Raw genomic sequence first — 72089 nt, forward strand, 5'->3', positions numbered from 1 at the left:
CACCTCCTAATAGTGCCACTCCCCTTGGGGGCCATTTTCTTTCAAACCTACAATTATCATTTTTACAGGTTCTCAAATAGCCCAGTCTGGATTCAGGTTTTCTATTTAGTCAAAGACAATCTTGAGACCCATCTTCCTTCACCTCCCAAATGCTGGGACTATACATATGCCACTGTGCCCAGCTGGATTAAACTCTTATTAAAATATTAGTTTCTCTTGGTGGTCTTGTCACCTGCTAAATGAGGCAGACTGGAGACAGCCCTCATCAGCAATCACAAGGAAACAGTGTATATGGAGCAGATCTAGGTAGGCCTGGGCCGACATCCCAGAACACAGGTCTCTCTCAACACCTTCATTACCACTTCTGCCTTACACTAAAGCCAGGCAGTGCTGTAGGCTGGGGAGAAAGTGGCCCTGAATCCCAGAACTCCTGACTCTAATTAATCAACGACTTAGAGCAGCATCTGAGCTACCCACAGACTATCACGAAGATTGTTTAGCATGTAAGAAACCTGCCACACAGTGGGGAAATCACCAACTCCTGCCCTTGGGTCACTGAATTAAATCATGGAGTGCAAGGCAGACAACAGTCTGAGATGCTGTGTGGTGTTGTTTTTTTCTTTTTGGCGGGCTCTGCCACCCAGCCCAAATAAATCACACATGGAAGCTTATTCTTAATTATAAATGCCTGGCCTTAGCTTGCTTATTTCTAGCCAGCTATTCTTAACTTTAAAGTATCCTGTCTATCTTTTGCTTCTGGGCTTTTCCTTTTCTATTCCTGTCTATCTTTCTTTGTTTCTCCATTGCTGATGGGTGGCTGCCCCCTGATGTTCTCCTCCTTCTCTGGCTACTTCTTTTTTCTTTCTCCCAGATTTCTCCTTCTACGTATTCTCTCTGCCTGCCAGCCCCACCTATCCTTTCCCCTGCCTTGCTACTGGCCATTCTCTCTATTACACTATCAGGTGTTTTAGACAGGCACAGTAACACAGCTTCACAGAGTTAAACAAATGCAACATAAACAAAAGTAACACACCTTAAAATAATAACAGCTGTGTGCTTGAGGTTGCAGACTAGATGCTGTTTGAGAGGCTTTGTTCTGTTCTTTGTTCAAATCTAGCTGGCACTCACCAGGAAGGGAACATTATTTAAAGTTAAGTGTGGTTTTTGCTTTCCAGGAGTAGTCATCTCACCAATGTTTATTTCAGGATCTGAAGTGGATGTGGCATAATACTGCCTTCTAGAAAGACACAAAGATGAACTAGATCCACGGAGGCTTCAGCTTACGGAGGGAGAAAACAAGAGTAAGAATGTATTTTTGCCTGGGACCAGTATAACATGTCCAAGTAGCGACAGGAGATGGTCCTTCATTCCTGGTTTTCTCTGCAGCCTTCTCACTCAGCACTAATCAGATCTAGTGCAGGTGTGCTAAACAAATGTCAGCAAGTGGAAAACTCCCTGCACCAGGTGTCCTTCTGTGGCAGGCACTGTTTGGGGAACTTATCTTGCTCAAACTGGTGAGAGGGTTATTGGGAACACCACAGGTGAGGAATCACACGTGTGATATAACCAAGCCACAGACTATGAGTGATGGAGTTGAGAATAAAATACAAATCTGTCTTCCCCAAGGCTTCTCCCCCAGAAACTCATGCTTGCTACCTCACCTCCGAGCATTTATTTCCATGTCAGCCTTGTTGCTGTGCAAAAATATCCAACAAAATCAACTCATGACAGGGAGTGGAAATGGGGGGAGGGCATAGAACTTACAGGTTCAGCTGGATGTTGACTGGCTCCATGTTGTGGGCCTGTGATAAGCACATTTCAGCAGCAGGAAGACAAGCCAGAGCCTAGACTCTCACTTCATGGAAGCTGCAGAAGAGCTGGAAAAGGGATGGATGAGGACAGGACATCCTCTTCAAAGGCACAACCCACCTACAAAAAGAGGCAATATCCCATTTTGCTACAAACTTAGCAAACTGTGTCAGTCAACCCACTGGTATCAGCACCCCTGTGACCCAGGTGCTTCAGGACCACAAGCCAGGGAACAGGCTTTAACACATCAGCTTTTGGGATGTTTCAGATCCAAACTGTAACCCATATTGAAGGTCATACATACTAAAGGGAACCCTAAGTTATTCATAGATGAGCTGAAAAACAATGCCTGGCCTACGAAGCTCTTGTCAGGTCTGACCCTGGTCTGTTTTGATTTTCCCTGCTCAGTGAGTGAGACTCTGAATCACAGACCATGCAACATGTGTCAATGCCAATCGGCTGCCACTTAGATGCCCTTTCCCACCACTCTCCTCTCCCTCTCCTCTCCCTCTCCTCTCTCTCTCCTCTCTCTCTCCTCTCCCTCTCCTCTCCCTCTTGCAACTGCATGCCCTTTCCACCTCCTTTACAACATTTTTCATGTTGAATGAAGCATCTGCTAAGTACCTGGACCTTCTGTGATCTCCTTTGGTTATCTAACATTGGCATAATTTTGCACCTTTCCTTTCTTGGGCTACGTCCTTGCTATTTTTATGGCTGCTGTAGTTAGAGCTAAAGAATGCTATGCAAGCCTGCAAGTACCCAAACAAGGAGGCTGTGCCCAGCATACAGTTCCACCCCTGAGGGCCGATGGTCCAGCAGCCATTCCTTCCCTGTGGATGATCACAGACCACTGTGGGTGTTCTTGCTTTTAAAAAACGAAGAGGCTTTTGACTTCTTGTTTTCTCTTTAAAATTCATTTTTATCAATTAGCTAGAGGATGAAAGTCAGAGAACATCTACAAAAAAACAAACAAACAAACAAACAAAAAAACAAAAACAAAAAAAACCCAACCCCCCAAACAAACAAACAAAACAAAAAACAGGAAAGAGCAAAGTGGTGGAGCATCAGCCTTGAGGTCACCAAGTTGCATCTGCTGACCTCACATCTACAGTGTCTGCCACATCTGACTGCAGGTCTGCCACATCTGACTGCAGGTCTGCCACATCTGACTGCAGGTCTGCCACATCTGACTGTAGATCTGCCACATCTGACTGCAGGTCTGTCCCAGCTGACTGCAGGTCTGCCACATCTGACTGCAGGTCTGTCCCAGCTGACTGCAGGTCTGCCACATCTGACTGCAGGTCTGTCACAGCTGACTGCAGGTCTGTCACAGCTGACTGCAGGTCTCCTATATCTGACTATTATCTGCCACAGTTGACTGTGTCTGCCAAAACTGTTTGTTCTTACTGCTGGTCTTTTGTATCTTATTACAGGCCTGCCATAGAAGACTGTAGGTGTACAATCTCTGACTGTAGGTTGTTTCTCACCAGAGGTCTGTCACATTTACCTGTAGGCATTGGGTGGCATTTTCAGTTTATGGGTGTATGTGTAACCAAATGAGAACTCAGAAGAACCATTCCAAAATCAAGTGGAAACAGTAGAGAGGTTCCTTTACTTCTCATTAACTAATTATTACTTGGGTGCTGGTATGATGTGTGATAGTCCCTGCCTGCTGGATGCTTATGGTCTAGAGTTAGAAATAGAGAAAGGACTTCTGGTTGTCATGGAACAGGCTGCTTTGCTGACAAAATTGCAGACTGTACTTAGAATTCAAAGGAGTATCTCAACATAGCTAGGTGAGGACAACTAAGGAAACCCAGAGAGGAGGAAAAGATGTGGACAGAATCCACTGTGGCAAGGCATGTTCCAGTGGTAATAGCAAGCAAATAAGTATAAGAAAGCACAAGGGCTTGTCATGCCCATGGAATCAAAGAAAGGAAAATTGTCCCTCAGGAGGCATATTTGGCCTTCAGATCGTGTGGTGGGTCTTTCTTTGAACCACCTGCTCGCAAATAATGATACAGAGATTTATTATTGAGTATGAAAGCTTGGCCTTAGATTAGGCTTGTTACCAACTAGCTCTATTACCTTAATTTAACCCATTTATATTAATCTACATTCTGCCACATGGCGCGTTACCTCCCCTCCATTCTGTACATCTGACTTCTTCAATCTCTGGTTGATAAATCCCCCAGTCAGATTCTTTCCCAGTGTTCCTATCTCTGCATGGAAGTCCTGCCTATCCTCTCCTGCCTAGCTGTTGGCCATTTAGCTCTTTATTAAACCAATCAGAAAGTGCCTTAGGCAGGCAAGGAAGGACAAAGACACATCTTCACACTCTGTGATCAAATATCTCACATTTCCCTCTTTTTGTCTAAATAAAAAGAAAAGGTTTTAACGCTAATATAGTAAAACTATATACAATAATTATTAGGTAAGAATTATATTCACAATGTCCAGCCCATTTGTATTTAGCAACTTAGGAAAAAGTACTCTATTAAATATCTTCTCTTGTTGAGCCCAAAGTTTTGTACCTAAATCACTTTCTACCATAACTTGTATTACCAAGTATCTTTTTAGACCTTAAAACATTTTTTTAGATAAACAACTTAAGCTTTTATGTTTCTCAACTTTTATAAAGTTTACATCTCTTTTGTGAGTTTCTTTTCTGAGTTTGGTAGCAAGGAGAACTGTAAAACTATAAACTATCTAGTCTTCAACCCCATCAGAGACCTGAGAAGGATAAAAGTGCAAAGCAAGCAACTTCCAAAACTATAGAAATGACAGAGACAGCTGGTTGCTTGAATAGTCACTCAAGTTTCCTCTGCAACACTGGGGCATCCATCTTCAGTCTACAGGCCTAGAGTACCTGTCAGACTTTTCTGTAAAGCAGGAATTTTGAAGGACTGCCCTGCCTCATCTTGGCAAAGTTCTGCAGTCTGCAAGCAACAGCATCTTCAGGGGACCCTGAGAAAATTGGAATAATGGTCAAATCCTGGGAGATTTAGCTCTATTGTTTGTTGTCCAGGGATGGGAAAGTTCAGGGCTTAACTCAAGTCCTGGATAAAGTAGTCTGTGAGTCTGGACCATATTAGCTACCTGCTTTGAAGTTGTCCTAGATGCAGATGTCTGAGGAAACTGCAGCAGAGGCATTCTTAGAGGCTGAATCACCTGAGCTACTTGTCTTCATTTGTGTCTGGTTCTTTTTCTCTGAAAACACACAAACTTTTAAAGGTAACATACATATCTGCATTAACACAAGTATAGAATTGCAGTGTGCACAAATCAGCTAAAGATGATTCTCTGTTCTATGTTTGAGCAGGTAAAAGACATCTCTCTGTCAACTTTATAAGTCTATTTGGACTGCATATTCAAACTCTCATAAGGACTCTGTAGCCAACACTCAGCATATATGTCACCTGTCTTATAGTTTTTCTTGGTTTCTTTCTTCATGTCTACAGCCAAGATTTCCAGGAGGTCTCTCCCATTCAAATATGATCTTTATTAATTTTGAAGAAATCCATAGTTTTTGTTTCCTGTGGAAACAAAGGCATAACCTCTCCCCAATGCAACACATTCCCTGACTTCCATTCTGAAGTTCTTAAAATAGACAGGCTGGTTTAATTCAGCAGTTTCTTCCAAAATCCAATATCTCTCAGCAGCTACCATTTTTTGTTCATTAGTATTTTTTGTTTTTTTATTAAGAATTTATTTATTCATTTTACATACCAACCACAGATTGCCCTCTCTTCCCTCCTCCCACTCCCCCCAGCCTCCTTCCCAACCCATTCCCCATCCCCTCCTCCAAAAAGGTAAGGCCTCCCATGAGGAGTCAGCAAAGCCTGGTACATTCAGTTGAGGCAGGTCCAAGCTCCTCTCCTTGTATCAAGGCTGTGCAAGATGTCCCACCACAGGTAATGGGCTTCAAAAAGCCAGCTCATGCACCAAGAATAGATCCTGATCCCACTGCCAGGAGCCCCTTAAACAGACGAAGCTACACAACCATTTCGCTTATGCAGATGGCCTAGTCCAGTCCCTTGCAGGCTCCACAGCTGTTGATCTAAAGTTCATGAGTTCCCACTAACTTGGTTTGGTTGTCTCTGTAGGTTTCTCCTCATAATCTTGATGCCCCTTGCTCATAGAATCCCTCTTCCCTCTCTTTGGCTGGACTCCTGGAGCTATATTTGGTGCTTGGCTGTGGATTTCTGCATCTGCTTCCATCAGTTACTGGATGGAGGCTCCATGATGACACAGTATTTACCAATCTGAAAATTTAAAGTTAATAAAGCACTATACATGGTCCAAATGTCCCATGTTAGATTTCCCATCCTTACATGGCTTATTCTTTTTATATTACTTTACTATCTCTTTAAAGAATTCGCTTTATTATTTTCAAACAATTTTTTTCTATGACTATCTTTATCCATTATCTTTTCTTTCTTCAGCACCTATACACATTTTCAAGCACCTATACACATTTTCAAGCATACATTTCCTGTTCAGATGTTTTCTCAGTCTGAACTTGGCTTTCTATGCAGTATAGCTCTGGGAAAATGTTCCTTTTGCCCTTCTGTGTGTCTGCAGGATCCTTTTGAGGATCTGTTTAGCACATGGTGCTGGCAGCTGGCTCCCACCCCTTCAGGTCCCTGGGAGCCAAGCCTCATGCCTTTGAGCACCAGCCAGGAGCCGTGCCTATCTTCTCTGGCTCTGGGAAGTTTTTGGACACATGCTGTGGCAGGCGTTTCTACCTAGTCTCCTGGCAGTTGCTCACAGGCCCTACACTTGGATATATATGCCTCCACTTTGGATGCCAAATATAATGGGTCTTTCTTTGAACTGTCTCTTTTTGAATAATGACATGGAGAATTGTTATTAAGTATGAAAACTTGGCCTTAGCTTAGGCTTGTTCCCAACTAGCTCTTTAACTTAACTTGTCTCTATTAATCTACATTCTGCCATGTGGCTAGTTACCTGTCCTCCATACTGTACACCAGACTTCCTCTGTGTCTGGCTGGCAAATCCCCAGGCCAGATTCTTTCCCAGAGTTCCTATGTCTGCCTGGAAGTCCCACCCACCCTCCTCCACCTACCTATTGGCAATTCAGCTCTTTATTAAACCAATCAGAAGGTGCCTTAGGCAGGCAAGGGAAGACAGAGACACATCTTCACACAGTGTGATCAAATATACTGCAATAAAGTCACTCTAGAGGCAAAGCCAAAGAGAGAATCAAGAGCCAGGGTGTGAAGACATGTTTACTCTGTAAGACTGGGGAGTTTGGGCTTATGCCATTTACCAATGTGACATATGTACAGGGCAATCTGGCAGGGTAGTACTCAAAACCAACTGAGGCATTCATGCCTCTGTGGATCTGAGATTAGGGTCAGTTTGTGTGCAATTCTCTTATCACTGTCCCTAGTTTCTTGGACTTAGAAAATAGATCATGGGAGTCATTTAGAATCTCAAACCCACTGCTTACTCTCTTACTGGCTTTCTTATCTGAAGAAGTATTGGTGGCACAGAGGTCCTTGTACTCACAGAGAAGCACTAAGAGAACCAGGAAGGTTAATCACACAGGGGTGTCTCCTCAACGGAAGATATACAAATCAAACACCTACATTTCATTCAGAAAGCTGAGAATGGATTTTTGTTAATGACCTGATAACCTTTTTGCTCTCTGAAGGGACAGAGCTCACTCTGATTCCCCAGAATGATTATCTCAGACTCTTCTGTCCCTATACCATTATCCATCCTTAGGGTAGATGCCATAAGTACTTTATGGCTCAGAGACCACATTAGGTTCTAGGCCTTTTAGCTATAGAACCTACCCTCATGGTCACATGTACTGTTTAATAGAGTCTCTACATAGTCACACCCTAAGCTTTATTGTGCACTTGGAATTGATTATTGCCTAGAGACGTTTTCCCAAATTGTACTGTGTTTTAAATATGCTGACAATGAACTGCCTGGTGTTAGACTCCCCAAAGTCTGATGCAGGTTGACAAAGTAAATCTGACTAGGTTTTCATTCTTATCTCTTTGCGGGGTTCATTTCCCTGTATGACACCTGTAGGGAACCCCACAATGAAGCCCACTTAGCCTCCACAATTGCTACTGTTCTCACTGGTAAGATGATATAAGAACATTCATGTGGCAGGGCTGTCACATGGATGGCCAAAGAGAGAAAACGTGGCCAACAGATGGCCTGTCTGGATGCCCAGGAAGAAGCCATCAGGACTTCAGTGGAGCTGTTTGTAGAATGGTCGGTGAGGGGAAGGTCTGCATCCCTTCCCTTCTGTCCTCCAGTCAAGTGAATAAGGATCAGCTCAAGCTGACTGGAATGAAGCACCACAGAAGCCTCAACTGAGGCTTCCCAAAGAGGTGAAGAATCCATGAATGTTCAATATACAGTTCTCATCAATAAAGTCAAAGAGGAGAGGGAGAACGGAGGAGGACAGAAAAACATCCATAACAAATAAGATGGAAGGCGAGTCCCAACAGACAGCAAATTGAACCCAAAGAGAGGAGACTGCACAGGTGTCTTTCAAAAAGAGGTTAAAGTGTGGACGGTTTCCTTTCTGAGCTCATTTTCACCAAGACATCCATCAGAGATTGCTGACACATTGTCACTCCAAGAAAAAAAGGATGGAGTAGAAACCATAGGAGCAGAGACTAGAACCTCATCCAGCACGACACATTCTCCAGTTGTCCCATCCCCAAGGTTCTTTCATTTATTTTTTTTTCAGATCATTAAATTTTCTTTTATGTGCCCCCATGCAAAGCCCACTCACCCATCCTGATCTGGGTTTTCCTATCCCTCTTGACTAAGGGAAGCCTCCTGTATCATATCTAGAATCCTTGCAACTTCCAGAGACCTGTGGGGCACTCTTGGTTTCCTGGAAGCACAGCCTGGAGAAGGGTGCATGGTGCTGGCTGCTGCACATGCTTGTTCTTCTGTCCACACTCACAGCACTGAATAGAGAGGCTGGACCACTTCACTGTTTCTCAGTTGGGCTAAAACCATTGGAAGATGCCTTTCCCATACTCGTTTTAAGTTGCTCAGACTTCTGAATAAAATCTCATGTCCAAATACCACAATGGGAAGAAAATATTTCTCTGATCTCTGCTCTTGTTTACATACCAGTCTATAGTTCTTGAACATAAGTTTTAAAACATTATGAAATAGCATAGCCACCCAGCTAGAACATGATAGATTATGTAAATCAGCCAGTTCACATGTAAAACAGATTTTTTTATTCTGCTTTATAAGATCTCAAGAATTTGGAAATTTAAATATACAGAGAAATTATTTAGACACTTCATCAGAAACTATGGACAAAAATAATAAACCATCTATCATATTAGAGTTGAACATTGAACTGAAAAAAAAAAAAAAAACTTGAGCTGTTCCCTGGCCCTAAAAATGCCAGGAGCCCTTAGGGTCTGAGAATTGGAGCTTCCTGACAGTCACATACAGAGGGTACAACTGCTAGAGATGCACACTTAACACGTAGTTCTGCATCTAAAAATGTATTTCCAACCTGAGCATAAAGTCTCACAGAACAGAAATATTCTTGGTTGTTTGTATGCATATACATGGGTTAGCTCTCATTATGTTTAAAGAATTGGACTTGCCGGGCGGTGGTGGCGCACGCCTTTAATCCCAGCACTCAGGAGGCAGAGCCAGGCAGATCTCTGTGAGTTCGAGGCCAGCCTGGGCTACCAAGTGAGTCCCAGGAAAGGCGCAAAGCTACACAGAGAAACCCTGTCTCGAAAAACCAAAAAAAAAAAAAAAAAAAGAATTGGACTTGATGAATTGTCTTAAATCATTTTGTGGAAAGTTAGACACCTTGATGGAGTAAGTGAATGATAATATTGGAGTCTTATTGCTTCAGCAAAGCTGTGGGGGAGCACAGAAGCACAGGCAGAGGAGTTTCACAATGCTGTCAGAATAAAGGGACTGACTTATCTGTGTCACTCAAAGTAGAGTCTGGTCCTTCAGAATCACACTGATTGGGCTCCAGTGTTCTCTAAAAAATGACCTTGGGAGCGTTAGATACAGTGATGGGAGATATGGAGTTCCATAGGGCATCACTTTAATGTCTAAAAGAATGTGGGGGATTGTATGTAGTGAGGCCTCCAGTTCCTATGGTAAGAGCTTGGGTGGTGCATCTACAGGTGGAGAATATCTAAACAAAGCTCTGAAGAATTCAGAGCACAATTGAGTTCAAAGGACAGCAATGAGGAGAACATACCACCTTGGAAGTGTCCGTGGTTTCTGTTACTTTCTAACACACCACCAAAAGCTCAGGAACTTAGATTGCCTGGACTTTAAGACCTCATGGTTTCTGTGGGGGAGTCCAAAGTTGGGTAGGCAGGTTCTGTGCTCAGGTTCACACTAGGCTGAAGCCCAGAGTACAGTCAGCTGTTATGCCATGGTCTGAGGCCAGCAGGAGGCTCTGCCTGTTTTTCAAGCTGAGTCCCTGGCTCATTCTTCTTATCTCTCTTAAAGCCTCACCTGTTTGAGGCTGGACTCCAGGGAATCTGCCTTTTGGATTAACTCCAAACCAATGATTAAGAGCTTTGTTGCACAAATCTTGGTCTTAAATAAAAACTCGGAGCCAGAATAGTCAAGAGGGTGCCTGAGCTGGCCTACTCTGGTGATCAGATAACTGAGTACCCTGACTGTCATCATAGAACCCTCATCCAGTGACTGATGGAAGCACATGCAGAGATCCATGGCCAAGTCCCAGGCGGAGCTCCAAGGATTGTAATCGATGAGAGAGAGGAGGGATTCTATGAGCAAGAGATATCGAGACCATGATTAGAAAAAGTAGAGAGACAACTAGCCAAAATAGTGGAAACACATGAACTGTGGACCAATACCTGAGGAGCCCCCATGGTACTGGACTAGGCCCTCCGGATAAGCAAGACAGTTGTTTAGCTTGAACTGTTTAGTGGGCCCCCAGGCAGTGGGATCGGGACCTGTCCCTAGTGCATGAGCCAGCTTTTTGGAGCTTAGTGCCCATGGTGAGACACTTTGCACAGCCTTGGTGCAGGGAGGAGGGGCTTGGACCTGCCTCAGCTGAATGTACCAGTGCTGTGGCATGTTCTGTATGGCAAATGTGTTGCTCTGATTGGTTAGTAAATAAAACACTGATTGGCCAGTAGTCAGCCAGGAAGAAGTATAGGCGGGACAAGGAGAAGAATGCTGGGAAGTGGAAGGCTGAGTCAGAGACACTGCCAGGCACCGCCATGACTAGCAGCATGTGAAGATGGCGGTAAGCAACGAGCCATGTGGCAAGGTATAGATTTATAGAAATGGATTAATTTAAGCTGTAAGAACAGTTAGCAAGAAGCCTGCCACGGCCATACAGTTTGTAAGCAATATAAGTCTCTGTGTTTACTTGGTCGGGTCTGAGCGGCTGTGGGACTGGTGGGTGAGAGAGATTTGTCCTGACTGTGGGCCAGGCAGGAAAACTCTAGCTATATACCAGTCTTTGCTGACTCCCCAAGGGAAATCTTGCCTTGGAGGGAATGGGAAGTAGGTTGGGGGGAAGGCTGGGGGAATTGGAGGAGGGAGGAGAGGGGGATCTGTGGTTGGTATGTAAAATGAATAGAAAATTTCTTAATAAAAAAAATTAGTAAGAGGGGGAAAAAAACCCAAACAAACCCAGAGCCAGATATCAGGGTGAAAGCTGAAAAATCAGAGAAGCAGAGCAAGCCACAGCCACTACCTCTTATCTTACCAACTCCTCAGCCTGAAAGAGCCCGAGTTCCTGTCTCCTCCTGCCTTATACTCCTTTCTCTGCCCAGCCATATCATTTCCTGTCTCAACCTTCCTAGTGCAGAGATTAAAGATGTGTGATCCCAAGTGCTAGAATTAAAGGTGTCTGCCACCACTGCCTGACCTCTGTGGCTAATTCTGTGGCTGACTCTGTCCTCTGATCTTCAGGCAAGCTTTATTTCTTAGATTACAAATATACCACCACAGAGCTTTGATTGCATCTGGAAAATTCCTCTGGGAAAATAATGTAATTACCACTGACCCGAGAGACCCTCACACATTCTGCCTATAAGAGAGAATTGGGCAGGTGGCACAGGCCAGGTGGCTCTCTGGTGGTCTTAACTCAGACATACGACTCAGGTGAAGGCAACCCATTGACACCCGGCAGCACTGCCCAGGGTGCCAACATTGCAAAGGAAAATAGTCACTCCAGATGGTAGAATTCTCTCCTTATAATGATGCCAACGTTTACTGTTATATATTGAGAAACCAAGCATCCAAGTGATAACTCTGAAATATTTGTTTTTAGGAAGGTGTGCGCACTTAGAATTTTAATTTTTAAGAACATTTGAGAAGACTCTGGCCTTTAGAACAGTCAGCTTTGCAGCTTTAAGTTAAACTGTTCAGTTGAGTCATTATTTTAGAATTACGCCTCAGACTAAAATATTACTCAGAACACTGATGACACCATAAGTTCATTTACCAGGTTTATAAGAATAAGAAGCTCTTAAGAGGTCTGTTAAATCAAATGATTGATGCACTTAAAAAAAGAAACAAAAATAAATTACGTTAATGAAAGTGGTTAAATATTAAGGGATTCAATTAAGTCAGACCGTAAATTAAAAGAATTACTCCAAAGTAACTGTAAAATTTTCTAATTTATGAATGTGTTAATAACAATCACAAACTAATGCATAAACATGAGAAACATTTTATACCAAAATAACCTTCAAGAGTTTTTTTTGAGGCATAAACACTGCCCTTGAGGACATAAAACACACACATTTAACAAGTGTGGTGTTGCTGTTGGGTATGTGCCACTTGACTTCTCCAGCCTCTTTCCTCATCTACCAGGAAGCCACCATAGTGACCTTAGAACCCACAGTCAGTGCCCAGAACCCATGTAAAAGAGCTGGACATCATGGTACATCCTTGCGATCCCAGCCCTGGGAAGAAGGAGATGGGCAGAACATTGGAGCTTGATAAGCAGCAAGTCTAGCCTAGTTGGCAACCTCCAGATCAGTGAGAGGCCCTTTCTCAAAAGCCAAGGTGAATGGCTCCTAAGAAAGATTCCCAAGATTGTCCTCTGGTCCCCAAACACATATACGCACACATATAACCAAACATACATGCACACATATACACAGCAAATTAAATAAGACACATTATTGGGATAAAATACCCAGGCAACATGCTTCTCCTAAACACATCAGAGGTTTCCCCTGCTGTCCATGCATGATACCCTCAGCCTTTAGTGCCATTTTGGTTGTTACTTTCCTTGGCACAAATACTATTTAGAGAAATATGCCAAGGGCAACACAGTGAAGTACAGGGGCCATCACTCTCTTCCTATGTTCACCAGAGTAGCTGGAGGGAGTCAAGAGCATCATTTCAGTCCTTAAGAAATCAAGTCACAGAAGGCTGGGGGAGCAGCACAAGGCTCCAAGGATTTTGTGTAACTGTGTCCTGTGCCAGTATCTCAGGCCAAAAAAACTGGAGTGGAGTTTAAAACAGTCGAGGAAGGAGAGGCGGGGTATTCCCTCTGGGCTCAGTGTGCCTGGTGTCCCAGCACAGAGGAATGCAGTCTGTCTGGGCAGAAGTTGAGCCGAAAGCCCAGAGGACCACAAACCCTGTGGCCCAGTGCTTGCCTTGTGATGGTATGTGGGGAATAGAGACCAATTCACCTTCCCTGGTGCCTCCAGTTGAAGATCGAAAACTGTTTCCAAGAAAAAAATACTAAATGGATTATTTTGAATATATAGTATATTGGTTGCCCTTTTATCCCCCGCCTCCTTGTTTCTCAGGCTGGCCAGTCCCCGATTCTCTATTCTTGTAGTCCTCCTTCCATTATTAGTGTGTCAAGTTTCTTAGGAAAATATAATGATTCTGGAGGGGAACAAGCACAGATACAGAAAGGTGTGGACAGGCATGCGTGCGTGCGTGCGTGCGTGCGTGCGTGCGTGAGGGCATGCGTGCATGTGTGCATGTGTGTGCCTGTGTAACAGAGACAAGAGAAATGAAGGAGAACTATAAGAATAGAAAACCAGAGACTGGCTGGCCTGAGAACCAAGGAGGGGGAGATAACAGGGCAATATCCAATTTAGTAAGTATTTATTGAGGACCCACAGGGAGCATGGCAACCCAGTGGGAACTAAGTGGAAGCAAATTCAATTCTCTCCAGTGCTGAAGGGCAGGAAAGCACAGCGAGGGAGCTGCTAGGAGAGAGCCGGTGTGAGGACCAGCAGACCCACACAGCTCTGTGAGCACCGACCCCATCCTGGCTTTCCGGGACAGCCCGGGCGCTGCTGGGGGTCAGGGAGAGGAGGGACAGAACAGGACGAGACTCTGGCTTCCTCAGTTCCACTGAAAGAGCAACATGGAAGAGACACGGAAGTCTACACTGTGCCCCATGCTGCTTTGTACTTACGCTATCGGCTGTTAAAGGGCCCTATAGTAGCAGAGTATTTCTTTATGAGAAAAATCTGATATCTCAAAATAAAAATTAGAAACACTAAAATTTAAAGGAGATAGACAGCAAGATAATACATTTCTCTTATATCTGACATATAATGTACAGAATTTTTATTTTACATCTCTAATTTATACAGTGCAGTCTAGAAACTTAGTCTCAGGAATATCAATCAGAGTATATGACACATATCTAAATGGAATGTCTTTAGATGACCTACAGAGAGAGAAATACAGACTCACAGCATCCATAAGATAAAAATAAACCAGGAAGTTAGAAGAAATACAGCTATACTGGCAATAGATTTATAAAGTATATTTTTGCAAGGGGAAGACGAAATCATTGAAGTCATTACTGTCCATGTGTGGGTACACACTCTTACACACCAACTGTGAAAGGCTTGTGGGGAAGTCATTCATTTTTGCAGATGGACATGAGAACTCAAAGCTATGCTGTGACTGTCCAGACTGTGGGGCAGAGTTGCTTGGAAAAACTGAGGAAGGTGGAATTGGAGCTGTGGCTCCCAGACCAGAAAGGGAAGCAAATCAGTGCAGGAAAAGTAGCACTTCATGTGGGCATGGCGTGGGTCTCGTGTGCCAGGAGACAGCATGGTACTGCAGGTACCAGGCGCCTGGCCATGCCTGTGTGAGGTGGAGTACCAGGTTGGCAGGATCATACAGTGGGCAACAGTGAGGCCCTCAGCCCCACTAGGGGCCAGCACTCAGGTGATGTGACCGGTTCTGGGGACTCAGCACAGCTGCACAGGGTCCTGAGAGCAGTCGTAGTCAGTGTCACTCCAGCAAACCAGACCAGGAGAACCAGTGCCGACTTTCAGAAACAAAAGCTCTCTTGGTATCTGCTTCCTTGTCTACTTATTTATTATATACATACCTGTTTGGAGTGTAGGTATCACACCAGCCACAAAAGCACTGAATCACCTCAGTTAGTTACTCCAAGAGCTGTACAAAGTAGATGAAAGTGGAATTTAGTCTACCAGATTTTAGGAGCAAGGGTTTCATGGATGCTGTTTGGTCTCCAGAGTATGGTAAGTGGTCAGTAATGGTCATTAATTTTCCTCAGTTTGAAAGTGAGTGTATTAGCCAGGGTTCTCTAGGGTCAGAGAAGTTATGGAATGAATACACACACACACACACACACACACACACACACACACACACACACACACACACACAAGCGAATTTATTGGAATGACTTAGAGGCTGCAGTCCAACAATGGCTAGCTGTGAATGTGAACGTAATCTAGTAGTTGCTCAGTCCCATGAGGTTGGTTGTCTCAGCTGGTCTTCTGTATATGCTGGAATCCCCAAGAGGTAGGCTTCAATGCCAGTGAAGGAATGAATGGATGTGCTGACCAGGCAAGAGCAAGCAGGCGAAGAATGGAGCAACCCTTCCTTCTTCCATGTCCTTACACAGGCTTCCAGCTGAACATGTGGCCAGATTAAAGGTGTGTCTTCCCACCTCAAGATCTGGATTAAAGGTGTGAGTCATCCTACCTGAAGATTCAGATTACAATTGTGCCCTCCACTTGGGATTGTAGTTCATTCCAGATATAGTCAAACTGACAGCTAAGAATAGCCACTACGACGAGTTTACTAGAAGTGTGACAAGATTTTGACATAAAACATTTGGGTAACAATTTCAAATATGGAAACACCATGTTCATGTGCACTGTCTGCAGAATGATAAGGTATTAATAATTCAAGAAAACATCACCACCCTTTGCAGAAAGAACACCATTCTCATTCACGAGCACTAACTGCATCCTACTGCATGTGTCCATTGGCACTTCAGGATCATGGAGAAGAGCGGCCCAGAAACCATTCAGGGCATCCAGTATGCCAACAGTATTAAAAAGCCTGGTGTCACTTTCTTCTCTTCCTTCCCCTCCTTTCCTTCAACATAACCACATGTGAGGCTAAAGATACTTGAAATTCCCTGGTGACTAAAACTGTTGACAAGCAAGCTGGTGACCTGGATTGACATTCACAGTACAGGTATACTTCTCAAATAGAAAGTGGGAGGGAGGGGAACATAGAACATACTGTGATATTTGATAAGCTGAACTAGCACCTTAGAAGTGAATGACATCACCTGGGGGTTAATGAGGAAGCTGGTTCTAGTCATTTCTCTGCAGAGTCAGGTCAAGACATGGGTAATCTTGTAGACAAATTTCTAAAATGCTCTTATTAAATAAAAAACACAAAGCCAAATACAGGGGTGAAAGCCTTAGATCAGGGAAATAGGGAAAGCCACCAGCCAACCTTACCTCACCAACTCTGCAGCTTCCAAATGCAAGCTACTTCCTGTCTACCCACACCTTTATTGCCTTGCTGTTCTGCCCTCTCATTGGCTATCTTAGCCCAGCTACCTCACTTCCTCTTCCTACACAGCTCTGTCACTTTCTGTCTGTCCTTACAGACCTCCAGGCCTCATAGTTGGTACTGGTATTAAAGGCATGTGTCACCATGCTTGGCGCTGTTCCCTAGTGTGGCCTTGAACACACAGAGATCCTGCCTGTTAAGGGACTAAGGGAGTGTGCTACCTGACTTCTTGTTTACTTAAAATGGCTGGCGTTTTCCCCCTGATCTCCAGGCAAGCTTTTTTACTAACATACAAATAAAATATCACCACATTTCAGCACAAATAAAATATCACCACACAATCTGACCTTTTTTTCTACTCATTTCTAACCCATCCTATCAGGCTCGGGTTGACATTTAGATTTAAACTCACTGCATCCACTGGGTCCCCTCAACCTGACCTTCCTCTACCTGGAGGGCATCTCTCAGGTAGTTACTAGGATTTCTACTTTCTTGCACTAGCTCAAACTTCCTGAATCCCTGTGATCCATCCTGTTTTCCATCAGTGGGAGTTCCTGCATGAATTTCTACCAGTGACTCAGTCTATCAGATGGAAGCCTGATGTTGCTTCCTGTTTGAAATAAGGTTTCTCTGTATCTTTCAGTCAGTTATTCACTAAGAATGTACATGTATCTCACATTTTGTCAGTCTGGGGAACTATGGGTTTAAAAAGACACAGACTGTGAAAATGACCAATGGAAGTACTCAAAACCTCAGTGAGCTCTCAGAGACAGAGGCAGTGTGGTGTCTCTAAGAAGGTAGAAGTGGACTTGTGTAGAGGAAAAAGAGTGCACAACATGACCTAAGTGATCAACAAGCTGTGACAAAGGTGGGTGGGGCGACTGCCAAGCGCCTTGCTAAACAGCCTCAGACAGGGTTTGCTGTGAACATACCTCTGATGGGGGGAGCATGCATTTCAAGTCACAGATGGGGCAGACGGTCATTTGGAATCCAGTCATGTGTTCACAGCAGAGAGTCAGAAATAAGGACACCCACCTTGTCTACTGTCTGAAGGAAATATGGAGATCCAGGGTCAAGTTCTGCTTTCGTTTTGAACATTTCCAACCTTGTGTTCTTATGATAACAGCTTCTAGACTGACTGAACTGCCAGCGCCCTCTAGTGGCCTATATGTTGACCAGAAGATGAGCCCATCCAATTCCTCAACCTTTTCCTAAAGCTGTGTTTTCTGGGATAGCTGCCCCATTCACTGATCATTAGGACATTGGAAGTGCACAGTTCCCTCCTCCCGTGAGACACTGATGTGAACATGTCATGTCATTTATGTGGTCTATGCAACAAGAGTTTGCATACAAGCATGGTTAATTAATTCTCAGGGGTGGGGGTGGCTTTGCTGGTGGTTTGGCTCAGGATTGATGACAGAAAAGAACTGGAAGGAGTAAATGGACTCAGGAAGATGAGGATTTCACACAGCAATTAACAGGAGATGGGATTTCCAGGAAGACAGATCAGCATGGGTTGTCTGTAGGACTGAGAATAATTCCTTCTAGAAGCATCAGCAGTTGGGATAGAATCAACAGGTCTGCAGTGGCTCTTTCTGAGGGAGTCTACACAGCACCAACCACTTTCCAAAGTGTTTATACCAGGAAACACCTAGTGAGCTTCTTATATAGACCAAACCCTGTAAGTGGTCCGGGTCCTTCAAGGGACAAACATAAGATAGAGAGGTTCAAGCACAGAAATAGAGTTCTACCCCCACTGATTTCATACCCGCAATGTCACCCCAAAGCCCTGTGCCCAGACCTTCAGTGGGATCTTGGTTTTCTTCTATCCTTGGTGATGTCATTCATATTTGTGACTTTCTCTAGTGCTTGTGAGGTTCAGTCTTTTACTTAGTGGGTACCCACATAACCAAGCACATGACTTCATACTAGAAAATTGGCCTATCTTCATAAAGCATGACCCAACCAGAGCCTACCTCTCTTCAGTAGCCCTGTTTTTAAGCCAAGAATCTTGGAAAGATCCTAAACTTAAGTCCTGTTTCATCCTGTACCCAGTACCTTCCAAAATCTATAGCATTCTTAAATCCTTGGCTTCAGTGCCCACAGTTACTGCCTCATGTTCTCCTGGTTGGTGATGGCAACCACCTTCAGATTTCTCCTCTCCCCTCTTTCCTCTGCCCACCCCTGTCCATTCTGCCCTTGTCACTATGCAGAATTCTAATCTTGAATGCTGTCATACTTCATCCCTCTTGCTTATGATACATCGTGTCTCTATGCTTCAGGCTCAAGACTTGGATCCATAAAGTGGCAGACAACCCTCTCATGATGACCTGTCCAGCAGCCTCTTACAAATCCTCTGACTCTCTGACTTCAAGTATTCTCCAGAGATCCAAACACGATCCAACATCCAGTTGATTCTCCTGCCTGGAAATCCTGACCCCTGAGATGTCCACCACTGCCATTCCCACGAGGCAAAGTTCAATATCTCCCTCAATTCTCTATTACACATGGCTCCTCTGAGACTCCTTCCAAGACTTGCCCCTGTGGACAGACAGTCATCTTCTCTGTGACATCTGTGGGTAGTGTGTGCACAGCTGACACTGTGTAATTTCGAGAGTGTCTGTTTCCTACCTATGTCCCAATCTCAGTCTAGAGATCCAATTGTAGTGCATTAAAGATAAAACCAAACCCCAGCTCTGCCACTTACAATGGTGCTGAGGCAAGGCACTTACTCTGTGTAGCTTAGTTTTATTATTTATAAAATAGAGATAAAAGCCCCTGCCTGCCTCATAAAGTTAATGTATATAAAATACTGTGAGCAAGATTTGGTTTCTAGGGAATGTTATCTATAAGAATTAGCTCCATTTGCCAGCCACATCCTGCTAGGACACTGTGTCTTAGCCATGTTGGTTTCCCAGGTTCAGCACAGTACCTGGACAAGAACATAGGTGGAATACTGTGTATTTAAAGGAATAGTGGCTTAATATTTGCTTTGTTTGGTGAATCCTTGAAACCTTCTAGCTTCCCTTTTCAAGGTCCCTTGCTCTGAAGTTTTCTCTCTGTGGTAACTGTCACTAACTCTTCACTCATTCAACAAAATATTATTAAACAGCAGTGTATGAGGCATGCTGAATTGTGAAGATGCATCTGAGAACAGGACAAACTCCTTCTTCAGGACACAGGCACTGAATAAGAGCACACTAGTTATCTGGCCATGAGCATGGTACACAACTTAGGGACCTCAGGGGTCAAGAAATTTTCTAATATATAGAAAATGAGAGAGCACTATCGTAGAACCTGTGAGAGATCTAGACAGCATGTGCTACATGGGCTGTCCTGCAGCAGGAAGTCTACATACATATGTCTTATTCTTTGTGTCTGGGTACCTGCAACTGCTGTCTGGTTATTGCATGGATGAACCTTCTCCACAGCTCTCAGACACGCTGTTATAATGCTTCTGAGAGCAAGAGCCTTTTGTGGTTCTCTGCCTGTGGAAGAATGTGCTAACATCTTAGTTGTTACTCATAACTCAATACAAGGGCCTGGTCAGGGTCCAGTTTCACCTCTATCACTCCCACGTGTGCTGAGCACAGCTATTGTGACCTTCTTGATGCTCCCACACACTATTAATTTCCTCACCTTTTACTCAGGTTGTTACTTTACCAAAAACAGCTTTCATGTCTGTCCTGGCCATGCTTGATGGTTCCCCACCATTGATTTGTTAGGTATTAGGTGCTCTGACATTCTAGTCTATACTTTATTCTAGTCTTTTCCAAAGTAAGAGTGTTGTTATTCACCAAGATAACTTCACAACTCATTAATGGATCTTGAGTCTCAGTTGAAAACACTGTCCTCACTAGCCTAAAATAGTCTTCCAAGAGCTGTGGTTCTTGAAGGTGGTTGGGGTGGGGTAGGGCCCGTTTTCTCCTGAATTCTGTCACAGAGGAGGGGAGGTTCTGAGTGGACCTATGATCGTGGGGGATGTGAGGACAGTCACTGTGCTTCCTCATCTATAGACGGTATCACACTTCGCCCTACAGTGCTATCAATGTCTGAACTGGAGTTACTATTTGTGTTGAGCTGTTCCAGATCACACACTGAGCAAAGATGAATGAGGCAGAGTATTCCAGCTCTAAGTGAGAGAAAAAAACATCCTTCATTAGCAAGTAAATCTATGACAACCAGGAGAAGCTATCACTCCTCTATGTAGTAAGTGACCTTTGCGGTTAGACTGGCTTTAAAATTATACAAGTGGATATCTTTGTAAAAACCACTCCCCAAAGGATCCAGGCTTCAACGTTGTTTTTACATCTTGCCTAGTGTTCAAGTGGAATGTTTCAATATTCCTTTCATTTTATATTTTACATCTTTGGCCCCTGGGTCATTACTACGCTGGGTGGTGAAGGTTCTTCACTCTGTACCCTGTCTCAGATTACATTCTCATAGTTCATTGTTATTTTGCAGCTTATGACTAGCCTGACCACAGCTACAACATTTCCCTAGACACCTCAATCTCCACAGTCCAAATTCACTGTCACTGCTCCAGCTCCTCCCTCTCTCTGTGCGTTCTTCCCGTCATGGAAATCTGAACGTTTCTAACCTCTTGTCTCCACTGGTCTCCAGGCCTTCTAATCTGTTCTTTTGTCACTTAATACATCTCACATATGGGCCAGCCTGTCTGGAACTATCTCTTCTCTGCTCCTCCCTCTAGGAAGTCCTCTCTAGACTTTTCTGTCTCCTTCCCTCTTTCTACTTCTCTTTTTCAACTGATATTTAGCTCCCAACTGTTGAAATCATATCTCACACGTGCCTATATAGGGAGGAGCATCTGGAACATCCCCTCCCTGTGGACACAGTTCTTACTCTTCCTTCAAGATGCCACATCCTGCTATACTGTGGGAAAATAATTTCCTGGGCCCACTAAGCCTCTGAGGCCCTGCCTAGCCCTCCCTGAGCCCTGAAGTTCACCATCACATTGTGTTAAAACTAGTGCCACTCACTTCCCTATATTCTACTAGCACAGGAATCATCTAGTGTCAGGTGTCTATTGTCTAACATAACAGGAGTGTAATTGATAGTTCCCAGTTTTGAGGGAAAAAAAATGTCATGTTACTAAGAACTTACAATCTCACAATACAATAATGGAAACATTATTTCCAGTCACAAATGTACCTTGGAAAAAGCAAGATGTTCTAGTTTTAAGATCATCTATGTTACTAAGGAGTTACATGATAGGAGACATTCAAGTTATCTAGCTTCAATCAAGTTTTCTCACAAGGAAATTGTGGGCATAGTAAATACCCTCTAAATTCCCCCATTTCTCTAATTCTGTGTCCTGAATGCATCTCTGAATTCACTGAAGAATCAAAACCTGGGTCACATAATTAACCCCAATTATTATGAGGTTAACAAGTTTATCACCTGGCCCTTCTTCCTTTTTACTTTTCCTCAGAAACACACAGCCAAGTTCCAAACGCTGCACTGGCTTGAGCTCCAGAAGGCAAAGGGTACAGGCTCACAGCTTGACTCTGCTTCACAAAGCACTTCAGTAGCAATGTCCTGACCACAACTGGGGCCTCCCTTGTAAGATGAGAGCCATAGTTGTGTTTATTGACAGCAACAGAGGTGAGTTCCAATGCTTCTTACCTGAGTCCGGGCCACTGCAAACTGTTGTCACCACTGAATAAAACAAAAAATACCGCCAACGTAAAACACACACACACACACACACACACACACACACACACACACACGCACAAAGCAAAAACAAAAACAAAAACAAAAAACAAAAACAAAAAAAACCTGTCAAATGCATGAAACATTAAATTTGAGGGAACCCCATTGGAGTCATGACATAACAGAGGGAAATTGGGGCCTCTTCTTGGGGTTCTTAGTTTCATTAATAAAAGAAACTAAGAACTGACTCAAAAGAAAGCTCAAGGACAATTTTATTAGGAATAAAAACAAAACAAACAAATAAAAACAGAGCAAGAAAACTGTGAATCCTATTAGCTGCCTGTAGAAGGAAGACGGAGAGAAAGCCGTTTCTGAATTAGGCCTGGAACTCAACAAGCAACATGTGGCAAACAAGTAGCTGAATGGCTTGGAGGGAGGGAATTTTAGAGAAACAGTGAGGAAGCCCAGAGCACCAGGAAAAGCATGTGGCCAACATCTGAAAGAAGGATACAGAAGATGAAAAAGGCTCAGGATCATAGCAGAGCAGCATAAAGACTGAGAGCCAGAGGAGCAGGAAGTTTGCGGCGAGATACATTTCCTAGAAGCTTCACCCATCTAGGGTCACCAGCATGGCTGTTTACACAAGACCGGACCAAGGAGAACACCAACAGATAGCAGACATGCTGACATGGAAAGAAGAAAGCTCATGGGGCCTCAACCCCACACAAATAACCACAGGCAATTAGGAATACTGAGAGAAGAAGAACTGATCTTCCCCAGGGAGACTTAACCAATGGTGATCCAACACCAATGGACAGCCATGAAATCACATACATACAAGTAAAGTTATACAGACAGAGAAGATTGTATTTATATATCTAGGAATATATGTGATATATGCATAATTATCAACAATTAAAGAAAAGAGATAAAGGGGATAGAAGGAAGGAGTTAGACTGAAAAAAGGGAAAAGGGAATGATGTAATTATATTCTAATTGCTAAAATAGAAAAATATATAATTTTTTAAAGGCAGGCCACTCTTTTCTGAGTCAGAAAGGAGGACAGACCTAACAGAGCCTAAAGGCGGCTCCAGAGCAACTGCATGGGGCGTGCTTTCTGGGGCAGAGCAGTACATTAGTGTGCTGGCCAGTTACGTCAACTGCATGGGGGCATGCTTTCTGGGGCAGAGCAGTACATTAGTGTGCTGGCCAGTTACGTCAACTTGACACAGTTAGAGTTGTCTGAAAGGAGGGAGCCTCAATTGAGAAAATATCTTCATAAGATCTGGCTAAAGGACATTTTCTAAATTAGTGACTGATGAGGGAGGGCCCAGCCTTTTGTGAGGGGGTACCATCCCTGGGCTGGCAGTTCTGGGTTCTAAAAGAAAGAGGGCTGAGTAAACCATGATGAGCAAGCCAGTAAGCAGCACCCCGCTATGGCTTCTGCGTCAACTCCTGCCTCCAGGTTCCTGTCCTGACTTCCTTCAGTGATGGACAGTGATGTGGAAGTGAAGGCCAAATAAACCCTTTCCTCCCCAACTTACTTTTGATCATGGTGTTTCATCACAGCAACAGAAACTTTAACTGGGGAAATTATCTCATCAAGGAATAGTTATTTCTCCTATCTCTTTAGCATGATTTAAGGAGAGTCTGCCTTCCTGAGGGGTGGTCCTTTGACCCAACTGGATTAACTTTCAAGGAATACCATTGTCTCCACCCAGAGGTAGATAATGGTTCTTTTTGACAAAAAAAGAAATAGCTTTCTCTGAATGGGTCTCCAGTACTATTGTAACAATGTGTCAATTAAAATTTGACAACTTGCAAAAGATATGAAACTTCACAAAGTTGATGAAAATAAAGCCAAATAATTTTGACATATAGATGAAGCCATCGGAAAGAAATTGCAGAAAACTAACAGCATGTGACAGGCCAGGTCCTCAGTACATGGATGGATGTGGAAATGCGGAGATAGTTCCTCCAGCTCTTGTAGGAAAAAAAATGACCAAATTCATGGTGATGCTGCATAATTTAGAGGGATGTTGTTGCATATTGTGACTGTTTTGTCTGGTTGATTATTCAGCTCACCCCTCACTTTCTGACTGGTGATTTACAGATGTAAGGAGCTAAGGCTTAAATTCAGTGTGAGGATGAGTGTGTCTCACAGAGAGATCTCCCTCTCTGAAAAGCCCAGGGGCTGCAAGGTTAGCCCTCCCTGCTCTCTCAGCTCTGCTGGAAGGCAGCTGGTGCTTGTCTCCATCAGCAAAGTAAGTAGAGAAAGCTGAACACACAAAGTCTGCTAGTGTAACATCTCACTGTGTGTGTTTGCTATCTAGTTGATAGTTATCGAAGTTTCAACTTACACAAAAGCGATCAAGTAAGAGACACAAACAATCCAGTGATTTCAAAACTTCACTAGAACTTCATTGAACATTAATTCCTACTGCAATAGTTAGAGGTTACCCTGTTAGTTTTGTTCTGTGAAGGGCTGTGTTGGGTAGCTGAATTACATTTGAAAAACCACAGTTGCCAGGGTCTGGCCACTTAGGTACTCAGAGACAGGACGCAGGCCCAACCCCAGGCATATCAGTAAAGATGTTTTCCTACCTTATACTTGGCAGTAATGTAGCTCTAATTGTCATTACCATCTCACAGAACATATTCTTTTGCCTACAATTACCTGTGAAGATAAAAGATGCCAGTTTAGAACAGCTTAAATAAATTTTACTCAAGTTGCTGGCAAACACATTCTTAACTCCACAGCTCTGTTGTACAGAGATTCCTCATAGTTTTCACTATGCTGGGCAATGATTAAAGTTCAAGGCTAAATTGTCTTTATTGGAAGTAGAAGAATTGAAGCCACAATGAAGTTTTCAGAGTATATCAGGACATACATCAATTAGAATTACTGGTTAATTTAGGGACTAAAGTTCAAAGTGATGCATTTATTTTGTATATTTCCCTGTTTCTATATTCTTTCTGAAGATAATATGCAATGAAATGAACAAAAATCATGCTACATCAGAAGGAGGAGCAGCTACAATGTTTAGGAACCTAAGGACCACTGTGTTCTGCTTCCACTGCTCATTGTACAGAGATGAGAATGATTAATAACCTTCCTGGCAGGAGGGAAGGGACTCTGCGGACAGACCCTGGTTCTTTCCCCTTTGGCTATCAGACTATTGAGATAATGGACCCCAAGAATTTGGATTTCCCCCAGAATTCTCATGCTTGGAGCCTGGTGTCACCAGCAAATGATGTCACACAGTTCTGGCAGCTTGTCAGACTACTTCACAGAAGAGATATGGGAGCAGAGACAAAGGTGCTACATCTGCCCAGATGCTTAGTTATGCACATTTCTGTTTAAACCTAAACCTCATGATGGGACTCTAAGGATGGACTTGGGAGGGGCAGTCACTGGATTTCTTTTCAGGTTCCTCTTCTGAATGAGACTATCAAATAAATCTCCTTTTTCAACTTTTCACTATTAGTTGTCTCTTGAATTGACATATTGAGGAGGGGCAGCCAAGCCTAGATTTTTAGACCTACCAGGACTCAGGCTTTGACCTCACTATTCTGGTAACACGCAGAAATGGTTAACTGAACCTATTAACACCACAGAGTTCAAAGTCAGCTCAAAAAACATACCAGCTCTTCTTGACCATCACTGTACTTGAATGAGTTTGTACAGATGCTCGATGTTTAACAAAGCAGCAGAGATATGGCCTTCCACATGGTACTGTGAGTGTGTACTATATGGAGTGGGATATGTGCCCATTTGCAGCAATTCTGCTCATAGCCAATATAGCAGACACAAATTGCAGCTGTGAATAAAAAAAGATGGGCAACATGCATGTATTTTAGGTGATATTAAAGTCCAGCAAAACAAATTATACTAGCTCACATCTGAAAATAAGCAATCTAAATAGAAATTTTAGAAATGAATCCACTGGCTCTGTGGAAAGCTTCAGACTTATCTCTTTTTCTTCTGCTGAATACAAAAATTAACTAAGGCTACAAAAACACTTTTGCATTCACTCCTTACCCTTGAGGTGACTTCTACATTTACCAAGATGCTTCAGAAAGGAAAGTTAAACAAGGGTTCTGTTCCCCATGCCCATTGCCTACGGAGGCTAGGCTAGATTGCCTATAGAATAATATACATTTTACGTTTTTTATTTACTAGGGTTTTTTTTTACTGATAACTTAAATGCAAATTAGCTGGCAGTTTAATTTATTGTATTGACTTCTGAGATGAAATTTCTTTATAATCCTCCCCACTGTTTTCAGATCTTCACGCAGACTTTCTCACATCTCTGCAGCTGTGGAGGATTCTCCCTCCTCCTACACCACCTCAGAAATATTTCTCTGGTTTCCATCTAGAGTAAGAATAGATGTCTATTGTAATATTTTTGTCTTCTGGACTTATGGGTTCCATTGATAGTCCCATTAATTTCTCACCATTCTGTCAATCAACTTAATTTAATTCTTCTGTGTAGCAAGCTTTCTTGTTAAATCTTTGGATCACCAGCCTCCAAATATCAACATGAGACTTCTTATTAATTATGAAATTCATTAGGCTTTATTAGCTTAGGCTTGTTCCACTAGCTCTTATAACTTAAATTAACGTGTCTCTACTAATCCACATTCTGCCACGTGGCTCGGTTACCTCTGCTCTATTCCATATGTCTGACTTCTTCAGAGTCTCCTGACATTTCCTTGGTATACTCAGTCCATGCAACTAGACTCCTCCTCTTCTTCCTCTCTCTCCCTGGAAACCCTGCCTATCTCTCCTGCCTAGCTATTGGCCATTCCGCTCTTTATTAAACCAATCACAGTGACATATCCTCACACAGTATACAAATATCCCGTAATATTCTTGCTCTAGGAAGTTAAACATCCTGACCATAATCTGAAGTAGGTGAAGAGTTCCTTCTGGTTTCATTTGATGCGCCTCAAGTAAATGTCCCATTTGCCATTCTACTTGGTTTATTTTTCAGGAGGAACTTGTAGAGAATTAAAAACTTATTTTGCTGTCAAGACCACATCATTAGAATTTCTTCTACTTTACATGAAAAAAAGGAAGAACAGCCACAGCCCAGTTCCCCACTGATTGCTCTCCACTCCTTCCTCCTATGGGGCTGGCCCATTCCATTGCCATGCATGTTTTTTACTTTTACTACATGTATATGTGTATTACTTAGGTTCCTTTGTTGTGATAAAATGCCACAACCAAAAGCAACTTGAGGAGAAAAGGATTTATTTCAGTTTACAACCCTCAAGTCACACTCCATCAATGAAGCAAGCCAGGGCAGGAACTCTAGGCAGGAACTGATGCAAAGCCTGTGGAAGAATTCTGCTTACTGGATTGATCCCCATGGCTTTCTCAGCCTGCTTTCTTATACCACCCAGTACCACCAGTTCAGGAGTGGTACCACCCCGAAAAGCCGGACCCATTCACATCAATAATTAATCAAGAGAGTCCTATGGACTGGCCTACAGGCAATCTTATAGAGGTATTTTCTCAATTGAGATTCCTCTTCCCACATATCTCTAATTTGTGACTAGTTGACAAAGAAACCAGGACAATATGTGTCAGCTCATTTATTCCCTGATGTTTTAAGTTTGTGGTACTTGCATATGTTTTCATGTCATACCTGTGATTTGCCATCTTGTTTTCTTGAAGTTTCATCTAAATGCTGGCTTGATTTTTAACAGCTATAACAATATGGAGAAAGTATGGTAACCTTCTTCAATCATCTGTTTTTAAGGAAAATAACTTCCATTTCACCAAAATCAGAAGGATTGAAAAAATCAAACTCACCCTGTGCTTGCTTCTGTCAGTCCACCTGGGTTTCTCTAACAGATACATTTAGGGTGGGAATTCTGCATTAAAGGACATGCAACTCTTATACCCACATGTAACCATGTGTACCCATGCAGATCCTGATGATATTTGGATTCCCTTGATACTGTGAAATGATATTTTATTTTTTACTTTGCATTTTCTGGACTAAAATGTCAAACTGGAATCTTTCCAAGTCTTATCTATCAAAACATTTGGCTTTCTTCTGTGCTGGCCTGCTTAAAATTTCACAATTTCTCTCTTAGATTATATGTCAATATCTTAATGATCTGTGAGAATTTTAAAAATACATCCTAGATAACAATCCCTGTGTATTTACTGTACAGTGGGTTCTTACAGAATCTTCTGTGATTTCTATCTTCTCTCTCCCTCATCGACCTTTATGCCTGTCTCCACTCTCTATCTCTATCTCTACTGGCCCAACACTTTCTCTACCCTTATCTTGGTCTCTGTCTCTGTCTCTATTTCCTCTATCTCTAGTTCCAGATCTATCTTAATAACTCTTTCTCTCCCTACAGCTCAGACTTTATAGCCCAAGAACCAGGTAGCATACTGCTTGAGATGTTCCATTTCCCCAAATTTTCATCTCTAATCACTCATCACTCCATAACCACCATTCCAATTTCTAAATGGAGCACCTCCACTTCTGAAGCATTGACACACAACTAGCTGCCAGAGTAAAGATGGCCTGCCTCTGTAGAAACCTCTTTATCAGACACAGTCCTATTCTGTGTATTAAAGCTCTGCTGGGGCTTTTCCTCCTTTGCCCAACTCTTACTCTCCTCCCTCTCTCTGGACCTTTTTCATCCTGCATTTATGAAAACTGTTCAAGTCTGGTACATGTACTCAATGGACTGTTCGGTGTGATATTGGTGCCTCCTGACACTTATGACATCTGTGTCTCAGAGTAAGAACTGGGCTGGGTGGCTAGTGCTACAAGGAACTTCCAAGGACACCTGGTCCAACCCAGTAACTTCACAGAACATGTAAATGGGTTTATAAAAGTTGAACAATTTGTTCTCAAACTGTAATTAGGTGGTTCTAGAGGACATTCTAAAATAAAACAGAAAGGAACATCTTTAAAGTTATTTTTCATTTGGTGTGCTTGTGTGTGTACTCAGGTATTGGCATGCAATGGCGGAAGAGTAAAACCAGATGTCAACTCTCAGGAGGTTCTCTCCTGCCAACTTGTGAGGTCTGGGCATCAAACTCAGGTCATTAGGCCTGCCCAAAAGTGCTTCTACCCACTGGGCCCTCAAAGAGTAATTTTACCATTAAAATGAACCTATCCTTTAAGTTCGGTTGTGAGTGACAAAGGAGTAAGTTGGCCAGGTGTTTCCCTTTGTTCCTAGAATCTATGAGTGGATTTTTATTCAAATCTAGCATTGCTTTCGTTTGCATAATGGATTGATCATAATGCCCTTATTATTTAGAAGATTATGGATCCTGGTCAAATTTTCCTGTGTTAATAGATTATAAATGGGGCTCCTGGCATCTGTTCCTATTCAATATTCTGCTTTTCCCTTTGCATTTGGCTAAGGGGAGGTGAATACATAGCAGTAAGGAAGGAATTAATCCTGGGTGTGCCTCCAGGTGACTTCAGAAATTGAACACAGGCACAGCAATTAAAACAAGATGCCAGTCAGGTTCCTGGTTGTATTTCAGATGCAGCCTCTGGTTTTACAATAGGTTGCTATTTGCTCTATGGCAGTCTAATGAACACATCACAGTTCCTCAGAACTAATGTTCTAATCCCTAATTCCTGCCCAAGGTTAGGAAGAAATTTACAGCTAGACCAGAACAAGAAGGAAAGACTTCTCTCATGAGCCTGGGCCTCTCCCTTGGCAAATCCCAGCTGGGAGGATAATATAGTTCTCAAACAAATTTGTACATATTTTTCTGAGTTCTGTATAATATTTAAATGTACTCACATAATTTTAAGCAAATCCTGGTTGAAGTTTCATGGATTATGGTTTATTTTGAAACTATGAGTTATTTGTGAATTTTAAAATTACTAAGCTAGGCTAACTTTTGTTTATTTAAGAAAGGGGAGAAGAAATAGTTCAAACTTCAGGCTGTTGGTGCTGAGCACTGAACAGTATAAATCAAGACAAGGGATATCCCACAGTCGCTGCCAAAGTAACAGCAAATGTGTGAGGCTGAAAGACTCAAAGGTCACCACAAGGCAGAGAGATGGGATAAGTTTTTCTTACAAAACTCAAATCACTCCTTTTTATGGTAGCTCTTGCCAGGACCCAGGAAAGCTAGGATGACTAAGAGCTCCTCCCCCTGCTGCTGATGCATCCGAAAGCTATTTTCCTCCCTCAGAAAATGAGCTTGTGTAGCTCACAGGACTGAGGGTATCAAACCTGAGCCATCCCCAGAACTTTTAAGGGCTCAGAAAAACGGGACAAAGCAGTTGAGTTGACAGTGTGACATACCTTACTCTTAGTCCAGAGGTAAAACACTTCCCCTGTTTGATTGCCTGAAGTTGCAGCCCCACTATTTGGAACAGAAACTTTCCACCAAGTGCTTCATGCCATGACTCCACAAAAACCAAATTGTCAGGTGGAGTCTCAACTGAGAAGCCTGCCCCCAGCGTGGATGACAGCTCCCTATGGCTACACAGTTAATGCTCTCGGGCTAACCTTCCCCAGTCTATGTGTTCTAGTCCCTCCTCAGATACTCTCCCATATGCAATTGGGGCAGAAGTACATACAGATGGCTGGGAGGGCTGGTTGAACCTTCAGGTGAGGGTCTGCCTCCTCCTCTCAGGGAATGTCAACAATCCATAGACTCACTCTTGAAGGCTTTTGAAACAGATGACAGTTTGCTTTGAGGATAGTACTTTACAATACTAGGAGGTGTGTGTGTGTGTGTGTGTGTGTGTGTGTGTGTGTGTGTGTGTGTGTATCTGGATAAAGCTATCTATACATATGTGCAGCCACATCAGATCACTTAGAGATCTATATACATGGCAAGAAATTCACTACTGGGTTTTCCATTACGTAAATATCATGAACAATGGACACTTACACAAACTAAGAAGGCTATAACATCACAAGGCATTACACAGTCTATGGAGCAACTACCCCATAATGTAGGCCACCAATGAGCAATACTTTGTCATGTATCAAAAACTGTATAGGCACAAATATATACTAGAATATACATGCACTTGTGTACCTGCCTGCACTTCTATGAATGCATGGTCACTAGATTGGACGCAAGTTTTAATTATACAGTTAACATGGTATTAGCAAAACTTCACAGAGAATGTCTTCCCTTACTTTTCTTTCCTTCCTTTCTTTTGTTTTTGAGAGAGTCTCCCTATATAGTCAAGACCCAAAGGCTTCATAATTATGACCTTTAAAAGAAATAAATTTCAAGCTGGGTGTGATAGTGATGGTGCATGCCTTTAATCTCAATATTTGGGAAGCAGAAGCAGGCGAATCTCTATGAGTTCGAAGCTACCCTGCTCTACATAGTTAGTTCCAAGACAGCTAGGGCTGCATAGAAACACCTTGTCTGAGACGGGGGGGGGGGGGGGGGGGGGGGAGCTGTATGGTGAGAGATTGAGAGGGAGAGAGAATTAAAAAAAAAGAATGTTTAGAAATTGTTGTGGTTTCAATATAAAGTACCCACAAAGCTCATGTACAGAAGACTTGGTCCCCTGACTTAATCAATGAGTTACTCTTTTGATAGCTTCAGAGTTTGATGACTTTATTAGGCAGTAGACCAAGTTGGAGGAAGCTGGGTGTGCTCTAAAGAGATACATCCTGTATACCCTGTACTAGCTCCCCTCCCCCTCTTTACTCTCTTCCTCTTTGTGTATCCCCCCTCCCTCTCACCTCCTCCCACTCCTGACTGCCATGAGATTAGCACCCTCATCTCCCATGTTTCCACCAGGGAATTTTTTTCTCACCTCAGGCCTGAAACCACAGGACCCATCTAACCCTGGACTGAACCCTCTGCAACGAACATAAATCTTTGCTCCTGCATTACTTCTCCTGGGTTTTCATGGCAGAGGAAAGTCCTGCTAACACAGCTCTTTGTAATCCTCTGTGCTGAGAAGCAAAGCCAACAGTGGCTGAGGACAACGTTGGCAAGCCATCTGCTGCAGACTGTGCAACCAGCTAATTAGGCCTCTGTGACTGAACTAGAACAACAAAGAGCAGAGAGGTCGAAGCGTAGCCTTTAGATATTGACATGTTTACACTAAAATTATTCTGCTTTGTAGTCCCTGAGGTAAACTGATGTACACGCTCCTGGCCAGGAAGCAAGTGGAGCCCCCACAACCCTACTCTACTCCCACACCCTCTGCATCCCCCTACCCCCTACCCCAAGTTACTGGTCCTGGTTCACCTCTTCAACCTCACCATTCAGCGGAGGAGATGGACAGTAAAGAAGGCTGACTCATGAGCTCTTTCCAACTTGTTTCTTCCTAGGGCAGTGGCTCTCACCCTTCCTGACACGGCCACCCTTTAATACAGTTTCTATGTTGTGGTGATCCCCAACCATAAAATTATTTTCATTGCTACTTCACAACTGTAATTTTTCTACTACTATGAATTGTAATGTAAATATCTGATATGAGACTCCTGTGAAAGGGTCATTCAATCCCCAATCTATGGAATTCTGAGACTCTGGTTTGCATGTCAACTTAAATTACAATACTAATACTGATGGTCAATATTTGGGAGTACAGACACCTGCAAGTCATGGCCAACTGTGTTCTTATTCAGACAAATGTTCAGAGATATTTTAAAGACAAATGCAAGGGAGAGGCATCATTTTCTAAAAACAACAATCCTACACTACAGTGGTATCAGTGTGAGGTTGAAGAGAAAGCCACTAGGCTGTCCTTATACTCCCAGGAGTGCTTGTTATTCAACACTATTGTGGCCTCTGTAGATCTAGAACAGTTTCTATGAGGTGATGACACATTAGGCTGCCCTTTATTACTCTCAGTCCTGTATGTTTAGCGTGTTAGCTTATACAAGCATTCCATTTTGATTCTGAGAACGTCCACACTTCCACAATGAACTTTGTCCTCGATAGAAATCCTATATGAGGTATTTTAATTCATAGCTACTCCCAACTACATGACCACACACGTGCTGTCCAGCAGTCAGGCAGAATGCTTAGTCACCTCAGGGCCTGGCGTCCTACGTAATCCATGCACCACGTGATCACATAATCTATGCACATGCATGGTGTAGCTACATAAGCCCAGATGCACATGCATGGAAGGGGGGGACCTATAAAAGCAGATTCCACCCATTTCACTCTCTCCACATTGTTCGTTTCTAGAAAGCCTATTGCACATCCCCATTCCCCTCCCCTAACAAAACTCTTGTAGTGGGTTTCATTGTACCTCATGTTCTCTCTCTCCTGGTAAACAGCACCGCAAATAAACAACATTGGTACCATGACAAAGCAGGCCCTGCCGCACCCTGCACCAGGATCCTGAACCGAGGTTTGTTTCAGCTGCAACTGCCCACTTTCCATCTGCCCGGCCGCCAGATCACGCCACACAACACTGGCTGCTTCGATTGATGAGTTTTCCCTTTACCAGTCAGTGTAAACGGTTCCCTGGACCTGAGGGGATGACTGTTGATCATCTGGCATCCTTCTGGTGTCCTTGGACTGGGGGTACCCCAGCCCACGGTCTTTATCAGCTACGTTGGCCCCCATGGCTGACTATACCATCAGCCATTCCCCACGACTGTGGTCTAAGACATCATTCCCTTTTCCTCAGGCTATATTACTCCGGTCTCTTTTGTATGACGTAGAACTGAGTGACTTGTGCCAATCGATCAATCTCCACTTGATCTCTAGGACACCTGAGATATTTTAGCCATTGGATCTCGTTTTTGTTTTTTCTTCTTCTTTTTTTTTATTTTTCATTTTTTCTCTCTGTCATAGCCATGGGAAACATCAAGCCCCACATCTCCTCTGGGATGCCTTTTGGAAACCCTCAAACCTCTTAGCTTAATGCCTTACTTAAAGATTTCTAAGTTTATCTGCCTCTGCACTAAAACATGGCCTAAGTGTCCTTTAGATAATAATAAAAAATGGCCACCTAATGGCTCGTTGGACCCCAATATTTTATGGGGATTATCTAACATCTGTCAGCAAATGGGCAAATGGATAGTTACCTTATTTCCAAGCCTTCTTCTATCTTAGCTCCAAACCCTCTCTCCTTGACTCCTACTCACCTGCCCACAAGCTCCTAGCCATGCAACCTGACCCAGAGGAGCCCCTTACTACTGCTTTGGACCCTGCTAATGAATCCCCTCCTTTCTGACCTCCTGTTCCTTCTCCTTAAGTGGCCGCTCCTTTGGCTCCTCCAGCTCTTTCCTTCTCTCAAGCTGCTAAGGGACCCCACCCCAGTCAGGACAACCAGACGGCCATCCTCCCTTTGTGAGAGGTAGCAGGGTGGATGGACTGGTTAAGGTACATGTTCCTTTCTTATTAGCTGAACTCTCTCAGATTGAAAAAAAAAAAAACAACTAGGTTCTTATACTTCTAATTCTACTTCCTTTATTAAACAGTTCCAATATATTCCCAATTGTATAGTCTTACTTTCATGATATATACGTATCCTTGCTAGTAACCTACTTCCTGAGGAGCACAGACGAGTTTGGGAACAGGCTAGAATACACGCAGACAAGGTCCACCAGACTAACGCAGCCCATCCTCCTGGAGCAGAAGCAGTTCCCAGGGGCTCTATAGCTAGAGGTCAGTTCACTATCTGCCTCCTCGCAGGTCTTCATAAGGCTGCCCTCAAACCAGTAAACTATGGAAAGCTACAAAAAATAATTCAGGATAAGGAAGAGAATCTCTATTTCTAGAACAACTTACAAAGGCTGTCTTACAATATACTAATCTAGATCCTGAGAGCCCAGAAGGCAGACAGCTCCTTATGACCCATTTCATCTTGTAGAGCTTCCCCGACATTATGGCCCAAACTTAAGCATCTGAAGAGAGGGTCCCTGACCCCACAGGCAGAAGTCTTAGTGATGGCTTTTAAGGTGTACCACGGGAGAGATGAGAAAGCCGTAAACAAGACAGACAAATGCTGGCACAGGCTATCCGACCAGCTGTCTGAAGGCCTCCAGGTCCCTGTTTTAAATGTGGTAGAGAAAGCTATCGGACTCGTTCCTGCTCTGCCCCTGGGCCTTGTCCAAAATGCCACCAAGAGGGACATTGATCAGCTGACTGTCCCCGGGCACCTTGTGGCATGGGGACATCAAACGAAGACCACCCTCTAGCCGATCTCCTAGGCTTGGCGATGGACAATTGAAGGTACCCAGGTTCCAATCTGACAACAGTCATTTCTCACAGGGAACCTAGGGTAGCCATTATAGTATCAGGGTGATCCATTTCCTTCCTTTTGGACACTGGGGCCACTTACTCAGTCCTGAGGGAGTTTTGGGGTCCCATCCCTCCATCTCATCTCCCTATTGTTGGGGTTGGGGAACAGCCTTACCTGCTTCACCAGACCCCACCACTTAATTGTATTTTCAGGGGTATCCCTCTTACCCACACATATTTGGTTGTGCCAACCTGCTCTGTGCCCCTAATGGGAAGAGATTTTTTTTAGCTAAGGTAGGAGCTTCTATTTCATTTGTTCCCACCATTTGCCTAACCCCAGACTCATCAGCAGCTCCTCTCCTCCTCCTGCCAGCCACCCAGCCCACTAGCTCTGTCATTTCCCTTGCCAGTCTCTCAGGTGGACTCCAAAGTCTGGAACACCCAGAACCCTATTCCAGTCTCCTACAGTCCCCTCTACTAAACAGGAGATTCTGTCCTTTCTGGGAACAGCTGGCTTCTTACGATCCTGGGTTCTATATTTTTCTCTCCTTGCTCGCCCCTTATATGAGGCAGCTCTGGGTTCCCCATATGAACCCCTCCTTCACCCTGTTACTAAACCCTTCCAGAAGCTCCAACAGGCTCTCCTCCCGGCCCCAGCACTTCGCCTCCCAGACTTAATTCATCCCTTCTCCCTCTATGTAACAGAAAGAATGGGATATGCCCTTGGGACCCTAGGGTACCAGCTGGGACCCTCCTTTGCATCTGTCAAAAAACTAGACCTCACCACCCAGGGATGGGCACCTTGCATACAAGCTTTAGTGGCTGCTGAGCTCCTTATTCGTGAATCAAAGAAACTAACCTTTGGGTCACCTACCACTATCATTTCCCACCATGCATGGAGTGGGGTGGGGACCTATAAAAGCAGATTCCACCAGTTTCCCCACTCTCTCCCCACCATTTGTTTCTAGTAGGCCTATTTTAGCACATCCCCCTTCCCCTCCCCTAATAAAACTCTTGTAATGGGTTTCATTGTACCTCGTGTTTTCTCCTGCATTGTAAATAGCGTTGCAAATAAATAACATGAAGTCTGTCCATTTCTTCTGCCTCTTTTTTTTTTATTGCTATATTATGTGTATGGGTGTTTTGTTTGCATGCATGTCTGCACCACCACTTGTGCAGTGCCCAAGGAGGACAAAAGAGGGCATGGAATACCCTGGAACTGGAGTTACAGATGGTTATGAGCCATCCTGTGTGTGCTGAGAATCAAACCCAGGTCCTAGGCAAGAACAGATAGTGCTCTTAACCACTGAATCATCTCTCCAATCCTTGACCATTTTTTCAGTGGTTACCACTCAACATTGAAAACTGCCTTTTTTTGGCTAAATATGATGTAAAATCCTGAACCAATCCTGGAAGAGAAGAAGAAAGATAGAAAAGCAAACACAATCTGTATTAAATCTTGAGTCAGTTGATACTAGCGTACTCTATCAATACCAATCTCTTCCTTTCAATAAACACACGGTAGTCACATTGACTCTAATGCTAGATGATGGTGGGTGAAGGGTTTACAAGGAGCTCCTACACTGCATTAGTAACTCTGTGTAAACATAAAAATACTCTAAAATAACGAGCTAAAAGAAAAATAAAAAATACAATTATAAGAGACTTTTAGGAGTAGATTCATGGCAAAACTTGCCCAAAGAACAGTGGATAAGGTGAGGTGAGCCTGGGGAGATATCTGGGACTCCTCTTCTAACATCATCCTGTGAGCTTGACAACAGTGCTCTTCACAGCAAACAGAAAAAAGCTGAAATTAGCATCTTGTGGTGGTATTGTGATCCCCAAAATATTATGTACCCTAATAAACTTATCTGAGGTCAGAAAACAGAACAGCCACTAGATATAGAGGCCAGAAAATGGTGGCGCACACGCCTTTAATCCTATCACTTGGGAGGCAGAGATCCATCTGGATCTCTGTGAGTTCAAAGCCACACTGGAGACAGCCAGGCATGGTGACTCACGCCTTTAATCCCAAGAAGTGAGGGCAGAAAGCAGAAAGGTATATAAGGTGTTAAAACCAGGAACTAGGCTGGTTAAGCTTTTAGGCTTTTGAGCAGCACAGTTCAGCTGAGATCCATTTGGATGAGGACTCAGAGGCTTCCAGTCTGAGGAAACAGGATCACCTGAGGAATTGGCAAGGTGAGGTGGCTGTGGCTTGTTCTGCTTCTCTGATCTTCCAGCATTCACCCCAATAACTGGCCTCAGGTTTGATTTTATTAATAAGACCTTTAAGATTCATGCTACATCTAGCGCCCAATGTTCTTGGTACAAATTCGAGAAAAAGCTACTTGCCTGTGGCCTTGCGGGCCCCAGCTCTGGCCCGAGCTACACGTTGCCAGTTGTAGTGGTACACTGGTAGGATTTGCTGAAGGAGGCAGAGGCAGGAGGATCCCAAGTTTGAGGCCAGCCTAGGGAGGCTTCTAAGGAGAAGCTTCAGCAGGGGCCAGGCCACAAATGGTGGCAGTGGGACCATGGAGGCAGTGGCTGCTGCTTTGAGTTGCTGGCTCCTCATCATGTTGGTGACTGTGGTGATGCTACTATCTGGGATGAAGGGTTTACTGCTGCTTGTTCAGAGAAGAATTGCCCAGACCATCATGTTACAAGAAAGCATCGGCAAAGGTCAATTTGGAGAAGTTTGGAAAGACAAATGGTGGGGAGAAATTGCTGGGAAGATTTTCTCTTCTAAGGAGGAACGTTCATGGTACCAAGAGACAAGATATTTATCAGACTGTGATTATTACTCCAAACCACAGAGGCTTAAGAAAATAAATTCCTCAGGGAACCATGACCATGCCTAACAGCAACTTTGAAATCTTCAAAAGGATGACAGGATCCCACAGCGATGATTCCACATGGACTATGGTAAAGCCAATAAGCTGATTAACACCATGGAAAGATCGACTTTGAACTACAAAAATTACTCAGGGCAATTTCAAGATGGCTAGCTGAGATGATCCAGCCTGACAGACTACTTGAACAAGGACTTGAAACAAGCCCTGCATTTTCTCATTATGCAGCAACTGGACAAATGATACAGGACTTGACAATTAACTCAAAAATTTTCTTTTCAGGATTCCCTACAGATGTCTTCACCTCCAGAAAGCAGGAAGTAATTTTAAGAAAACAACGCCCATATTCCCAAGAGGTGGGGTGGGTGTTTTTTGGTCGTTCAATGGCTTATGGATAATTGTCATTATTTATGATGGTTGGTTACAAGTTGTTAATCGTTAGTGGTCAGGAAAGAAGCTGAACAAGGAGATTAGATTCAGAGTTTTTGTTTGAAAAAAGAAAGAAAAAGAAAAAAGAGAATATAGATATGAGGTAGATCATTGAATCTACTCTGAGAAAAAAGATAAAGAAATAATAGGATAAATAGGTAGATCATTGAATCTACTCTAAAAAGAAAAAGGGGAAGATATAAAAATGACAAAAGGTAGATTACTCAATCTATTATGAAAAGAAAAAAGAGAGAATATGGATATAATAAGATAGAAAGGGAGATTATTGAATCTACTTTTAAAAAGGAACTACTTGTTTTAAATAGGATAAGTAATGGAAATTTTTTATCTGAGTTTATCAAATGTTACTGGACTGGACATTGTTAATATATATTAATGGAGTTTTTCATCTGAATCTGTCAAATGTTAGTGGACTTGACATCATTAACGTAATTCTTGACTGTATATATTGTAGGTACTTATTAGACAGTTTTTCCTGTATTAGTTATAAGCTTTTTTTAATTTTAGACAAAAAAGGGAAAATGTGGTGGTATTGTGTTCCCCAAAATATTATGTACACTAATAAACTTATCTGGAGTCAGAGAACAGAACAGCTACTAGATACAGAGGCCAGAAATTGGTGGTGCACATACCTTTAATCCTATCACTTGGGAGTCAGAGATCCATCCGGATCTCTGTGAGTTTAAAGCCACACTGGAAATAGCCAGGCATGGTGACTCACGCCTTTAATCCCTAGAAGTGAGCTTTTAATCCCAGGAAGTGAGGGCAGAAAGCAGAAAAGTATATAAGGCGTGAGAACCAGGAACTAGGCTGGTTAAGCTTTTAGGCTTTTGAACAGCAGTTCAGCTGAGATCCATTTGGATGAGGACTCAGAGGCTTCCAGTCTGAGGAAACAGGATCACCTGAGGAATTGGCAAGGTGAGGTGGCTGTGGCTTGTCTGCTTCTCTGATCTTCCAGCATTTGCTCCAATAACTGGTCTCAGGTTTGATTTTATTAATAAGACCTTTAAGATTCGGCTACAGCATCTCAGTGAAGCTGTATGGAAGTTTAGTAAATTTCACAAGAAGCAAACCAATTAGTTACCTTGCTTCACTGGCTACCACTGACTTCTTACACTTTTGCAAATTCCAAACTACAGACACATAACTGTTCCTTTGCTATATACACACACCCCCAGCTCTGATCTGCATTACAGATTAACTCAATATTTGTATATGAGACAGAATGATCAAGTAACAACCTCCCAAGAGTCAATAACAACAGGAAAATATGTTCTTAGCTTGAAATCAGGATGAGCTAGATTTAAATACTAGATGTGTCATTTTCAAGACATCTTCTCCAAAGCAAAGTATTTTACATCAGTGTTCTTATACCTAAAGTTGTGATGATGGAGACTGTATTGCTTTTCTTGTTTCTGAGACAAAACACCTTACAAAAATAACTTAAGGATGTGTTTGTCTTATAGTGTGAAGGTTGGTTACATTCTATCCACAGTCAGGAAGCACAGAGATACAAATGTTTGTGCCCAACTCACTGTGGGCCCATAGGTGGTGTTGCCCACATTGAGGGTGTGTGTCTCACCTCAATTAACCTGACTGAGGAACTCTGACAAATCTCTTCAGGGCTGTCTCCTATGATTCTAGATCCTGTCAAGTTGGCAATTGATGTTAACCATCATGGAGCTGATATCCAAGGTGTGACATCATAACTTGTGACATTTAAATGACACCACAGAAGTAAACCAGTTCCTGTAATGAAGTAATATCCAAAATATTGCATGTACATCCTCTGAAATACTACAGAATTTGACAGTAGCATAGCTTTTAAGTATAACCATAGATGGAAAAGGCAAAACATTGTCCAGAAATACAAACATACCGCTAAAAGTGCTTTGCTGAAAGATGTGCACTGTTATCCAACTGTGCTGAGCTGGGTTGTGGTCAAGGCTGTTGTTCACAGTACCTTCCCGTCACTGTATTTCCACTCTCATCCCTCTGTCATCAGAGTCAATACTCAATGCAACCCTAGGTACTTATGAATGGCAATTGTTTCTATGTTAGTCACACACAGGCATTATCAGTGGGAATGAACTGGGCAGGGATGCCCTCAATCTTTAAGATTCCCCATTGAGACAGAGCAATTAAACAAGACTAATGAAAATGGTGTCATGAAGTGGTACAGGCCATTGTCATCCAAAGCTCAAAGTTGTCATTCCAAGCAATCTTCCAGTATGTACCTAACAAGAGAGTGACTGAAAAAAAATCTAGGAAAACTGCTCACAGTGGTGAGAGCTTGTATTAAATACAAAAGCTCTTAGCAAAAGGCTCCAAAACCTCATAAAACCAATTAATGATGTAATGATGTTTGGCTCTGTTAATTACCGTCATAATGTAATGTAATTAAACCCAGTGGCAGGAGAACAACGGTACCAAGATGTGGACAATTAAGTTAACCACAACATATGTAAGCTATATTTGTGTACCACATAAATCTGAGAGGAAGGATCTAGGGCCACTTTAATCAAATCAAGCCTTTTTCTTGTACTTGTACATAATAATCCTTTGAAGACCAGGTCTTGGCATCTCTGTTTCCAACTTTAGTGAGAGGCCTCGAAATATGAACAAATACTGAAAGGGGTTTAAATAGTCACTGTCAGGCTTTTGCAGAGAATGACTTCATAATCTTCACTTCTGTATCTTCAGCACTGGGTACAAGTGCTTTGTACATGCAAGTGTGAAGTAGGTGTGCAGAACTGCAGAGATGATGCAATTGGTTTGTTTTTTTTAACCTTTCAAAGAACACTTCTCTCTAGTTCCAACTATGAAAAGAATCATAAATTAATGCTTACTTTTGTTATTTATCTTTTGTAGATTGCCTGAGCTCTAAGGGCTCTTGTCTCACAGTTGCTGCAGCTCTGAGCCCCTGGTTTCACTAATATGTCTCTTGCTGATTGGGCAGCACATGTTCAAATATTGTAGAATTTATGTTTTAATGCATTTCCATTTCTGTCAGAAGGTTGGTCTATATGATTATGTTTTTTCTGATTGTGGCTTTTAAGTTCATTTAGCCAATTTTTACTTTTGAGTGGGGCATTTAGTTTCTCTACATTTAATTACTGATATGTGATTATTTTATGTGAGGGGTTTTTTTTTGTTTTTGTTTTTGGTTTGTTTGTTTGGTGTGTTTTGAGACAGGGTTTCTCTGTGTAGCTCTGGCTGTCCTGGAACTTGCTCTGTGTTGTAGTACTTTCTTGTTGAGACCACTAGCTCACAAATAATGGCACAGAGATTTATTATTAATTATGAAACCTTGGCCCTTAGCTTAAGAATATCTCAACTAGCTCTTATAACTTAAATTAACACATTAATCCACATTCTGCCATGCGGTATTACCTCACTTCCATCTTGTACCTCCTGTTTCCTCTCTGTGTCTCGGTGGTATATCCTGTGCGCCTAGATTCCTTCTCCTCCTCCTTTCTCTCCCTGGAAGTCCTACCTATCCTCTCCTGCCTAGCTATTGGCCATTCAGCTTTTTATTAAACCAATCACAGCAATGCATCTTCACACAGTTTACAAATATCCCACAATAGCTCTGTAGAACAAACAGGCTGGCCTTGAACTCAAAGATCTGCCTGCCTCTGCCTTCCAAGTGTTGCGATTAAAGGCATGCACTGCCACTGCTTGATGGCATGTGAGGTTTTTTTGTTTTTTGTTTTTGTTTTTGTTTTTGTTTTTTCGAGACAGGATTTCTCTGTGTAGCTTTGTGCCTTTCCTGGAACTCACTTTGTAGACCAGGCTGGCCTCGAACTCACAGAGATCTGCCTGCCTCTTCCTCCCAAGTGCTGGGATTAAGGGTATGCACCACCACCTCCCGGCTTTTTTTTTCTAAAGATTTATTTATTTATTATGTATACAGAGTAGGATGCCAGATCTCATTACAGATGGTTGTGAGCCACCATGTGGGTGCTAGGAACTGAACTCAGGACCTCTGGAGGAGCAGTCAGTGCTCTTAAGCTCTGATCCATCTCTCCAGCACCTTTTTTAAAAAAATTATTTATTTATTTATTTTTATTTTATGTGCATTGGTGTTTTTGCCATGGGTGCCGGGTCCCCTGGAACTGGAATCACAGACAGCAGTGAGCTGCCCTGTGGGTGCTAGGAATTGAACCCAGTCTTCCAGAAGAGCAGCCCGGCATGTGAGGATTTTATGTCTGACATTTTGCTGCTTATTTTCTGTGTTTTATATTCTTATTGTTCTTTTAATCTTCTACTGTAACACAAATTGTTAGAAGGTCTTATTAATAAAAACAAATCCAGAGCCAGGTATTGGGGTGAATAATGAAAGATCAGAGAAACAGAATGAGCCACGTCCAACCTTACCTCACCAATTCCTCAGCTGATCTCGTTTCCTCAAACTGGAAGCCTCTGTGTCCTCACCCGCATGGATCTCAGCTGAACTGCTGCTAAAAGCTTAACTAGACTCTAGTTCCTGGTCCTCATGCCTTATATACCTTTCTGCTTCCTGCCATCACTTCCTGGGATTAAAGGCATGTGTCACCATGCCTGGCTGTTTCCAGTGTAGCTTTGAACTCACAGAGATCCAGACTTTGAACTCAAAGAGATCTCTGCCTTCAAAATGCTAGGATTAAAGGTATGTGTGCCACCATTTTCTGGCCTCTATATCTAGTAGCTGTTCTGTTCTCTGACCCCAGATAAGTTTATTGAGGTGCACAATATATTGGGGAACACAATATCACCACATTCTACTTTTAACTGCTTTTGTACTATGTAGATATTTTCTACAGTACCATTTTAATTTCATAGTTTCTCCATTACATGAGCTGAAATCTGAGTGAATAAACTGGGAAAGGACATAGTGAGGTGAATTCCAAGCACCATCTCTGCTCACTGAGTGAAGCAATGCGACCCCCACCTTACATTTGCACTCATGTTTTCACCACCATAACAGACTGCATTCTCAAGCTAGGAGCCAAAGTGAACCCTTCTTCCTCAAAGCAGGTGTTACTCACAGTGAAAAAACACATTCAATTATCTTCTGCTTTCAAACAGTATGTTTATTACATATTTTTTTATTGCTTGATACTTTCATGCATGCATAAAATGTATGTTGGTCAAGCCCACCCCACTCCAGCCCTTCTGTTCCTCCCCTATTACCACCACAATTTCCTCCCAATTTTGTGTGCTCTGTGTTTTAACCCACTGGAGCATGGGCACCTCTCAGGGGCCACATCCCTGAAGAAAACTGACTCTCCCTCTGCAGTGGTCATCAATCACCAATAACTCTTCAGCTAGGGGTGGATAGATACCTTTTTATCAAGTTAAATATATCAAGCTAAAACTCATTCATTTTTAAATTATTTTGCTTTTATATCAGATTGTTTAACTCATATAGAATTAATCTCAGCATGTTACAGCGAGAACCTAATCTTGTCCTCAAACACCAGTTTTCTAGCATAATTTATCTAATAATCTATGTCACCCCATATTGTGACACTTCATTTGTCATGTACTAAATTCCTAAGTGAATTCTTATGAACTATTTCCAGAAATAAATACTATTTCCTCTCTTCTGAATTTTCATTATATTCCCACCAGAATATTATCTCGATCCATTACTATCTTATTATATTTGAGACAAGCAGGCAGAGAGAGAGAGAGAGAGAGAGAGAGAGAGAGAGAGAGAGAGAGAGAGAGAGAGAGAACTGTAGACCTGCCTGACCCGTCTGGCATCAAAGCTGCATTGATCCTCCTTCCTCCTGCCTCTCTGCTGAGTGTTGGGTTACAGTAACACCCAAGCACACCCAGTGTTTCCTACCACAATGTCTGCTTGTTGATACTGAACTACTGGTCAGTATGAGGAGCTAACATGAGTTGTGAGCTCATCTGTGGAGCACAGCCTTTCTGTTTTTCTCCATAGTTTGTCTCTCAGCATTCAGAAGCACTGCCTGTTCTAGGGAGGCTTCCCTGAGCTCTGCCCTTCCCAAGCCTCCCCGCTAGCATGAGTTTGGTCCTTTCCTCTCTGTTCCTTCTTGACATTGTGACCATGGCCTGTACATGTATTTGGTATAACCCATATCTTATTTGCTGTGAGGGCTGAGGTTTTTGGCCTTATACCCAGGAGGTTGAGCAAACATGAGAAATGATGATACTCTTTATGTGTGGTGCCTCAGATAATTTCTGATCATTCAAATAGCTCAATAAAATTTCTTTGAATAAGCAAATAAATAACAGAGTTTCCTGACATGTGGATGATGGAGACAAGAAAAGCAGGTGACAATTCAGCCGTGGTTGCCATCAGTCTAAGACTTACTACGCATTTTAAACAGTTGTCAGGGTGTGATTCAACAGTGTCCTTCTAAGTTTCATTTTTTTTTCCTATTCAGCTCTAATAAAACATCTGACAACACTCATTTGATATTCTGACGCTGGTTTGTTTATAGTACTTGGTGTCTAATGGTTAAAATATCCCTGCAGCCCTTCTCTAGTTCCACCTCTATTTTTTTTTAAACCAAACCAATTTCTGTCAGTCTATCTATGGTATTAATGTTAATCAGAAGAGTGTCTGGAGGTCTCCATACCTTAGAGAAATGAGTTCTCACTGTACCTGCACGTAGCAGCCTTATTGTGTGGAGAGAGGTTTAATCTTTAGATTCACTTTCATATTCCCACTGACTACCTGGGACTATGGTTTTCAATTACAGATTTCTCAGGAAGTGGGTTTTACTGAAACAGCAAAAAAGGAGATCATGCCGACTTCCTTGGGAACAGCTGCAGACTTCTGTATGTGTCATAATCTGCATTTCAGGGTCAGGTGGAACCAAATCTTTTATAGGAACTAATGTTTGAATCTGAAGAGGACTTCTACAGATGTTTGTTTGTGTGCACATATATGTTCATGTACATGTGTGCGGGTATATGTGGCAGTGGGGGGGGTATACATACATGGTGGGGGTGAGTATGACTGTGGAGACCGGAGAACCACTTCTGGTGTCATTCTTAGGTTCCTAGGTGTCTGAGTTAGGGTTTCTATTACTGTGAAGAGACACCATGACCACAGCAACTTTTTCTTTTTTGTTGGTTTTTTTGTTTTTCGAGACAGGGTTTCTCTATACAGTTTTGGTGCCTGTCCTGGATCTCGCTCTGTAGCCCAGGCTGGCCTCGAACTCACAGAAATCTGCCTGGCTCTGCCTCCCCAATGCTGGGATTAAAGGCGTGTGCCACCACCACACAGCGACCATAGCAACTTCGTTTTTGTTTTTGTTTTTTTGTCTTTTTGTGACTAGTTTATTTCACTTAGCACAGTATCCATACGGTTCAGTACAAAAAAACAATTGTAAATATTTTTTAAATTCACATAGGGGAAAAAAGAAGACAGAGTACACACACACACACACACACACACACACACACACACACTTTGTTAAGAGATAAGGTCTTACACTGCAGCCCAGCTGCCTTGGAACTTACTGTGTAGCCCAGGTTAGCCTCAAACTTGGAGTAATCCTCCTGTCTTGGCTTCTCAAGTGCTGGGATCACATGTATTAGCCACCATGCACCCTGCATTTAAGGTATTTTTAAACTGAATAAATTTCCTTGTAGAGAGGACAGTGCACAAACCTGGTAAGAATCTGAACTGTCCCAGCAAAGCCTGCGAGCAAGCAGCCCTTTGAAAAACTCTATCAAGCACAGCTCCATTTACCTTGCCCTATATGCACGCCCTGCTTCTGCACAGAGTGAAATGAGAAGGACCTGGGGTTGAATTATAGGCCACTGCTCACTCTGACCTTGTAAAACAAAGGTAAAGTCTACCTCACAGGAAAAAAAAGACAACAACTTTTATAAAGGAAAATATTTAATTGGGTGGCTTACAGTTTCAGAGGTCAGGGAAATGGACAGGAGGAAGTGAACACAGCCACAGCTGCGGGGGAGAAAAGCACACAGTGGCCAGAATGCTAAACAGGGACAGGAGCACGGAGCGGGCATTCAGTAAAGGCAGGAGATGTGAAGTGCCCAGTGTTTCCAGGCACAGTCAGTGGCCTGCTATTGCTGGAAGCTTCTTCTGAACTTGGCAACTTGAAGGAGAGGCTGTAGAATCAAAGTCAGTCAGATTATGCCAGGGTGGGCTGAGGATGTTCCGCACTGTTTTGTAGGCATTTCTCAGTTTACACACCAGAAGAATCACAGGATTTGCCAACAATACACATTTTCAGGCCTCTTCTCTGAAGTAAGTATTGGTCCTAGGTGTCTTCATTTAATGGACAAGGAAAAAGAAACCTTAGAAGCAAAATTCAATTTTAATTTCTCTAATTACTAGATATGATGTCCTCAAGCAAAATACATACACATTTCATCTTTAAAATATAGAAAATGACCTCACCTTTGCAGGCTGTACTTTGCAAGGGAGAAGACAGACAGACAGCAGGTAGTGTGTAAAGCCCGCCAATGCTCATATTCCTTGGTGCAGGTATTCCTTAACTGCTGTTCTCACTTCCCTGTTGTCATTACTCTTTCTTGCCTTGGAATCACCAAGAACAGAGCAGTGAAGGTTGTAGGTATAGAAAGCAGGGGTGGGATGTGGGCAGAGGGTGGCATCCACAAAGACCGAGTGAGAAAAGCCAGATACAGGAAGATGAATGTTGTGTGATGTCACTCATCTGTGGAGTCTAAACATGCCACCTTCATAGCAGTAGAGCAGAGTTGTCTGGTGGCTATCAAGGACTGGGAACTGGGGTGTAGGGGGAGGAGATGCTGATCACAGCCACAAACTTCCACATATAAGACTAGTTAGTCCCAGGGATCTGGTTACAGAATAGTCAGTACTGCTGTACGGCATACTTGTTTTTTGTTGTGATGGTTAAGACAGCAGATTTTGAGTCCTCAACACACACATACACACACACACACACACACACACACACACACACACACACAAGGGAGTAAGCACAGGTGGTAATGGATGCATTGATTTGTGATAAACAGTACATATGTCAAAGCTAAGCAGAGTTCCCATGTAAAGTAACTCAACCCTGAAGAGTTAGTTGCCTGTGTGTCAAGAATGGAGGGGGGACACCTGCAGTCTCACTTCGGAAGTGGAGGCAGGAGAATGAAAGATTTAAAGTCAACCTAAGTAACATGGACCCTTGTCTCAAACAACAAAAAAGACTTTCATGTGCTCTAAGAAGCTGAAGAAGTGACAAACAGGAAGGCTTGCGCTCTTGTACCCAGCCACGCAAGTGGTCTATGACTAATGCCAGCTCAGAAAGGGATAGGAGGCAGAAGGGAGGGTGGAGATCTGGCCTCAGATCTGACTAATGGCAAGTCTTCATTTGGTCATCACAACAAAGCTCAGGGAAATGGCTTGTGTGAGTCTACCTCTCTGGTGACTGAGCCAGAGTCACTCCTTGTTGGTTCTGCTGGACTTTGCACCCTCACCTCCCCCACTTCCCATCTCTACTTCCTTACCAGGTTGTCCCACGAACCCTTCTTAGTGAATCTTGTTGGAGTTCTACTTCAGCACAATGAAGCTAAAGGTATCAGAGAAGCCAACGACTGTCTCCTCTTCCTCCTCCTCCTCCTTCTTCATAAAAACAGCACTTGAGAAACACTGCCAACTGCAGAAAGATGGCTCACAATGCCTGATGTCCATCACCCCACCATCTCCATCAACTGTGCTAACAACTCCTCTTTCATGCCTTGGCCACAGTAAGCTTGATTTACCTGCAACCAGGAGACACATTCATCAGAGAGATGCAAAATGGCTCCTTTCTTTATCCCATCCAACAATACCTCCTGTAGGTAAGTGGAGGAGCCTGTGAAGCCCCAAAAGAGGGGAATCACTGACAGTGTTTTCCTGAACAAAACCAGAGACCCCCTGTGACACTCACTGTGCTCTCAGTTCCTTGGGCCCAGGGTTTCATTTGTAAATCAAGTGTTTTTCTTTAGAGTTCACTGAGCTGTTTCCAAACTTTCCACTGAGTAATCAGATGGAAATGCAATCTATCCAAACAATTCTGTAACATATATCATGTCTATGTTATGAAAGGAAAAGAAGACCTGGACAGACAGCTCAGGGGCTAAGAGCACTTGCTGCAAGATCTTGCAGAAGACCCAGACTGGATTCCCAGCACCTTCATCAAGTGCTAACAATTGCCTGTAACTCTAGTTCCAGAAGATCCAACACTCTCTCCTGGTCTCTGAGGCACATAAATTTACTCAGGCACACACACAAATAATTTTTTAAGTGGGGAGGAAAAGAAAAAGGACAAAACGCTAGCATCCAATCAGATTAAAGTCCATCCATACTTCCCCCTTGTCTGCAGTTCAGAAGCGCCTGTCATGCGGTGCTGTATGCAATCTGCAGCCACTTCTTCCTCCTCCACCTCTAGGATCCAGCCACAGTGCGCACTTTCAGCAGTGTGAATGGCAGGTTCTTCCTTGGCTCTGAGCCCTGCTTCCTTCTCTTTCTCTTCACACCCACACCCTGGCTGTGTCAGTTTTCTTGAGTTATTGATGATTCAGGTTTCAGAACATATCCAATCTGGTACTTTTCCGCAGAAGCCCTCTTTGATGTCCTGTCTCCTTTCCAAACTGAGACCAGTGCTTCCTCCTAGGTATCCTCTGTGTTCCTTTCTTTCCTGTATCAGTATGTAATTTAGATAAGTGTGTTTATTTTAAGTAAGATCATATAAATATATCTATGAGAGAGATAATGCCTTTTTAAAAACTAGTGTAGCTGATGTTAAATATGAACCACAGACGGTCTCATCAGAATAAGTATGTTGATGGGGAATGTGTGCATATAATATACAGTCTCCACTCCACCCCCTGTCTCTCTGAGTATCTACCACAGCTACAGTTCAGCATGTGTACAGCAACCAGAGAGCTCTTGTGGTTTAACATCTGGATCTAGAATCCTTTAGTCACATTGCTTGTCTTCCTCCCATAACAGGATATTCAAGCTTTCTTAGAAAACAGATGTCTGAGATAAGTTTCCCAGTAGGGAGAGACAGGTTGATCACTTAGTGTCTTTATTGTTATATTAAATTATGAAATAGTGTCCAGGGACAGCTAACTCTAAAGACTGCTCTTAAAAATAATTTAATTTCCAAACTTGTCTAATTTAATAGTCAGATAGATAGATTAGGGGACAGACATTGAATTATGGAACAAAGAACAAGACCACACAAGAAAGTTATGGAGCCATGAGGAAAATGGCAGAGCAAATGGTACCTGACTGACATTAGCTTGACTTAAAACTTCTTAACTCCATAAGGACCCAAAGGCAATATGCAATCAGCAGGAAGTGTACTTTGGAATTTCAATTTTGATTTGTTTTTCCAGAGCCAAGGGTATAAAGGGCAGCACTTTGTCGGTGCTGGGCAATGGCAGAGAGCCACCGCTCTCCATCAGCTAGTGATTGTGAGGAAAACATCCAGTCAACACTCATGGTGGACCCTGTTGCCAGGCTAATGTTCAGCAGGTTGGGTGCACTAAGTAGATTTTTAGTACACCACATTTCAGCTTATGTGGGTGTGTCAGATGTAACCCCACTGCAAGCTATGGAGGGTATATTAATTCATGTTGCTTCTTATGCAGGAGAAAGATTAGTCTGTATCCCAAAAGGCAGCACTTGGGCAGCACATTGAAGAATGGCATTTGCAGGAAGAAGAGTCCCTTTGGGCACACAGTGGAAAGAACTTTGCAAGCAGGCACAAGCAGTCAGTACTACAAAGTGCTAGTCCAAGAAGCTTTGGTCATCCATTGCAGAAAGATAATTACCCATCTTTCAGCACAGTTTATTAGTTTTAAATTGCCAAGTTTTACCCCAACAGGATGATTATTCTGGGTGTTAAGCCCTTAACTGTAGATTAACCAACTCAAAAAAGAACATGATCAACAAGGCCACTCCTCTGTGTCTCCTGTGTTCTTGCCTAGCAGAGTGATAGAAACATGCATTTCTTCAAGAGCAGCCTCGCTGAAGGGCGCTCATCAATGCCATCCTCCCAGAGCTCAGCACTGCCAACTCAAGACCCCGGTAGAAGAGAAAGCTGTGGTGTATCGATGACTTTCCAGCCAATGACAGAGAAATGCCTCTGAGATCTTAATTACCCACCTTCCTGCTTTAAGTGACCTCTCTATCAATGTTCCCTCAGGGCAAGCTTTCCTCTAGGAGCAGAAGCAAGACAGCTCTGTAATTAGTGGAAGCCACTGTCCTCCTGGTTGGTGTGAGCAGCACTCGCTTTGTGAAAGTCACCTTTCAGTCTTTCTCTCCTACTTACAAGTTAGCTAGATGTCCATATGTGGATACGATACCCACAGTTTCACCTCATAGGTAACTCAAACTGGTCCATCTCTACAGAGAGTCAGTTTGGCCATCTACCCATGAGGAAAATTAGTGGGACTCCTTTGTTTCCACAGAGAATGTCTATCTTGCCACATTCTTCTTTGTTTTTAAATACCTTGGCGGTATGCCCTATCAAAAACACTAGAGAATGTGGCCTTTCTCCTAGACTATTTGCTCTCTGTCTTATTCTTTGTCTTAACATCCTTCTGTCTTCCAAATTTTCTGCTCTTTTGTCCTTCCTCTCTTGTCTCAGGATCTGGCCTAAGGCTGTCTAAGCTCAGTCATTAGTACCCCATTTTTGCAAATCTGACCAGCCGTATCAGATGGATGAGCATCTGGTTATGAATAAATACATACTTTATGACTTTCTTATCTTGAGAAACAACAACAATGAGCTACTTTCATATTTCTGTAATGTACTTTAAAAACTATAACCATCAAATTCTAAATTTTGATGTAACAAATAACTCTTTGGAAAACTGATTGACCTTACTAGGTTTTGACACTGGCATGGTTAGAAACATCCAGGAAATCTTAAATTAAAAGCCCCTTGTCTAGATCTCAATCCAGACCAATTAAATCAGAAAGAGAACAGAGAATAATGATATAACTAAAAGACAAAATTCACCATGCAGAAACTCTTCATTCTAGACTGAAAAATGTCAGGATAGATACAGCCATAAAGGAGTAAAAAGCTGCTTTTCTAACCAACTTCATGTTTCTTCCCTTCCACCAGAGATTTATGAATCAGAATTCAATTTCCGCCCTCATCCACAGTTCTTTTTTTTTGTTGTTGTTTTTTTTGTTTTGTTTTTTCGAGACAGGGTTTCTCTGTGTAGCTTTGCGCCTTTCCTGGAACTCGCTTTGGAGACCAGGCTGGCCTCGAACTCACAGAGATCTGCCTGCCTCTACCTCCCGAGTGCTGGGATTAAAGGCGTGTACCACCACCGCCCAGCTCTCATCCACAGTTCTAATAAAAGATTGGTATGCTTATAGGGGCTGGAGAGATGGCTTAGCAATTAAGAGCACTGGCTCCTCTTCTAGAGGACCCAAGTTCAGTTCCCAGTACCTATATGGTGGCTCACCACTATCTGTACTCCAGTTCCAGGAGAGTGCATCCTCCTCTGGCCTCCAGTGGCACAGGTACACAGGTGGTACACTTACACACGTGCAAACAAAACACTCATATAAAAAGATCAGCAAGGGTTTGAATATGGGATGTCTTACAGGGGCTTGTGTTTCTAGTCTCAGATCATGGTGCTAGCTCAAGGCTGTGAAGCTTTTAAGAGACAGACATTGACTGGAAGTGAACAGGCTATTGGGTTCCGTGCCAGCCAGCTCTCTGCTTCTCAGTCTCTGGCCTCACACTTCTACTGTTGTGGTTAGAGACACTCCACCCTGCCTTCTCCACCATGACGTACTCCAAACCCTCAGAAACTGAGCCAAAAAGACCTTGCATTGTTTCTTTCTGTCAGGCATTTTGGTCATGACACAAAAATAACACAGACTATGAAATGGGATTTGTAATTAGACACTTTTTTTTCTGAAAGCCCCATTAGGGGTATTAATGTCAGAGTCTATATGCTCCACAGATCTCAGCCAAGATGACACTGTTGATCTTCAGACTCCCATGCGATCTGCCTGATGGGTGTATCATTCTCTTGATGAATATTTGCCTCTTTTCTTTGATTTGAGGAGGGCTGGGTTTCCACTTCATTGGCATATGGATTCCTCTCACAAAGTCTGACACAGAGGGCCCCAAATCTTCATAAATGAGTACATTATATGCAACTAATAAAGGGTGGATATATGTGGGACATTCCTCCACCACCATCATCCTACACTTCTCATAGGATGAACTCTCATTTTTCTGAGCTTCATGAGCAAATGACTGCCAGGTGATGGTAACATGTGTTACTAAAGCCACTGAGACAAAACAAACGCTCCACTGTGTGGTTCCTGATATATATGACTGTTACCTTGGGTTTAAATCACAGTCAATGTCTGTCAATTGCTGCAGATAGGCCCAGGCCCTGGGTTTTCTTGTCTTGAGGTTATGTTGCCAGAGAGAAGCCTTGGTTTTATATATATATGTGTGTGTGTGTATATATATGTATATATATAATTTTATTATATATTTATATATTATTTATTATTTTAATATATTATTATATATTATTATATATTTATATATTATTTATATATATATATTCCCCATTGTAATGCAAACTTCAAGTTCCATTCTATTTTCTAGTAACAAATGTGAGCAGAGAAAATACACTGAGTGACAGCCAGGAATCTGACTGCATTCTGAAGGGAAGGAAAGACACTTACTATATACTGTAGGGCTCCAAGAAGCTCTGTCATTGCATGAGGCACTCACTGGTGCCCATTCCTTTGGGAATCCAGAAAGAGGAAAGTAGGTGGAAGAAATCTCCCTCGTGTGAAACTAGGGGCAAAATCCATTTCCCTCTCTTTTTGTTTTGGGAGAAAATAGCTAAGAAGAACTAGAGTATAGTAGCTGTGAATTTGTCTTTCAGCACACATGTATGCACATACATACTCATTCAGACTAACTACTGAAAGATACGTGGAAGCTAAACTTTGAGAATAGGAAGGAAGTAAGGGTGATGTAGAATTGGCCTATTGGGAAACTTTTGTGAGCAAAGGCATAGAGAATCAGTTGTGAGAAGAGCAGATTAAAAACTGTTTTGTGGGGGCTGGAGAGATGGCTCAGAGGTCCTGAGTTCAACTCCCAGCAACCAAATGGTGGCTCACAACAATCTATAATGAGATCCAATGCCCTGTTTTGGCATGCAGGCATACATGCAGTCAGAGCACTGTATACATAATAAATAAATAAATCTTTTTTTTAATAAAAAAAAAAACTGGTTTTCAGGAAGGAACATAGAAAAAAATTATGGAGGCTGACCATAAAGTTGTTTCCAAAGTGGAGCATTTCCAAAGTGAAAAGGAATGTTAAAACAGGTAACAAGGTAGACTTGTGTTGTACTCAATGGAAAACTACTCAGGCTCCAACAGTCTTGGGAAGTCTTGTCCTTCCAGTTTGCTGCCTTCAGTGCATGTGCCTTGAAAGGACCAAGCAGATGCCATAACAGGCTGCTCAGTCTTCTCTCAGAGATCAGGCCTCAATTTCAGTTTCCTGAGACTTGAGCAAGCAGTTTCTGGGAGGGCCATGAACAAAAGACATAGTCCTTGCAGTAGCTCCCTTTCTGTACGCACTCTGACTGCTCAAAGTTCAGCCAGATGTTTACTGTCTGGGGCCCCTCACCAACTTAGAGTTATGTGCAGTACGTGCTTGGCCAGCCAGCCCCCATGGTGGCTCAAGGACAAAGCCTGGGACTTGTGCTGGACTGCCCCCAAAGTAATAAATTGTAACCACCAACCAGTAAATTCAAAGGTTACATACCCTCACCCAATTAAAAGAGAACAGAGATAAAAATAAACCAATCTGAGTTGCACCCGTGCAAAACTCCCCCAACCCCCCTGAAGGGCTTGTGGATTTTGCCTTTAAAAAGCTAGCCACACAAAGAAAAAGCAAGTTCCTCCTGGCCTTCACGGTTACTATGAGTGAGTGCTTTGGATCGAGCTTCCCTGCCCGCAGCTTGTAAACAAACAGAAATAAACCATGCTATTGCATTCTGTACCTAAGGTCTGTGGTGATGTCTTTGGGGTCCCAATCTGGGCATAACAGCCTCACTCTGCTCCATGCTTGCAATTCAGTATCTCACAGTCTAGGCACCTCCAGCATCCTGGGGTCTCCATTACATTGTAGACATCACCTTCACAGCTTCACACAATGGCCTCTGAGGGCTACTCTGCAGGAAATCTGACCCTTCCACATATGACCAGGTCTCAGTAGCTCTCTGGAACCTTGGTGCAAGCCTCTCACTCCTATACCTTTCACACCTGCAAAAACACGATCACTTCGATGACACTTGGAAATGGAAGCTGGCTCCCTTGGACCACAGTTGCACTGACCTCCGTACACCCCCCCCCCTCCGCCAGACTCACTCTAGGTAGTTGTTTTTCAGTGGCCTTGGGCTCTCAGGATAAATTCACACAAGCTGGCACCTTTTGTAGGTGGAGTCTAACCCTCTAGGCATCATTCCTTTGTCTCAGTGCAAAACAGGAGGGTTCTCTTTAATCGATGCTAAACTGTTTAACAATTATTGCTGCTTTGTCTGAATTTTTAAACTAGGTTTTATTCTTTCTTCACCAAACTGCTCCTTGTTGTTGTTGTTGTTGTTCCTCTCAGTATTCTCTATCACTGCAGACCTGGATGGTAGTGGGTGGTAACCATAACCATGCCATAGCCTGAATGCTGTCCTGTCTTGAAATTCCTTGACCAAACAAATTATCCCATTACTCAAGTTCTCAAAACATGGGCAGAAAACAAACAACCAAAAGAAAACAATAACATGGGCAGAATATAGCCAAGTTCTTAAACAAAAAAAAAAAAAAAACAAAACACGAATAGCCTCTAGACAGTTTTGGGTAAAGTCCTTATGCCCCTCTGAAACCTCATGAGCCAAGCCTCACCTGCTATCTGTGGTTTTTGTTTTGTTGTTGTTTGTTTTTTAACCGTCCTAGCCTTCTGCACCCCCAGAGAGTGGCCTGTTGAGCTGTTCTTATAGTGTTCTAGGACTTCTCTAGTTTGCAGCTTCAAACTTTTCAACTTTTCTCATGCAAGCCAGCTCCAGTCAGGTTTATCAAATAGCGGCCTCATTTCTCAATGAGGTATGTGTGTTCTGTACTTTCCTCATTGCTGTGATTGGATACTTGACAGAAAACAGTCTAAAGGAGCCGAAGGGAGAGGGGAACCAGGTGCAGCACCCAGGAGGCCAAAGGTACAAAAGGGGCAGGTAACCAAAATGTCTGGATTATACAGGGAAGAACTTCTGGAGGAAGGGCAGCCCAGCCCCTGGGCTGGAGAGTTCAGGGTAGAGTGCGGGGTATGCCAGCCATACTCTGTAACAGGTAGGAACTGAGGAATGCTGAGAGAATTTAGCAGTCAGGTCTGCTTTGATATATTAAATAAGCAATTCAGCCATTTGTCCCAGGTTTGAAACTTAACATTTCTTAGTTTTTATAGCATCTCCTTCTCACAGGAATCCTCCTTGTTTCTCCAGACTGTCCAAGGACAGTTTCCTAGAATGGAACAATTAACCTCTACGTGTGACCTTGGCATGCTGAAGTCTCCCAGCCCTGGGGACAATTCTGGGTATATAGTATCTTCATGGCCTCTGGCTGAACCTCATTATGGGTGAATTCCAGTTTCCTCTGACTTTCTTCTTGGCCCCTAGTGGCCCCAATCTTCTATTCTACAATTCTGGAAACTTGGCTGCTCCTGTGAGGTCCTCACCACTCTCTACCCACAGCCACACCACCCTACAGCCTTGCCTGTGGCTGGTTCTCTGGGAAAAGATCCCTCACCCAGCCCTGCAGCCTGCCAACTCATTGCAGAAAGGTCCTCTCTCTGGGCAATACTCCTAAAAGATGTGCTTCCTTGTTTGTGACCAACCCCCTCAGGGGACCCAGCACACATCCCATGTGGGGTCAAAACCATCCCAGCAACCTGTCCCACAGGACCTCCATGACCTGAGGTGCTGCAGTCGGGCTTCCCTGCATCTCAGGTCTTTCCACCACAGTCATTCCTCCTGGCAGAGGGCACTCACTTCCTTTGTCTCTTATTTCTTGAGAAAAACTTACAAGGCTAGGTTAAATTGTAAAGGTGCACATCTTCTTCATTGTTTTATTTAATTTACTAATCTACTCAGGTAGGTAACATTCTTCATACCCCACTGTCCTGTCCATCCCTTCCCCATTTCACTCACAAAGTATTTTAACTCAACAGTCTTGGGTCAGACCCTTTATTTGTCTCCTAGCCTCATGAATCTTGAGGGAGAAGCAGGTTCTGTGGCTATAACATTTTTAATGATACAATCTGATGTCTTCTCGGTCCCTTCTGAGCACTGACCTCTCACACATTAAAACGGTAATCTTTATTTCCTTCAGAGAAAGTACAGTTCCTACCCCAGAACAAAGGATACAATGCTCGGGTTTGTTTTTAAACTGATTATGCAGCACATTTAGAGCAGTGTTCTTGAGAGCCAGATTTAAAGAAGAAAGCAATTTTCTGAATGCTAAAACTTTCCTTTAAAGATCAGGAGTTAAAATGTGGAGGAACAATTGCCTGAATCAGGTGAGAAACAGTAGAAACATAGAGAAACTCTATGGAGTTGGGAAGTCCTAGCTCCCATGGCAAAAATAATAATAGAACATCCTAAGAGAACGATAGGAAGGCCACAGAAGGGAATACTAGGTTGAAACCCTGTGCGGGGTCCCTTAAGACCTAGGCCTCAGCTCATAGGTGGGTTAGTGTTAGGGTAGGACTCAGGAAGAGGATGACAGATGGAAACAGGAAAGCACAGTTGACCAAAACAAGAAAACAGTGAGACTGACTACATTGCTAAGTATGGAAGGCACTGTCACCATCACCAGATTCCCAAACATCCTTCCTTCTGAGCATGTGGCTTCCTGAAAGAAAGCACAGGCCAGCAAATTGAGAGCAGAAAGGATGATTATTTTTACTTTTGCTTTTAAACAAAAGCACCAAAGATATGAGTCTTTGTTTCTCCTGCTACGTGATTGCGAAGGGAAAACATACAAGATGAAAAAGACCCTAGCAGTCTGGACTCCTGGTGAACACAGCGGTGATACTTGGTTTTTAGTTTGCACTTATTTATTTCATTTCTCAATTTGCCTTCTTCTGAAAGGCTGAAAATAAGTGGTCTGGGAGTAAAAGCCATGACTTCAGTCTTTGGATATGTGTGCATATGTGTCGTCCAAAAATACACGTTAAGAGTATAGGTCTGCAAATGGATCCAGGACATGGAGGAGATTGCAGTCATAATCTCTACCATTGACTCTCAAATCACATAATCCCCATCTTGGTGTGTGTGTGTGTGTGTGTGTGTGTGTGTGTGTGTGTGTGTGTGTGTGTGTAAAGGTTACAGGATAGGTACAAATGGATTAAGAGCCTGCAGAGTTCAAAGAGGCCTTACTAGAGGCAGAGAGCTAATATAGACACAGAGAATTAAAGCAGGTAGCTGTATATTAGTGATGCTAGTTGGAGAGTTGCTGGAGTATAAGCCATGTCACAGGGTTTCAGGGTAAGACCAATGACAGGAGTGAAGTGTCATTAAGGCAAAGTGCAGGACCAGGTCAAGATGGGTGGATAGACGGATAGATGGACACATAATGGGTGGTTGGGTGGGTGGATGAATGGAAGGATGGATGAACACATGGATAGATGGGTGGGTAGGTGAATGGATGGATGGATGGATGGATGGATGGATGGATGGATGGATGTTGATTTGAATGTATCACATCTAATATTGAGCTGCAGTCCTTGGGACAGTCAGAAGTTATCTGCTTGTGGTCACCTGACATGTACACCAGGTAGTCAGATGCTAGGTCAGTAGGACTACTGTCATCCCAGGATTTGGAGTCATTCTAATGGGGTCCCAAGTGAGGGTATTTCAATCTACCTTGATTTTGTGTGTTTGAACGTTTTCCAGACCTGTTTTTCCTGATGTGATTTCAATATACTCGTGTGTTCCTGTGTTACCAACTTACTTTAATAAGTTCATAGATGATTCTTGTCTATTTTCATGTATAAGTCATTGATCAGTCTGTACCTCATGGGTGGTTCTGGTGACATCTGAGAGCATCCTGCCTCTGCATCAGTACTCAAACAGGAGTCAAATGCTGCCTATAAAATGGAGTCACTTGGGACCAGGCACAGCCTGAAGCTACTTTCACACAACAAGGAGTAACTGAAAGCAGAACACAGCCTGATCTCAATAAGAGAGGCTGAGAGGATCCCAGTGAACATAGCTGTCATGTTAGGTAGGTCTGATACAAGATATTTCTATAGTAACCCAGGCTTTTTCCATCTCAAGAGTTTGCAGACACCTGCCTGGAATATTCTGTCTGTCCATATGTTTGTCTCTGTCTCTTTCTCTGTCTCTCTCTCTCTCTCTCTCTCTCTCTCTCTCTCTCTCTCTCTCTCTCTCTCTCTCTCTCTCTCTCTCTCTCTGCTTTCCAGACCTTGGTTTAAGCGTCATTCCCTCAGAGAGACCTTCCATGCCTACACTAATCTAAATTAGATTATCTGGTACAAATTCTCAGACACCCTGAAAAAAATTTTTTTTGGAACAGGGTCTCTCTAAATAGCCTAGATGACCTGGAACTCACTGAGATCCTCCTGCCTCTGCCTCTTGAGTGCTGGGATTAAAAGCATGGGCCACTATGGCCGGCACCATCCCAAACTTTTTGTTTGTTTGTTTGTTTGTTTGTTTGTTTGTTTGTTTGTTTGTTTTGAGACAGAGTTTCTCTGTGTAGCTCTGGCTGTCTTAGAACTCACTGTGTAGACCAGGCTGGTCTCAAACTAAGAGATCCACCTGCCTCTGCCTCCCAAGTGGGATCAAAGGCATGTGTTACCACTGACCAGCCCATCCCGAACTTTTAAAGCTAGTGTTCACCACAATTCATAGCTCCACATTTATTACTGCACATGTTTTTATGGATTGGGACTGTATCTTCCAGACTTAGAAAGCAATGTTCTCTGCACTCAGTAACATACAGCACATAGCAGAGGCTGAGGAAAGGGCTTTATGTGGTTTGTGGGAATAAAACTGGTTTTCCTGTTCAGGATTTCTTTCCTCGGAGGTGAGCCCCACTTCCTAAAGCCCATGCTACTTCAGTCTCTGGAACTCACAGAGCCTGTCTAGAAAACTGTTAAGGCTCAGCAGGTGAATGATGTGAAGTCGGGTGACATCTCAAAGTCCTGCCCTTCAGGCCAGACCTGGATCAGAACCATGTCTGACCTCTCTTCAAGTGATGCCCACATACCTAAACTCCTCTACTAAGCTCTGTCTTTCTATTCCTTCATCTCCCTCCTCCCCACAGGACACTTCTTCACCTCTTTCCCCCTCCAAAGCTTAAAGATATAACAACAGAGCAGCAGGAACAAAAGCACAACTTCAGACTCACACACACCTGTGTACACGTTCAGACTCAGGCAAATAACACCCACATGAACTAGGATAAGTTCCCTAAGCCCACAGAGTCTGTGTTCACACACATAATGTGGATGTATGATGGACAGAAACATTAATTTGGGGGGAGGGTGTTTTCGAGACAGTATCCTGTATCATACCTTACGTACATCTGTACTTGGAACTTGTTGATTTCTCTTATTGTTTGTTGTGTCACATGTGAGTACATTTCTGCCCAGAGACATGTTTTCAAAGTATGGAAAATATCCACCAAGAAAGGCCTGAGTCAGAGCCCTTTGTGATTAAGAATGTGTTCTAAGCTTGTCTTTCATACCCTGACACAAGAAAGTCAAAGCAACCCCAGAGGGGGACTTGCTACAAGCTTCCAGAGGCTTCAGAGGTTGCAACAAAGACATGAAAATCAATCTTGAACTCTATCTTTTAATTTCTCTTTTCATGGTTGCTGTTCTCAGACGAAGAATGCAATTAAAATTAATGTCAGATTAGTTCACTTTCCTCAAAATGAACATTGGTCAGATTCTATCTGAGGGGTCTGTAACATCTCTTCTGTAATTATTTTTAAATATATTAGTGGGGATCTGGGTATTGTAGAACAAGGGGACTGTTTCTGGGAGACAGGAGTTCTGGGTTCTGGCTCTGGTTCTGTGATTTACTGTGTGACCCAGGGAAAGTCATGTCCTCTGGTTGGACACCATCATCTCTGTAAAATGGACCTGCTGCAACCTCACAGAATTGTCTAAGGCTTATAAGAATCATGCATATTAAAGCAAAAATTACAATCAACTTTATGATTACTACCCATGCTCCTGGAAAATATGACTGATGTAAACCGCACAGGAATCAGACCACTGGGACTCGACACAAACACCACATCGTGTGTATTGCTAACTACAGAAGGATAACTGGATTACACTGTAATAAAAGGGATTTTGCTTTTTACTTTTAAATGACAAAGGAAGGATGACAACAGCTGGGCCCACTGTTGAGTATTAAACACATTAGAAAATTTTAGCTCTAATGACACATGGTAATTGGAAAACAAATCACAGGGCATGCACTTTCCACTCCTGCAAAGAAGTTCTAATTATGTCAATCTAGCTTGTTGTTTGTCCTAAGTACTCTTGTGGTTCCCCTAGTGTTTCTCTTCAGCACCCTCATTGGTGTCTCAGGATATGACCACCAAGAAAACACTCATTCATTCAGTCCTTGTCAACATCTGTTGGCTGTGAGCTCTGACACTTTCATGGAGCACCTGGATTTTAGTTGGTGGCATAAAAAGTTCAATAGCTATAGTCTAAATCTACCCCTAACAACCTAAGTCCTGAAGTGATTGTAGCTATTCAGAAAAAGTGCACAGTGTTCACGGGAGGCTAACACTATTAAAGTAAGTGCATGACTACAATCAGGCATCATGTTTAACAGCTGTCATGGTGCAGTGGATTCACAACCCTATTAAAGTTTATCCTTCTGCCACTCCTGCTTAGAACAAACCAGATCCTTTCCTTTGTCTCAGATTATGAAACTGACAACATTTATATCCAGATCAATGCTAGAGAATGTAAAATTCTCCTGAAAGAAGACAAAAGCCTTATGATCATTTTGCTTGAGGAAAACCAAATGAAAAGGATCTTCTGATAGGTTGGATGCATCTACAGAGCCCCATTGTGCTATCTCAGGTTCTACTTTAGAGGCCAACATTTTTAAAGACTTCTTAAAATAAAAATAACATTGGGACAAGAAAAGGTCCTGTGAAAATGAGCAGAGTCCTTCTTGGTGTTTACCTTTTCACTCTAAAAAATTCATTTAAATTAATCTTTATAGATACATGAAAATTCCACAGTATACACATCAAAAATATTTAAACCTGGCTGAATATGTCTATCTCTTCAAGTATTTATTGCTTCGTAGTTCAAAAGAAAACATTTAACATCCTTTCTTCCGGTTGTGAAATGTTCAGACAGTGCATTCCTGCTGTCTACAGCCACCTGCTGCACAGACACAACAGGGCTTCTTATCCCTACCTGACTGCAGCTTGGAACCCACTGGTCAGTCACTGTCATCCTACCCTGTCCCCACTCTCCCCACCCTCTAGTAACCACTGCTCTACTCTAAACTTCTTTGAAATCAACATTTTTCAGATTACATATGTGAGTGAGGTCATGTTTGTCTTTCTGTGCCTGGCTTATTTCACTTAACATGATGACTTACAGTCCATCCACATCCTCACACATGGTAGAATCCCTTTTGCTGTCTGGCTGTGTAGCATCCACGGTATAGCTGTAGCACAGTTTCTCCATCTACTCTCCCATTGTCTCTACTTCTTTCTTTTTTAAAATATGATTTTAATTAAAATAGAACTGCACCACCTTCCCTTCCCTCCCTCCAGCCCCTCCCAGCTATGCTCTCTTGAACCCCTGCCCCACTCTCAAGTTAACAGCCTCTTTGTCTTTGACTATTATTGTTACATACAAGCACATTTATATCTGTATACACAAAATATATAAATATAACCAGCTAAGCCACTTTTTGATGGTGTGTAATGGTTTCCAGGCTGACCACTCTACATTGAACAACCAATCAGGGGTCTCATGCCTGAGAGAGGCTAAAGTTTCTATATATTAAACAAAGAGGTACAAATGTCTCGACACACTATCATTTTCTTCAGATTTACACCCAGGAGTACAGTTGCTGGACTATTTTTATCTTTTTTATGAATGTCTACACCACTTTCCATCCCCACCACACCCCTTGCCAACACTAGCTTCAGTCTTTCTGAAAATAGCCATTCTTACTAGGTTGTGGTAACATCTCACTGTGGTTTCCATTTCTCTGATAACCAGATTCCCCAGCTTTGTTTTCAGATGCCTAGTGGCCACATGAGTGTTTACTTTTGAGAAATGTCTGCCTAGAACTACTGCCCGCTCTCAATCAGACTACTGTCACTGCTGTTGCTGTTGGTGTTACTCACATTGAGTTCTTAGTGTTCTTATAGATGCTAGACACAAGCCCTCAGCAGACACATGTGTTGTGACTACTTTCTCTAATTCTTTAGGGTTTCTCCTCATCCTGTTGGTTCCCATGACTGGGGATACTTTATAATTTGATGAAAGTTAATTTTTTTTTCTATTTTTGTCTTTGCTTCCTGTAGTCTTAGGGTCCTGTCCAAAAATTCCTTGCAAGTGTTCTGATGTGATTCTTCTGTGTTCCTTTAGGAAGCAGCATTTCAAAGTTTGGGGGCATATTTAAGGCATGTCATGCCTCTCAGACAAATTATGTGCTTGGTTCTTAAAAAAGCTCATAGTTTAACAGTATAAGGATAGTGGGCACAGAGAGAGCAGGCACTTGAAGAATCTTAAAAGAGCAAATGATCCTTTCATGAGCCCAGTGGGGTGATCTATTGTTCTGAGAAGAGGCTACTCATTTAATGAGAACAAATTGATTTTTCACATAAAAATTTAGAAGGCTCTGAAATAAACAGAAGGATTTTTTTTTCCACTTCATCTTCCTGGACAAGGATTTCCTGTAATAATAAAGTCAGGTTGAAGCAAAGGTTGAAAATAAAACCATGTTAACACAAACAGAATGTGTCTGAATGCCAATGGGTCAAGAGTAGAAATAGATTAAATGTAAAAGAAAATTTGAGACTAAATTTTGTCAGTTCTCACTGGCAATTCTGAAGAATCTGAAATAGGGATAAAGGGAAAATGGTGAGGATTCATGTCTGTTCAAATGCCAAAGTACTTTTCAGAGAGTGAGAAATATAGACAATCATGGAGGTAGAAATAAAACTAGACATAGACATGGAGATAGAGGTGGATATGGAGATAGAGGTGGACATAGAGATAGAATGGAGACAAGTAGACATGGAGATACAGGTGGACATGGAGACAAGTAGACATGGAGATAGAGGTGGACATGGAGATAGAATGGAGACAAGTAGACATGGAGATAGAGGTGGACATGGAGACAGAGATAGATATGGAGATAGAGATAACTGAACTTGGAGATAGAGGTAGACATGGAGACAAGTAGACATGGAGATAGAGGTGGACATGGAAACAGAGATAGATATGGAGATAGAGATAAACTAAACTTGGAGATAGAGGTGGACATGGAGACAGAGATAGATATGGAGATAGGGATAAACTGAACATGGAGATAAAGGTGGACATGGAGACAAGTAGACATGGAGATAGAGGTGGACATGGAAACAGAGATAGATATGGAGATAGAGATAAACTAAACTTGGAGATAGAGGTGGACATGGAGACAGAGATAGATATGGAGATAGAGATAAACTGAACATGGAGATAGAGGTAGACATGGAGACAGAGATAGACATGGAGATAGAGATAAACTGAACTTGGAGATAGAGGTGGACATGGAGACAAGTAGACATGGAGATAGAGGTGGACATGGAGACAGAGATAGATATGGAAATAGAGATAAACTGAACTTGGAGATAGAGGTGGACATGGAGACAGATATGGAGACAGAGATAGATGTGGAGATAGAGGGAAAAGGGAAGATAAGAGGAGAGGGAAAGGATGGAAGACAAAGAGGGAAGGATGAAGGAAAAGGGCAGAGGAGGAAAGAAACGTGTAATTCTTGTAGCACCTAAGGTTGGATATCTACCATATTCCAGATGAAACCAAGACTCTACGAATTAATATTTAAAAGCAATCCTCACCAAATGTCTCTTAAATAATGGAGTCAGATTTTAGTTGCAGTAACTAACTGCTCCATTGCCATCTTTACTTACTCACTTGACAGTTTCTCAATGGCTACAACATACAGGACTTTGTTTCAGACAATGGATGTGCAGTAATTAGCAAGGCAGGGTCTGCAGCTTCTTAGTGCTCATAACCTAGTGAGAAAAGGAAAAAATGGAAATGTCAGATGTTTACTTAATAAAACTTCTCAGGGTATAAGTGGGTATCTAGACTGAGGGACAGATGACATTTCAAAGTAGTGTTTTAGTGAGTACAGAGGCAGGAAAGCCTCTAGAACAGAAGGATAGGTCTTTTATCACCTCAATAATTGACCACAGGTGCATCACAGGAGGGGGAATCTTGTGTGGGTATCTGGTCACATTTATATGTTTCTCATCCACCACCTTTGCTTTTCAGGTTGTGTACAGAGGATGGGGCTTTTCTGATTTGAATGCCATCTGACTCCATTGCTGAAATCTCCTCTGGCTGTAAACAGGGAGAAAGTAGACATCTATGTCGGATCAAACGTTGCCTAAGAATGCTTCCCAAAGTGTCACAGCCTGGTATCCCAGGTCATTTCCTCTGCAGCACATATCTCTATTATGAAAATTAGTGTTTTTCACCCTTAAATGTCCTAGGTGTCCATCTGTGACTCCGTGATGCCACAGTTTCTAAGCCACCTCTCTTAGGGTAGGGATATTCCACTCTGTTTTCTCTAGGGGAGTGAATAGTGACTGACACAGCATGTGGTCTTTAAAAGACATTCATCACACTGCCTTATATTGTCACTTTTCTATTATTTACACATCACAACTAAGAAAATAGAGATAGAAAGAGAAAGCATGGGTATCCCTCTGGAACATCTCTGTGCCAGCAAGTACATCCACTTCTCTCAGTTCCAGCCCTCCAGTATCCCTGCTACCCCAATGCTATCATTTCACCTCACCTCCTCCCCTAGCTTGTGCCTCCTCCCTCCTTCTCAAGACTGAAGGGGAAGAAATGAAAAACCATTCTTGAGTGCCTTCTTTGTGGAAAGAAGTGTTCAGCATTCTTCTGTCATTTTTATGAAGGCAACAGTACATAATGGCATTCATGTCCCCATCAAAAATCATAGATGCCATTGTTGTAACATTGATAGCAAACAGGACTGGATGGCTGACACCTGCAGATTTCAAAGTAAACAAGGCCTAACTTTTTCCACTTTTATTGTTATCCTTCACCAGTCTCATTTGTAAGTACACAATCAGGAGAGAGTATTTGGCATCCAGAAAGAGCATGCTGGTATATGTCTCTATACAAGAGAGTTTCAGGAAAACTTTGAAATGTATTGTCCAGTTCCCTCAAAAAGAGGTCTTCAAAGAAGGAATTCACATCTCACTCTTTACCTATGGCTGGGGACCAAACACCCTAAAGCAGGGGCTTTCTACAGCTTACAGTGTTGTTGCAACAAAGATACAGAGCAACCAAGAATGCTTCCCAAGCTTTACTTTCTTTTTTTATTAAGGAAAAAATTTTATTCATTTTACATAACAATCAAAGATCCCCCTCTTCCCTCCTCCCGCCCCTCCAGCCTCCCCCTCCCAACCCATCCCCCGTTCCCTCCTACAAGAAGGTAAGGCCTCCCATGGGGAGGTCTACATTTAGTAGAAGCAGGTCCAAGTCCCTACCCCTGCCTCAAGGCTGTGCAAAGTGTCCCATCACAGATATTGGGCTCCAAAAAGCCTGCTCATGCACCAGGGAAGGATTCTGATCCTACTGCAAGGGGGCGCCTTAAGCAGATCACAGGCTTTACTTTCAAAGAAACAATTATATTTGAAACAACGTTATTTCATTGACATACTAAACAAAATTTAAGAATAATCACAATATCTTTTAAAAGATTTATAGTAAAAATCTTGTAGTTTGTTAAAAATAACTAAGGAATTACATAGCTACAGCTTGCGCATCTGTTTAGCTTGTGCATATCAGTACAGCAAGCTCCTTTTCATTTCTGACCTAGCAATCTGAAATTGTAGTCACCTATAGCACTTTGCCCTCTAGTAAACAATGGAAATTTTCAACTCAAATAATCATTCTCTGGGGTGCACCTTCTCCTCTGTTGCCCTCTGGAGTTGTACATAGGATAGCTGGGTGAATCAGTGCTGAACTTGACTGGGTTGTTTCATCTTTGGCAGGATCTGTGGCTCAGAAGTGAATTGTGGACATTCCTCGGGAGCTAGCCTTTCCTTTTTCACAGTAAACCTTCATTCTGACATAGTCCACTGGGATGACACTAAGACATTACATCTGTATGTGTAACACACATTGACACTCAGAGCGACTACATCGTTCTTTTATTGAATAATATTTCTCTGGTTGAGAGGAGGCTAATTGAAATAAGTTCATTTTTCCATCTAGCATTTGAGGACATGTGTCAGGGATGTGGAAAGGACATGTCAGTGCTCTGCATGTTGGTAACACCTCACTCAAGAATTGTTAATGACCTCTTTTTTACTTTATTTTTAGAGATAAGAGAAGTGAGACATAAAAGTTTTTCCAAGATTAATTCTGAACTTATGACTTCACACTTTCTGATTTATGCATATATGACTGTGTTACTCACTTTTCTATTGCTCTGAAAAGACACCATGACCAAGGCAACCTTTATAAAATAAATCAATCATTTATTGGGGGCTTGCTTACATTTTCAGAGGTGAGTCCATTATCATCATGGTGGGAAGCATGGAAGCAAGCAGGCAGATGCTAGAGAAGTAGCTGAGAACTACATCCTGATCCACAGGCAGCAGGGAGAGAGAGAGAAAGACTGCATCTAGCATAGGCCTTTGACACCTCAAAACCCACCCCCAGTGACACACTTCCTCCAACAAGGCCACACCTCCTAATCCTTCTAATCCTTTCAAACAGTTCCACTCCTTGTGACAAAGCATTCAACTATATAAAGCTATGGAAGCCATTCTTAGTCAAATCACCACACACCCCTCCAAAGAAAAATAATCATCAAGATGTTTCATCTTCTATTTCTGACACATATCCAAGGTCAAAGCAAAAACAAAAGGCCCAAGTTTTCACCCATAGAAGTCCCAGTGAGGAATCTTCTGATAACACTAAATAGAAACTTATTCCTGGAAGGTTGCTGTGAACTATCACCATTAAAAACCAGGACTTCAACACTTTCCCATTCAATTTCAACTTGTCACAATTCATCCTCTAATACTCTTTCTTTTCATAACCCATTAGCTTTGAACCTTAATTTTATCCTCACCTTACTTTTCAGAATTGACCTTAGCACCATCTTCCCAGATTTAACCTTGCTTACCCTTATACATGGATTTTATTTTCATTTTACTCTGGTAGATTTTTCCTGCTGTCTTGGTTACACAACCCTCCCACTTCATAAGGTCCAAATGTTCTTTCTTGTAAGACCATTCTTTTGACTGTGATCCTAGCTCCTTGGGTGACTGACACAAGAGGATCACAAGCCCAAGTACCTCCTGGGCTATATACCAAGTTCAAGGCTAGCCTGGGTGAGTTAGGTAGACCCTTTCTCAAACTAAAAGTTCAAAAGGGCTGATGATACCACTCAATAGTAGAGCAGTTGTCTAGCATGCTCAAGGCCCTTGGTTAAAACTTCAGAAAACACAAACTTAGAAATATACACACTCAAATAATCATCTCTTTGGGTTCTGGTACAATTTGGTTCTGTCTGTGATACTAGCAAATTTCATTAAAGAAGAGGAAAATAGAGATTTTGGGGGCGGATGAGGTGAAGCATTCACATTTTACACATGGTACACATACATGCAGAACAAAACACTCTACACATAATATAAATAAACAATTATACATATTTTTAAAGGGGGGATAGAGAAAAGAAATACCAAGAAAAAATGTAGAAAGCCAGTGAGATGGCTCAGTGGATGGACACTTAATGTGTCCATTAGGGAATCCCAGGTGGAGGCAGGAGAGAGCAGACTCTGCAAAGTTGTCTTTTGACCCATACATGTGCAATGTGGCATGTGCATGCCCTCACACACATCACACATACACACACAATGGAAACAATTTACATTTATGTGTTCTGAGCAGCCAAAGCAGCAGACAGGGGTGGGGTGGGGTGGGGTGGGGTGGGGTGGGGGCTAGTTAAACAATCACAGACAGCAGTGGGACTGCACAGTTTCCTGGAAATCACCACAGCAAAGGCAACAGCACCTCTAATCCACATTTGCACGGGTACTGTTCTGAGAGGGATGGAAATATGAGTTCAGTGGGGGAAGGTTCTTAGCACCTCTTCTCACTACCATAGGATGTGGGAAATTGCCAGGGTGACTTTAGTTGTTGTGCTAACCTCAATTTTCTACCCACGACTCTTTTATTCCTCAACAAAGGGCACTTTTTACCTAAAATTCACAGCAGGTGAGTCTTGAGACTTTGTTCTCAGATATCATTTTCCACCACTCCTTGTTAGGACATATTTTAGCAAAATGTTGACCTTAATTCAAATTCCAGGCCTGATCCTTACTGTGTCGTAGAGGGACATTTCTTTATCTATAAAAACAACAATAATATTATAAGATCTGTTGTGAGATAAAACTATGAGAAATACATGCATACTACCAAAGTACTTGGCATTTCATGTGGACAACATAGATACATCATGCTTTCCTCTCAGAAACCAATTCACTGTCATGCTATGGATGCACTCTGCAGCAGACTCGGTGACACTTGGACACCACACTTCCCCACCTGGCGTAATGGTCACTTCACCCTCAAGACAGCTGATCACTCTGAGATGTGAAAAGATCCAGAACTGAAATGCATCATAGTTTCCAGCAAACATTCTAGAAGGCTCCACTTAAATAGAAACATTTGTGCCTTTCTCATTTATTAAATCACAGAAGTACAGCTTTTATCTGCTCTGTGGCCAGGGTGGAAAGTTTGGCAATCACATCAGAATGACTCAAGGGTGTATTTCCTGAATGTCTAACTCATCCTCCACGGGTTTAACTGATTTGAGATTAAAGCTTATTACAAAGATCTATTTTTCCCCAGTGGTAAGCCAAAGAAGGCTCTTTGTCTACACTAACCAGACCACAGTGTGGCTCCTTTAGAATCAGACTGACTGGGAGTGAGATTGCTGAAGGGAAGTTACATAAGCAAACCTTCCTATTTCCCCATTCTGTCTTTCATTCAGGAAAACTGCCAATAAATAAGACAAAAGAATCAGCCTCAAGAGCACAGTCCACATGTCCTTAACTTTTCATGTCTGACAATCTCATTCACTAGGATCTGGGATGGCATTTGTGTGGGAAGCCTGATTTTAGTCTCTTGAGTCCTAAGTCATGGAATATGAATAGAATGAGGGTAGAGCACATTCCTGGGACTAGATATCCATGTGTATGTGGGCTAAATAAACATTTCACTTCAAAGAAGGAGTAGCTCACTGTCCTTCATCATCTTTAAATTTTCTTGCTCAAGATTCCATGATCTGCATTACAGACATAGTAATAGCTGAGGCCTTGATATTTTTTTAAATCATACTTTGTGCATAAAATATAACGGCATAAAAATGACCATGGAACAGAGTTCCTATACCCTCACCATCTACCCTATACAACAGTTCCATGGAAATGTGATCAGCCAGCTTCCTGTTCCTGCTGCAGTGTGTGCCTTCCCCACCCTGATGGACTCTGTCCTTCGGGACCATCAGCCACAATAAACCCTTTCTTTGTTGAGTTGGTCATAGTGTTTTATCACAGCCACAGAAAGTAACTAATACATCCAGCATTTAGCAGATGCTCAATAAACAGGTATAAATCAGATGATTAAAGTCACGGGGCTTCCACCAGTGTGTCCACACTTTGAGAATTTCTAACTAGTAAAAATTGCAACTGTTCTTTGATACTCTCCTGAAGAAAACGAATGCAGCAGCAGCTGGTTTGAACCAGCACAAGCATGTAACCTTGTTCTCAACATTAAAAGAACACTGCTTAAAATCTTTGCTTAAAATCAATTCTTCTGTTTTTTATAAATACATGATATTTTCTTTTCTTAAAAATATTGAGAATTTGCAAAATCAAGATTAATCCCAATTAACACAATTTTTCCATAAGAGCTACAAGACACAAACAAACAAACAAATCCCACAATTCACTCTGTAGACAAAGGAATCAATGCAGGAAGATTCAGAGGTAGCCCAGATGATGTCTTTATTAAAGAAGGGTTAAAATAACTGTGAGTTACATGTCATCAAGCAGAGGAAATGGTCAGCATGCCTGAGCAGGTGGGGAGTTTCAGAAGAGAAATGTAAAAGATAAAAAAGAGTTCAATAGAAATGCTAAAGAAATAAATCACAGTAACAGAAATGAGAAGACTAGACAGGGCCAAAAGTAGAGCACTAAAGAAATACTGGAAGATAAAAACATTGTTCCTGGAATCTTGGAGAAGCTGAGATAGAAAAGTAAAATAAGTCAGGAAAACAAAATTAATACACTTACAGCTCAGTATTCAAATAAAGAGAAGTGCATACGCAGAGTAGAAGGAACTGTGATTTCCAGGGACAGAGGGTAAGGGAGAGAGAGGCTCATCAACAGTGCAGTGCTACAGAGAAGAGAAATTCTGGTGTCCTACTGTATGACAGGATAAGCAAATAACTAGCACTGATAATAATATACCTCAAGAAGCTGGAAAGATTTTGAATGATGTCACCACACACAATATCTTATGCTTAATGTAATAGATGTACTAATTATCCAAAATCAAATATTAAACAATGTAGAGAAAATATGACATTGTATCTTATAAACAGTATTACATGCTAATCAAGAAGAAAAGGGATATAGCAGTCATCCTGGCAGAAACTTCACATGACAGAAGAAAATACAGTGGCATTTTTACAGTGCTCAAAGAAAAACTGTCAGTCCTCCACATAATTAAAACACCATTCAAAAATAAGGAAACAGTGAAAGCCTTTTAGCATAATAATAAAAAAAACCTAGGAAACTTAATTAGCAGCCACTCAGAACTGCAAGAAATGTTAAAGTAAATTCTTCAAGGTAAGGAAATGTGACACCAGAAAGAAAAAGTGAATTCTTGGAAATGTTTAACATAAAAGAAAGTATTAAATTT

General features: G+C 42.4%; 2 long non-coding RNA genes across 3 annotated transcripts; both read right to left on the reverse strand.

The window, feature by feature from the left end:
* Window positions 1–46636: 46636 nt before the first annotated feature.
* LOC131912773 (uncharacterized) lies at window positions 46637–51877 on the reverse strand. Its single transcript, XR_009379715.1, has 3 exons — window positions 48265–51877; window positions 47180–47317; window positions 46637–47047 (listed from the first exon to the last, which is right to left on the reverse strand). It is a non-coding gene; the product is annotated as an uncharacterized LOC131912773 (long non-coding RNA).
* Window positions 51878–64999: 13122 nt separating this feature from the next.
* LOC131912774 (uncharacterized) lies at window positions 65000–69508 on the reverse strand. 2 transcript variants are annotated; one of them, XR_009379717.1, is made up of 4 exons: window positions 69362–69508; window positions 67647–67732; window positions 65285–65450; window positions 65000–65119 (listed from the first exon to the last, which is right to left on the reverse strand). It is a non-coding gene; the product is annotated as an uncharacterized LOC131912774 (long non-coding RNA). The 2 variants fall into 2 exon arrangements; XR_009379716.1 differs by lacking the exon at window positions 67647–67732.
* Between the last annotated feature and the right edge of the window lie 2581 nt (window positions 69509–72089).

Source organism: Peromyscus eremicus, chromosome 6 (genome assembly GCF_949786415.1).
Source record: "Peromyscus eremicus chromosome 6, PerEre_H2_v1, whole genome shotgun sequence".
In the NCBI taxonomy this organism is placed as follows: domain Eukaryota; kingdom Metazoa; phylum Chordata; class Mammalia; order Rodentia; family Cricetidae; genus Peromyscus; species Peromyscus eremicus.